Genomic DNA, 66,061 nt, shown 5'->3' with positions numbered 1-66,061 from the left:
TGAGGAAACAAAATAATGTATAGAATAAGAACAGAATCAATTTATGAAATCTAACGAAGACATTAAAGGTACTAGTAAGGTCAAGAATTTAATTTATGCAAAGAATTATTGATCGACAAAATTTAAGTTAATATAAGATAAATTAGGACCTCGAGGTATATATATGACTAAGTAGGACTTAGAATATGACTATGTTTTTTATATAGTTTAAAGAATATTTGGGTCAAGTAAGTATTGTTAATGATCATTAGGGTAGAATTGACAGAAATCAACCTAGAATTTGGTCTGAATCTAGTTTTGAATAAATATAGAATTTTAGGTTTACCTGGCCTGGAATCCATGGACCCTCTAATCAAAGGTTTCTTGAACTAATAGTACTAATGTTCTTTTAAAGTTATATTATTGACCAACAGGTTCAAATACATTATTACTCTATGGAAATCTAAATAAGAGGTATCTATGAAGCATGCAAACAATTGGTTGAATAAGTCAGGTGCTCCTTGGATAAGAACTAGCTAAAAATCGATTTAGGGAGTGTTAAAATTCTACAAATTTGGAAAAAAGGACTCGAGTCTTTTTATAATTAATAAATTTTGAATATTGGTAACTGGGGTATGCCTTTTTTAATTATGTAGTATATAGGACTTCAGTCTTGAGCAAGACTGCAGGTTTTCTTCTCCGTTCTTTCCTACTAGTGCCCATTTGAATGGAGTTTACTTTGTTGTTCTTTTATTATTTTTATTATAACCAAGGTTTTGGTCGTTTAATTATATAAAAAAATGTACTTGTAGAATTTGTTAAATACAACATACTCTATCTAATTAAAACACTATGAATTATATATCACAATATTCTTTGCTCTAAGCTCTACAAAGTGATATTTATATGTTATTAAAAAAAATCATAAAAAATAATAAGAGTTATTGAAACGTCACTTTTTAGAAATAATTTTATTTTTTTCGTAATTGGATACAAACTAGAACATGTATTTAATAGACATTTCCAATTGGAAAAGTGTGAGACCATATATAACTTAGCTAGAATGGATTTATCCAGATCATATGTTTAAAAAAAAATTGATTTTTAGATAGAAATACTCAAATTCAATCGTTCTGATAAGTCAGCCTAAAAGGTGACACAACTTTTTACTTTTACCCTGTAGTAACACAATAATTTTGAAAGAGGATTAATGCACTATCCAACTTTAAGGTTTGCTTTACATGAGAGTTACCCAATGTTAATGTTTTTATAGCTTCATTCGAATAAAACATAAGATGTAAACATAAAAGTTAACTCGTTGATTTTATGTGTGTGTGTGTGTGTGTGTGTGTGTGTGTGTGTGTGTGTAAGTATGTATGTAATAACAAATAATTATTTTGTATACTATTGTATCATATATATAATATATTTTTATTTATAGATATATGACATATATAGATTATACCTAAAATAATTATTTGTTATTACATAGTTTCTTACTCCATCCTCTATGACATAAAGACCTAAGCTCGACTACATTACAAGAGGCTCACCTATGTGTGAATAAATGCTCACCTTCTTCTCCTCATTGGTCAGCGCATATTTTTCTTATACCACTTGTGATTGGGTATCTAATATTTGATTGTCTTGCCATGTTAACCTAAGGTGGCACGGAATGCATGAACTGGCATTGAACAGTTATCGTTAATGTTAATTGTTGTTCGCATCCACCTTGTTGGTAATTAGTGTGTCTGTTTTATGTAAGGCTTTTCAAGCGGTCATTTCCCCTCTATGTTGCTCCCCACCTACTATATAATAGAGTACATGTCGATTACTTTGGTGAGATGCTATAACAGATAAAAAAAAGGAGTTTCAGATTATAATAGATTACTAAATTCAGAGATACCAATTATCATTATTATCCAATAAACATTTAAAGGTGTAAAGTGGAATTACACAAAGTGTTATAAGGATTATAAGTATTGAATATAAATAATATTCATTATATATATTGATCAAAAATATATTTTGAGATCATTTATATATTGACATATAAATATAATTCAAGGACTTAGGAATTCAATTGTAAATTAAATAAATCTAATCATAGATTTTCAACATGGTATCAGAGCCTAGTTAAAAAGGTGATCCTGATCAGATTTACTAGTGCAATCAAGTTCTCTTAAAATCTACATCTGTCAAAATGGTGAACGGTATGAGACTAGAAGATAGACTCGAAGGTGATTTAGATTTTGCAAGATGGAAATTGAGAATGAAGTTAACCTTGAAAGAGAATGGTTTGAAACAATTAATTGAAAAATTCGAACTACTAACCAAAGGAAGTAATGAATTGGAAAAATGGGAAAATGACAACACCAAAGCCATGAAGTTGATTGTGGATGGTGTTAGGAACCATTTACTTCCAATCATCTCAGAGCTGGACACAACACATGAAATGTTTAAAACACTTCAAGAAATGTTTGAGATAAACAATACCACTAGAATTCTAACTCTGAAGGACAATCTCTCCAACATTAAGATGAATAAAGGAGAAACCGCCTCTACATATTTCATGAGGATAATAGAACTAAGGAACCAACTTTCTACGATTGGTCATATCTATGATGAGAAAGAATTAACCCTGATTGCTCTAAAGAGACTGCCACCATCATGGAAGACTTTTAGACAAGGAGTATGTGCTCATTCCAAGATTCCTAAGCTTTCTTGACTAAAGGCTAATTGCATACAAGAGGAGGGCATGTTAATGTCTCAAGATGACACTTCTATTGGATGTGATGTTCAGGCTCTCACAACCCAATTCGATAAAAAGAAGATACCCAAATTCAAAGGAAAAAGGAAACATATGGATTACTCTAAAATACAGTGCTTTAGATTTGACAACTATGGTCACTTAGCATCTCATTGCCCTGATAGACTAAAACATCAAGCATCCTTTGCCAAAGTTAGCAATTCTGATATAGACCCAGAAAGACGCCCATTCTAAAGAACTTCAAATATCCTAATGCATATGAAATACTAGGATTAAGAGGGAGTTCTCTATTATTTTATCATCTTCATGAAATTACAAAATAAATGTAAATTATTATTTTTTAAAATGAATTTAGCTTGGTAATAATTTTTGAGATAGAGTCTCAAAATACCAACTTATTGTAATATATTTTTAAATAAAAATCACATTTATTTGTTTTTGCATACTCTTGAAGAGTTATGTACCTTGATCTTTTCCTTCGAGAATGTTCTTGCAAGAAAAAGAGGGAGATTAAGATCTAGAGTGAGGCTTACATTTTAGGAAACATTGAAAGAGAGGAAGAAGATAGAGGATATGAGTAAATCAACCTTTAGTGATCTACATGATATTGATTCAGAGGGAGTAAACCATGTTGTGATGGTTTCTCTAGTAATTAATAAATTGTAGTAATCAAGAGGACTATAATTCATATATACCTTGTGACTATGTTATGGGCCTAACCCCTGTGTACATCATGAGGAAGTGACGAAAGGTGACGATCTTACAATAACTTGAATTTTCTATTATGATGGATATCCTATGATATCTATGAAGATCATGATAGATTATACCTTTTATGGTGGATGTTTATATGGTAGCATTATAAACATTTTGAGTATATGGTGAATGTTATGTAAATTTGATGTTCTAGAGGCCATTACATAGAGTACGTGGTGAATATCATATGACTTGATATTTTGGAGGCCATTACTTACAGTACTTGGTGAATATCTTGCATCTCATTCTGGAGACCACTACCCAAAGAGTATTTGGTGAATATCATACGTTGATATTATGTAGACTAATACTCAAATATGATCATATAATGGTGAATATCATATGTTGATGTTATGCAAACCATTACCTTATTGAATACATGGTAAACATCAAGTGTTGATATTCTGGAGACCATTAATTAGAGTATTTGGTGATTATCATATATTGATATTCTGAAGGCCAATACTTATGTTGTTAAATGTCACACCAAATGATGAAAATCTTCTATCTTTGAAATTGTTATTTTTGTGTTTTATCCTCCCTAGCTAAGAGGGAGTGTTAATGTTTTTATAGCTTCAGTCGAATAAAACATAAGATGTAAACATAAAAGTTAACTCGTTGATATGTGTGTGTAATAAAAAATAATTATTTTAGGTATACTATTGTATCATATATATAATATATTTATATTTATAAATATATGACATATATAGATTATACCTAAAATAATTATTTGTTATTACATGGTTTCTTACTCCATCCTCTATGACATAAAGACCTAAGCTCGAGTACATTACAAGAGGCTCACCTATGTGTGATCGGGTATCCAATATCTAATTGTCTTGCCACGTTAACCTGAGGTGGCACGGGAATGCGTGAACTGGCATTGAATAGTTATCGTTAATGTTAATTGTTGTCTGCATCCACCTTGTTGGTACTTGGTGTGTTAGTTATATGTAAGGCTTTTCAAGCAGTCATGTCCCCTCTATGTTGCTCCCCGCCTACTATATAATAGAGTACATGTCGATTACTTTGGTGAGATGCTATAACAGATAAAAGAAAGGAGTTTCAGATTATTATTGATTACTAAATTCAGAGATACCAATTACCATTATTATCCAATAAACATTTAAAGGTGTAAAGTGGAATTACACAAAGTGTTATAAGGATTATAAGTATTGAATATAAAATATATTTATTATTGACCAAAAATATATTTTGAGATCATTTATATATTGACATATAAATATAATTCAAGGACTTAGGAATTCAATTGTAAATTAAAATAAATCTGATCATAGATTTTCAACACCCAAGAATGTTGCTCCAAACATCAAATATTGTCACTACTTGCAAGAGAAGTTATAACGAAAAAGCCATCCATTGCCTTTCATCTTTGAACAACATGGACCCAACTGAACAACCTTTAGTGTTATGAAGACTGACCCAAGTAGAATAAATGCACATTGCACGAGTGACCCTGTAGTCCAAGTAACACAAAGTTTTAAAAATCAATACAAATATAAAAGGGCATTCAATCAGCTTTGAACATGACACAAAGACTATAGCAAAGGTACTCCCACGTAGAGTGCAAGAATTGGATGTGCTTATAGTTTGAATGATGCATATAAAAGGTAAGCTTTATGATTGTTATGTGAGAATAAGCCATGTTAGAGAGCCACTGTTGTGTAGGGAGAAATGTGAATCAATGATATAAAACTCTAAGTTCATCACAAATCCCACTTACACAACTTAAAGGAGACAAAGAGATTGATCCTTTCAATCCAACTCTAAGGTGACTAGATCTAGGAAGATTAGTGCCAACCGAGTGATAAAGGAGCAGTAATGCAAATAAAGATCTAATGGTTATAGGATCAGAGAAAGGATACAAAAGGTCCTTGAAACCATAATTTAGCAAGAGCTTTGAAGAGAAGCTAAGTAGATGTGCAATGTATAATTGAGCACTGATAAAATGTATTGAAATGAGAGAGGGAAAAATATACATCATGTGAAAAATCTAAAGAACAGGTTGTCAAATGACCTTCAAAAAGGTTGATTCATAATACTAGAAATGAAAACTGTGTTGTGGACAAAACCCATAAATCGTTCGGTGAGATATCAAAGGAGACCTTCTCAAATCAGGGGCAAAATTTGACCCTGATTAGCCCACCAGGGGTGAAATTCAACCATGATGGGATCTCTAGGGGTAAATTTTTCAAGGGAAAAATTGATCATTAGGGGAAAAATTCACCCCTGATGAGTGTTTGATGGTGATTTTAATTTTGCAATTCTGATAAAAGTCGAAAAGGGTACTCAAATCTGCAACATGTTTGTTAATTCAAGATACATAACATGCAAAAGAAAAGGGCTTTTGTTGTTGATGGGGGGTTTTTCTTGGTCAAACTCTAGTTTAGGAATTAACCTTGAATTTAAATAGCATGTAAAGTAAATGAGTGAATTCACCTTACAATAGCTAGATCTCTCGAATCACATGCAGCGTGCTTACTTCACCAATTGATATAGATCAATAAGATGAAGATGAATGGATGTAGAAGATGCAACAAAGAATCTTGAGTGGATGCAAGAATATCTTGAAGATTGTAAGAATTTTCCTTGGGGAAAAATCACCCAAGATCAAGAAGCTCAAGCACTAGCACAAAATGGACAAATAAAGTATGACCAAAATAACAATATGAAATTGAATTGATTTACATACACACTAGGAGTGCCTATATATAAAACCCTCTAGACTAAATAGGAGTCAGCAAAGTAATAAGACTCACAACTAAGCACATGTCCATCGAGAGTGGATTATTCTCCATTGAGCACACAAGTTAGTGCAATGATGAGAGGATAAGCTTACATAGGTGTGTTGTGTAAAAAGATGTTGTAGACACCATGTGCTTAATTAGAGTGTGAAAAACTATGTTGTCTACATGACAACTCATATAAATATGCAAACTCTTGTATTGTCAACAAGACAACTCATATGAGTATGCATACTCCTAGGTGTCTAATAAAATAATGCATTAACCTAAGTAAACTTAAGTAAAGTGTAATAATAATTAATTATTTACACTAACACCCCCCCCCTAAGTGCAACTTAGGGGAATGCACTTAAGCTCATGAAAGCTATAATGAAAATGCATGATGGATCCTGGCTACTAGGGCATGTTAGGTACTCATGTACAAATGCAATGCAATCTCTCTAAAAATGGAGAAAGAGGGAAAACCTCATAGGAAAAACCCTCTCCCAAAAAGAGAGATGAAAAAACAAAATGCATGGATGGATGGAGTAATTAAGACTCCCCAATTACGACATACATCATGTATATACAATAGAGAAGTATGAGAAGAACACAATCCCAAAAGAGGAAAAATCCTCCCCATAAGAGAAAATAAGAAGAAGAAGGAGACAAGGTAGTCCCCCCCAAATGTAGAATGTCGATAAGTGATAGTTGCTCCAAGATGAATGTAGGAGTTGATCCATGACTGCTAAATAATCCTCCTCCCTTTAGGAAGAAAAAATGTCATAGGTACATATGAGATACTTTCCCAATGTGTAGAAAGAATCTTGAAGATGAATGGTTTCGTTGAAAACTGTACAACTTTCCCTATGTCAATATTGATGGTCACCCCTTCCAATACTGCTGAAAAGAACAAGTTTAGATCTAGCAAAGATGAATGTAGAACATATTCCAAAGAACCAACTATCTCCTTGAATGATAAAGAGACCTCCTGCAACTGTTATACATAAGGATCCACAATCATATCAACCTTGTAAGATTGATCATGTAGAGAATGGACAAGAGGGTTAGAGTTTTCCCTCACAACAACTGAAGAAGGATCTTCTTCATCAAAGAGAAGATGTATATCATCAATAATGTCTCCCAAATCTACTATGTAGGACTCCATAAACAAGCTTGAAATATTTGTTATGTAGTCATCCCCTGATGCTGGAACTGGAAAACAAGGTGTACCTAACTATACTGAATTGCATGGACCTATTACTGTAGCAATGTATGCATGTGGAATATGTTGATGCTGTAACCTTGTTCTGCATTTGTTAATAGGATCCCCCACAAGTGAACCTGTTGAATCACTATCACTATTGTCACTATCAGTTTCCACAATGTATGAAGTATGGAGAGGATGAGAGGATAAGCTAGGTGAACTTTCCTCAAAGTGAACATTCCTCTCAATGAATATCTCACGAGTCTTAGGATCCATAAGTCTATATGCCTTAACACATTCATCATATCCAATGAAAGTACAAGGCCTTGGTGGTGGTCCCTTGCATTCCCTTGAAGATATGTGTGCCCATGCTGGACAACCAAAAATTCTGAAGTGTTTCACAATTGGTTTTCTTTTGCACCATGCCTCAAAAGGAGTCATTCCATCTAAGACATTACAAGGAGACCTATTAAGAATGTGATTGGCACTACTTATAGCTTCTACCTCAAGTGATGGATCAAGAGACTTAGCTTGAATCATGCAACTTGTCATTGAATTAAGAGTTCTAATCCTCAATGTTTCTACACTTGTCTTTTGTGGACTAAATGCTATAGGATTCTAAAGATTAATACCCTCGAGTTTACAAAAGACTCTAAGTATTGGTTTCACATATCTACTTTCATTGTCCATAGGAAGAACCTTGATTGCTTCTTAGCATGACTCTTGAAGGCTAGAAACTTATCAAACACTTCATTCTTGTGATTAAGAAAGTAGACCCATGTGTAGCGTGAAAAGTCATCAATGAAAGTGAGGACATAGCGACCCTTGCTAACTGATGTCATTGAAAAAGGGCCTACTAGAACCGTGTGAACCAACTCAAGAACAACTGATACTCTTCAAGACTTCCCTTTGTCATACTTCTTTTCTAGATGCATATCCATTGAACAAGCTGAACATTCACCCTTGGAAAAGTTGATTATAGGTAGACCTCTGACCATGTTTTTTGAACTAAGTTGTTGAAGATAGTGGAAGGCAAGATTTCCATACCGCTCATGCCATAATTTACTTTGTGGTTGTGAATGTGTCAACTAGTCATGTCAAGGAGACTTAGGCACAAAGTGGGAGAAAGAATAAAGCCTTATGTCATGATTGACTTTAGCCACAACAACTAATGAATCATCATTAAGATTGCGCACCATTACTGAATCAAGAAGGAACTTAACTTTATTGCCACCTCTATAGTGAGTGATTTGGTAAATTAAAAGGAGATTAGTGCTAAGATTAGGAACATAGATAACATCTTTGAACTCTCCATTTTCCATCTCAACTTGTCCTTTCCCTTCAACTTCCACTTGTGTATCATTCCATACAAAGATGTGAGGTACCTTGGACTGCTTCAATGAAGAAAACTGTCCTTGTGAAGAACCCATATGATATGAGGCACTCAAGTTAAAAATCCATTCCCTTGAAGAATTTGAACTTGCCACAAATGCTTGCCCTTTTCCCTGTGAAGTGGATGGTTTTGAATCCTTGGAAGCATTTGGCACATTGATTTTGTTCTTCCTAAGTAAATTTTTCAACTCATATATTCTCTTAGTCTTCCAATGATGCTCATCATGATTTGGTTTCTTGCAATATGCACAAAATAGTTTATCCTTCTTGTTGGAAGAAAAATTGCCTTCTTGTGTGGAGGAAGATTGTTGCATCTTTGATTGTGATTTTGGTTTCCACTACTTTTTCTTGCTGTTGGTAGAACTTTTTTCTGCCTTGATTTGTTTGATTCCCATTACTAGCCACCAATGTCGTAGACTTGGATGACTTGAGAATTCCCATATCTATCAACTTGGATTGTTCCAACATCAACATTTCTGCAAATACATCAAATGAAGGCTTAGTGAAGACACTTCCCATGGTCAACCTGTGAGTGTTGTAACTCGAAACAGAAGATGCATACTATGAAGGTAGCCTCTTCAAGATGTGATGAATCAATCTATCATACTTCATGGGATTACCACAATCCTTAAGCAGTGCTCTCAATTCATTGGCTTTGTTGACATAGTCTTGAATTGTGTCAAAATTCTTAGGATCCAATAGAAGTAGATCATCCTCAATTTGGAATCCCTTTTTCTCATCCACCTTACCATATAACCCTTCAAGTTTTTCCCAAGCACCCTTGACATCCTTAAAGCTAGAAATGTGGAAGAAGAGATCTCTATGAACACAACTCCTAATAATTCCTAAAGCCTGGTTGTCTTTAACTTGCCAATCAACTTGTGCAGCAAAATCAGTGAGTTTTACATTGTACCATCAACATATAAATTTAAACCCTTTTCCATTAGTCTATTCCATACAATATCTTTCCATGTAGTATAATTGTGTGAAGTTAAAAGTGGAGTTTTAGGTGAACCCGTGATGCAAAAAATTAAAAGAGCACAAGAGAGAAAGAGAGACACAAGAACACAAGACACACCCCCCTATTCACTCAATCAAAGAACCCCCCCAAAAATGATGCTTTGGCACTTTATATGTAGTGCGTTTACAATAGCCCACTCATCAAAATGTACAAAAGTGGGCGTCTAATTTTTTTGTGTACAACCTCCTTTTGGAGTTCAAATCTGGTACTTAGCAATGTAGCTTAGATGTACAACAATTTTGAAGTTTTATCAAAGCAATACAATGCAAAAAAGGGCCTATTTCCTAAAGTGGTATTTCTATCCACACAAGCCTATAATCTGATTGTAGATCTGGAAAGTAGACAATAAATTATTCACTTTTAAAAAAATAGAACCTAAATATGTGTCTAGATGAGCCCGAACTAATCCTTTGAAGTTGCAAAAATTAGGATTTGTGATTTGTAGAAAAATTCAGGAACTGAGATCTCAAACATTCTACACCAATGTGTAGATCACAAAATTCTACCCAAAACAAAAAAAAATGCTTGGAAAAAGGAGTTTTTATGAGGGAGATATTGTTGTTTGAAAATCACCTTTGCAATTATTTTTCCTAAATTGCCATTGTTGCTCCTCCAAAAATCAATTGACTCTAGATTTCACCTTAGATGTCCAATTATGGTGAAACAAAAGTCGATTTGGGGGTTTTTTGACCTTCTGAATATGATGCCAATATCTGATTTGCACCAACAAGCTCCAATCTTGTCCTACAAAAAAATCTCTCCTACTGGCCTAAAAGGCCAATCTTTTCGTAGAATTTCGGAAATAAAATGCATATCTAAAAAGAAAAAATGCAGAGACGCAAAAATATATAGACCTGAAAAATTAATTGCATAGATCTAAAGAGATCATACAAATTTCGTAAATTGGGCCTTCGGGTTTTGATTTGTAAAAAACAATTGCCTTTGATTTGACTATGGCCTAGGGTAGGCAAATTTATAGTTAAAATTCATTGAATTGATCCTCGAGACACAATGGAGAGGTCCGCTTTGGCTCTAGACACTCCCAATGATTGCAGATACTTCAGATCTAAATCGAGGTCCTTTGAGAGGTGAAGTAAAAATGGTCTCCAATGGCTATGTGAAGAGATCTCCTATCGCTTTGATACCATGTAAGAATTTTCCTTAGGGCAAAATCACTCAAGATCAAGAAGCTCAAGCACTAGCATAATATGAACTAATAAAGTATGATTATAATAACAATATGAAATTGAATTGATTTACATACACACTAGGAGTGCAGGTATATAAAGGCCTCTAGACTGACTAGGAGTCAGCAAAGTGATAAGACTCATAACTAAGCACATGTCCACCAAGAGTGGATTATCCTCCATTGAGCACAAAAGTTAGTGCGATGATGAGAGGATAAGCTTACAAAGGTGTGTCACATAAAAAGATGTTGAAGACACCATGTGCTTAATTAGAGTGCGAACAACTGTGTTGTCTACACGACAACTCAGATAAATATGTAAACTCATGTGTTGTCAACAAGACAACTCATATGAGTACGCATACTCCTAGGTGTCTAATCTAATAAATAATAAAATAATGCCTTAACCTAAGTAAACTTAAGTAAAGTGTAATAATAATTAATTTTTTACACTAACAAAGATGACTCCCACAATTGCTTGAATCTTTGATCTTCAATGGAGGAATAGCTTGAAGAATGCTTGAAGACTTGAATGCTTGAGTGCTTGATCTTGTGAATGCATGATATGATGTAAAAATGAAATGAGAAGGTTCCCTTTCATATAGATCTCAAAGTGGCCAATGCTTCAAACTTTAAAATGAGGCAAGACTCATCTTAAAATGGAGCATCAAATGAGATTCCTTAGGGGAATCAATTAAGGATTATTAATTTAAATTAATAAAAGGTCTATCCCAATTTATAAAATAAGAGGAGACATATTAATTTATAGGAGAGCTAAAATACTTTTTAAGAAGGAACCAATTTTAAATATTAATATTAATTTAAGGCAAGAGCCTACGATGCAATGGTAAATTGTAAGCCTCTCATTGGAGAGGTCTTGGGTTTGAATCTACTCACAATTAACACATAATAATAATTAATCTTAACAATAATAATAAATGAATAATAAATAATCTAAGCTTCGGTTTATTACCTACAAAAAATTTAATTTAAATTAATTAATAAATGAGAACACAATATTTAAGAAAAATACAAGCCTAACCCATTTATATTAATTCTAAATTGATAAAAAGGTCGAGTGAGATGAAATAAATTATCTAAATGGATGAAAAATAGAGGATAAGTGCAAATAAATGATAGAATTCCATTAAATATGTGCTAAACCTTCATTAAATTGGAGTGTTTCCAATTTAAGACGATATAATTACTATACAAGATCATGAATGATCCATACTATGCAAATGTTACAATAGACAATAATTACTTGGGAGAACTATAGAGGATCAAACAAATATTTCAAACCTTTTACAGAGTATCGAGGTAGATGATGAAATGAAAAGTCTTGGTAGCAAAATGGAAATAGATGAGGAGCCCGTTGAAGACAACATGTCTTATACATCATCGTTTGTAACAAAAAAAGCAAAGCAATGTCAAGAGCTATAAATTATCAAGAAAACATTAGACTTGGAGGATATTGGAGAGTATACAATCAACTAGCCATAAATGAATTCATGGGAGATTGTAGCCAGACCCTTGCAATCATATTCATCAAAAGAAATGCAAAGGAAAAAATGCCTGATAGAATTGAAAATCTACGTGAGTGCACCTAAAGAATCTTCCAAATGCATAACTTGTCGAGGAAATCATGCACTCTGGACCTTCAAACAGTGGCACAAGACCACATTGGAACAAGTGTCGAATAGAGCTAACAAACATGATCAATCAAATAGGTCCATCGACCTTGTTTTTCACAACAAGCGCAATAGATACAAAGTGGCCCGACCTGCAATGCTTATTTAATAATGGTGGCCCTACAAAGAACAAATGGACAAATAATGATTGCAAAAATACAACCAACAACCTACACATCACAACACTGTACTTACATCAACAATTTACAATCTTTCGTAAAGAGGTAATAGAAAAAATCCTCAATGCAAAAGATTGTTGGTACATATAGGAGTGGCAACATAGAGGAACTACACATATACATGGATTTATATGGCTTCAAAATGCACCAAAAATGGACAAAATCATCTAGAGTAATGTTGCAGAGCTCGACAAAACAAGAAAATTCTTCTAATTGTATGTTTGTGTGTGGAACTCGTGTAGTGCAGATCATAGAAGAAACACAATGTTTAGATCTCCACTGAATGATCCATGTTTGCTAGCCACATATGAGATATTTGCAACAGATCCTACAGATGACTATGAAGAAATTATTAATCATGTACAAAGGCATACAAAATGTCAAGAGGGTAGATGTCTGTGAAATAAATGGAAAAAAATAGAATGTTGATACAAAGCTCCATGGAAAGAGCAAAATTGTCTACCTTGACATGTGACAATGACAGAATAAAAAAATATGAACTTGCGAGAAATGACAACAGACTAAACATACACAATTGAGAGATGCTGTCAATACAGAGAGCCAACATAGACTGTAAGCCAATAACCTCACGAGCACTTGTTTTAAAGTTGTATACATGAAAGACCTACCCTGTCAGTAGCACACTTAAACAAGGCAAATGTTAGTTGTACATGTTCATATATCAAGATTCAAACAATGAAAGCAACTAAAACTACTTGCATTTTACTAAGCTAAACAACCAATAGATATGAGTCCCACACAACCTCAAAGTAGTTCAACAAGGACACCCATGTGAACCTTGTTGGTGTGCTCTAGTTGGAGGGATGTGGATGTGCTCTCCCAAACACAACGATTGAATCCCAAGATGATTTGAAATGAAATGCAAAATGAACGAAGCTAACTAGATGTGAAGAGAATGCTTCAAATAATGGTTATGGATGTAAACATGCTCAAAGCACTCAAGGATGGTGAAAATGGATGTAAGAAATAAATCTAAGACTACAACTTTACCACAAATACACAAAACAATGCAATAAATAAACAAACTACCAAAGGGCTTAGTACTAAAATTTCCACAATCACTAAAAAGCTTTAAGCATAAAGTAACATGATAACAATGCATATAGAGGAGATGAAGAATGCTTGAGACAAGGGCTCTATTTATAGGCTTGAGAGAGACCTTGGGGAGGTGGCATCTACGTGGCATACACATAGGTGCCACAAGGGAGACACATAGGCTAAGGGGACAAGTCATGCAAAGGTTAACATAAGCCTTTTTGGTGATTGAGATGACTCAAAGTGTGCTCACATGTGTGTGAGCAACCTTGGAGAAAGGAAAGGGGACAAGTGTGCAAGGATGTAAGAGACTAGGGGGGCTTTCTTGGATTTTGAGTCGCTCACACATGTGTGAGCAAACACTTAGGGACTAAAAGGTGTTCAAGACGATATTTAGGATAATTAAGTGGGATTAACTAGTGGGTAGACTTGGAAGAATGAGAGTGATGGGTGGTAGGCTAGGTTTTAGGTGGGATTAGGATTAAATTAAATCATAGGATTATAGAAGTTAATAAAGTGGAGGGAATTAAATAAATTAGAATTTATTTAAAAGGGGATTTATGGAACACTATGCATTAAATAAATTTTACACATTAGGGACAAGTATTCAAATTAAATTTAAATACATTAGGGAAGTGAACCTATTTAATTAAACAAGTAGAAGAATATGACAAATATAATTAATTAATAAATAATCAAATATAATATCAAGGGAAATATTAAATAAATTAATATAGTGTTTGGGATGATTTTAAGTGTCTACAAAAGTACATTGCAAAACATGCCTCAAAGGTAGAGGAATAATTAGAGACTTGAACTAATATGTTAGCAAGAATATTAGTGAACCAATGAGATGACAATTCAACCCTTTGTGTGTGCAGAAAATTCATGGCATAAATTGTTGCATAACCTGATATAAGGTGCAAGAGACGTAACACATGCTTCAAAAACTACCCTTTGTTGTTTGTAGTCATCCTTTCACAACTTTATACGTTAGTATAAAAGTGTTCCAACAAATAACCAAAACTATGGGTGAAAGCTAGCTGTAGGCTACCACGTGTACTAGACAAGCCTATTGACACATCACAATCAATTGCAAGAACATTATGGGAACAATTAAGGACAATGGTTACCTTAAAGACTACATGTCGACAAAAAGGTGGAAGTGTAGAACAAGTATAGTTCTAATAGCTATTAGAGAATATACAAGAACCCGAACCCGAACCAAGATAAGAGGACTGGGAACACTTATTGAGTCGCACAAATACACATATGACATTAGGTGAAAGGGAAGAATTTGACAGATAAATGCACTTATTTGCTACCAATGATTTGGTTAGATTTCACAATAAGAAGATATTGAAATTGCTAAATTGTCCAATTGCAATAAGTGTTGCAACAAACGTCAAAATAAATATAGAAAATGACACCATTGATGAATAATTGGAGAAGCATTTCTTACTTTGTGAAGGCCAACGCATAATGCTAACGACAAACATATGGACACAAGCAAGATTGGTAAATGGAGCTTTAGGTGAAATGGTTCAAATCATTTACAACCTTGGAACTAGTCCACCAGATGTTCTTGCATATGTTGCAACAAGGATTGATAATTAGCATGGTCCACCATGAAATGAGGATGACCCCAGAACTGTACCAATAATTCTAATGTCACTAGGCAGTCGAAGACAAATATCGATTACCATGGCATGGGGTATAACAATCCATAAATCTCAAGGGCTAACACTACAAAAAGCAACAATTGACATTAGTAGAGTAGAGAGGCACGACTTGACATTTACAATTGTGTCGAGAGTCAAATCATTAAACAACCTTCCCATTAAATCGATGTTCCCCGTCTACAGATACTAAAAAATGTAAAAATAACACAAATACAAATCTACAAAAAAAGGAAGAAGATTGATTGAGGAATCTTTCTTTGCAACAAAGTGAAGAGTACAAGTCGAAATCAATTGCTTATTCGAAAAATTGGCTTCACCCATTACTCAACATTCCTTTAATTCTAGAGAAAGGGAAAAAACAACAAACGTAAAAGTAGGGAGTGTCTCAACTATAGTACCTTTTTTTGATAGATACTATACTATCAACTATATTTTGCTATCAGCTAATACATTGCACCCCTTCCCTCTGCAAGTATTAGCCTATGCTTATTTTTTAACTTCAATTTTTTGAATTAACTCAAGTATTTCCTTTGGGTAGCACCTACCTAACTTCCCTTGAATGTTTGAAACTTGGAAAAAAGCCATTTGAAAGGAGGCGGGAGCAAATTGGCCGTCTGATGACGGGAATTTGTCGTAATTTTGGCGTCAATTGACAGATAAATATTGGCGGGAGACCGCTCTAATTTGATGGACTGCTCTCTACAGTGGCGGGAGACTGCGATCTCCGTTATAAACTACCCACACTGAAGGATCCGCGTTTGAAGGAAATCCCCAAAATTCTTTTCGTACGGATCTTTCTTCACATCGATTTCATTTTTCCTTATTTCTCACGACTACAAATCTGTAGAAATGTATGGCATGCAAAGCCAATCTGATGGAGGTTCTCTGTTTTCTGGAGGAGGTTTTATGCCTTCGCAGGCTACTCAAGTTAACGAAGGCGGGTTGTCATCTGCCAGGGTAAGCGCTTTTTAATGCCGATCGTTTCTTATGCTTCCGTGTTTCGAGAAGTGTTGTGTTATTTTTCCTTTTCTTGAAATTTCTGTCGGGCCTTGGTTTTGCAGAAAAGCGGAAATAGTACAGGGCTTCTGCCTTTGACAGTGAAGCAGATAAGCCAAGCGACCCAGAAGCATTCGGATGACAGTTCGAATTATATAATAGATGGAGTGGAAGTCAATAATGTTAGTATTTTTGTTGTTCAATTAGCGCCTTTAAAGATTAGGGTTTTATTTGATTTTTCGTTCTATGAAAAAAATTACAAGTGGATTTGATTCAGTTTTTCCAGTTTTTGATTTTGCGGAAATGACTCAAGCGGGGTTCGTCTTTTGCTGTTCTGTAGAAGCTGCTAAATTTGATTATTTTGGGTTTCTATAATTCATATTCTGGAATTGGGCCGTCAATACAAATAAAACAGTACTAGATGGCGTGAATGTTATTAACGTTAGCAGTTTTTACTCAATCATTGCCTTTAAACGTTAGGGTAGTACGCAATCTTTTGCTCTGCGATAATTGCCCGAGCCTTTTTGTGCCGTGTTATCTTTTTTTCTTTGTTGGTTATGCGAAAATGGTTCAAGTGGGTTCTTCTTGTGCTTGTGCATTTTATTTTGGTTTTAATATTAGTTTCCCTATTAAAATTGCACAGATTTGTTACTTTCGGTCTATGTAATGTGTTGTTCTGCAGAAGTTGGTGATTTTTCGTATCTATTGTTGGGTGCACAGGTTACCCTGGTTGGAATGGTTTTTAACAAGGAAGAAAGAATAACCGACGTGTCGTTTTATTTGGATGACGGCACGGGGAAAATCGAAGTGAAAAGATGGTAAGAGATTAAGTTTTAGTTGCAGATAAGAAAATCGAATCCTTATATTCTGTTGGTTGCTGTCTGTTTTTATTTTCAGCCATTTTATATTTGATTTATTAATTATTTATTGATTGAGTATTTAAATGCTATTGTCTATTCTTTTGTTTTAGCTTTCTTTTCTGTTCAAAGTGTTCTAGCCATGGCATAGTGGCCCGATATGCTCTATTTTCGATATTTAAAATTCTAAGTAAGCTAAGCATGCTTGAAGCTAGCATTTTCTTGAAAAATGTTTGAAGGTCCAGTCAAGAAGCTCGCCAGCATATTCACTAATGATGCTGGTGGTCAAGTGCCACACGTTTTATAATCTGTGAAGGGAGATATTTTAAATGGACTTTAAACCAGTGGGACTACGCAATGGCAATTTAACTAAGTTTTTTCTAACGATAGATAAACTATCTTACATCTTGAGCACTTGGATCCAAAACATCAAATCTTGCTGTTGAATGTGGCAAATAATTTGCTTTTTTCTAGTTGCTATCAGAGAAGTTTTATTATCCATTGAGAGCTTCAAATTCAGTATGACAATGATGGCCAAGGCTGTGGAAACTTATGCGAATTTCATTTGGTAAAAGGGCTCCAAGGGTTTAATAATAAATTATGATGCCTGTTGGTATTGGATTTAACTCTTTGGAAAAATGGATTAAAATGGCTATATAAAAAATCTGTATGCCTCGACTTCTATGTATTGTAAATTCTGATATCTAGTGTATTTTATAGATCACTAGTAGGCTGCACTTTCAGCATTTTCCCATAAAACCAATCTGACAGTATTAGCCCCAAAATCCTGGCACTAAAACAGATCCTGATGGACAAAATATGCTCTAGATTTAATATAATCTAACTGCTGTTACCTAATCTACCCTTATCCTTATTTTTTTCTACTTGTTTTTTGGTCCAGAGTTAACCCAATTTTTTTGACCTCTTGAATAGATTGAATTTATCAAACTTGGCAAACCACAAACCTGATCAGCAATGTTTTATTGTTGCTGTTGGATTGTTCAACAATCAGTTGCTCAATGATAAGTACCATGCTAGCTTGTGTTAGTTTTTTGTTGTTTAGTTCAGAAGGTGGAGTGGATATTCTTTAAAGCAACTTGAGCTGGATATTTAGCAACAACTTTGTTTTTATTCTTTAAAATAATATTTCTAAGTGATTTTATATATGTTTTGAAGCCAAAGAAAGTAAGAAAAGTTTCTTTTCTTGCAAGCTAGGTAAAGCAGGTGGGCTCTATATATGTAAGCTTGCAGCAGCAAACTTGGATTGGCTTTTAGTATATTCAAGAAGAATAAAGCTGGCTGTTAGGCTGAATAGAAAATCCAACATGTGTAGGTTTTTCCTCAAACTCGGGTCACCTAGGTATATGTGTTATTGTTTGTGTGTTTGGCTTTTGTTACTTTGCTTCTGCTACTAGTTTCATTTAATTGACCCAATGTATTAATTGTTATAAATTAGATAGAGTTTTTTTATTTTTGTTTTTGTAGATTTATTGTGCAATTAATCTGCTGCTAGATTATGAAAAGATAACTAACATGGTATCAGAGCAATGAGAAATTAACATGGTATCAAAGTGCTAAAGTGCTAAACTTTGAATATAGAGCCAAGATTTGTGATATAGATTTTAGAAAAAAATAAAGATTTTTGTCTCTAGATTCTTATGTGGCTATGGTATTTAGTGTTTGATACGAGGATTGGTTGAGGGTGCATCTATCTTCTTGCAGTGGAAGATTCAAATTATAGGTTGTGGATCTATGCTAGTACAATAGTGACACAATCTATGAATGATCTTGTTGCTTTGGATTTACATGAAGTCAAGGAGGCAAAAGCTCAAAGAATCATTTTTGATGGAGTAAGAGATCATTTAATTCATCATCTATCGGGGAAAGATTCTTCCAAGGAGATGTTTGATATGCTCACAAAGCTCTATCAAAGTGACTACTAGAGTTGTAAGATGATGCTCAAGGACAAATTGCATAATACCAAGATGTCTGAGGGAGAGCGAGTGACATCTTACTTCTCCAAGTTGACTTGGGTTAGGGATGAGTTGGTTGTTGTTGGAGAAATAATTGTTGAAGATGAGTTGGTGTGTATAGCCTTGAATGGTTTTTCAAAGCATTGGGAAGTTTTTGTCAAGTGTATTGTTGGCAGAGATTGACTACTTGATTGGGCAAACTTTTGGGATGATTTTGTCCAAGAGGAGAATCGTGAAGGTTCTTAGCAAGGAAATCATACCAAGAGGGTTGAAGATGAAGATAATGTTTTTCTTGTAAGCAGAGGAAAGCAAAATGCCAAGAAAGGGCCAAATGAAGAGTCTTCTTCCCAGAGTGAGACAAAGAAAGATCTATAAGTAAAGTGAAGTGTTTTCATTGCCATTAGCTGTGTCATTATGTTGGTTAGTGCTCAAGTAACAACACGGGCAAGAGCCAAGTTGCAACTATTGCAAAAGTGAATGAGTTTGTAGCATGGTTTGAGAATGAGTTTTTGCTCATTGCTTGTCTCTCGAGTTTAGTTTCCAACATTGAGTGGTATATTGGTAGTGGAGAACCAAGTGAGGGGAAGAGAGTTCGTTGGATATCGAAAGGAAGAGGTTTCTTGGAGATATAAATAGGAAGGAAGAGATTTCTCGAATGTATCAAGAGGTCTTTCGTGGATTATGGATTTGAAGAGATTTCCTAGAGACATTGAGTGGAAAGAGATTGTCTAAGAATACAATTAAAGGAAGAGATTTTTGGGATATGTTGAAAGGAAGAGATCTCTTGGATGTATTAAGAGGAAGAGATTTTTTAGATATATTGTAAAGAGGAGATTTCCAAGAGAGGAAGAGACTCCCTAGATCAAGTTTTCTTCATTAGAGATTATGTAGAGAATTGGATAGCGAAACTCTAGTACTTTTCTATTGTCAAACAAAGAGCAAATGACTTGACAAGGCTTTGGTGAAGAATAAGTTTGTATTCTTCAGGGATAAGTTGGTTGTTGTGTAGAACACATTCCTTGCTTAGAGGGAGTGTTAGTTTTTTGTTGTTTAGCTTGGAAGGTGGAGTGGAGTTGTTTTAAAGCAACTTGAGTCAGATATTTTGCAACAACTTTGGTTTTATTCTTTAAAATAATATTTCTAAGTTTGTGAGTTTGAAAAAAATAAGAAGTGATTTTATATTTGTTTTAAAGCCAAAGAAAGCAAGAAAAGTTTCTTTTCTTGCAAGCTAACTACAACAATTGGGCTCTATATATATAAAATTGCAGTAGCAAACTTGGATCGGATTGTATTGTATTAACACCATTAAATTTCCAGTTCATGATAATAGATATTGCTTTTGGTGTCAATTGTGTGAGATTTCTTTAACATTAATGTGTCGGAACACACTCTGTGATCCATCATAGGATGAATAACGCAGCATAAGGAGAAGAATAAGTTGGCTGTTAGGTTGAGTAGAAAATCAAACATTTGTAGGTTTTTCCTTAAATTGGGGTTTCTTAGGTATATTTGTGTTATTATCCGTGTGTTTGGTTTCTGTTATTTTGTTTCTACAATTAGTTTCATTTAATTAATCTATAGTATCAATTGTTTTTTTTTGGAAAAAGAGGGGTAAAAATTTATTAAGACAGAAAGGAATACAACAAGGAGAGCTCAACAAGGACCTTGATCTTGAGCAACAAGATCATCAAATTCTTGCACCATCTCAAAGAAAAGTTGCCTCCTATCCATAATATTCCAACTCGGATCATGATTAGAAGCCCATTTGGCTAAACAATCAGCAGCTTTGTTCCATTCACGAGGAATATATGTGAACCTAATGAATTGAAAAGAGGTAGAGAAGAGAATAATTTGATTAACAACAGTGGCCAGCTGCCAACTAACATCGTCAAGCTCTTGCGAAGAAAGCAAGTTCACCACCACTTGGGAATCAGACTCACAAATAATCTTATGCCATCTTCGCAAGCAACACTGTTCCACAGCATATAAAATAGCTTGAGCTTCCATGAGATTGTTAGTGAAATCACCCTTATGAACTGAGAAAAAGAATTTAACATCACCAGAACTACAGCGAGGCACTCCCCCAATACTAGCAGGGCTTGGATTCCCTCGGGAAGAACCATCAGTGTTAATTTTTAGAACTCCATAGGGAGGAGGAGTCCAATGCCCATCTCGATTTACCCGACCCTTCCTCTGATGTTGAAGCTGCCTGGACATAGAAGGAAACCTTTGAGCTATAGCCCCATCTTGAAGATGAAAATAGAGGCGATTGTATATAGCAAGATCAATTGGATCCATACCCCCATCTAGCTCATACTTCACATGAATAGTTTCTTGAAAAGAATGTGAGATATTCCACCAAAGATGCAAAACATCTAGTTGAACATCTTGGAATATTCGACAATTCCTCTCCAACCAGATATGCCAAAGCATGAATGGAGGACCAGCAATCCAAGCAGCATGGAGAGGAGAAGGCTTGGAGGGAGCACTTCCCAAGCGGGCCTAGAACTTAGGCAAAGAGGAAGCATGCCTACAAGAGCAACCCCAAGCACTTCACCAAAAGTGCCATAGCTGAATAGAATAGGAGCAATGGAAGAACAGATGGGAGACAAATTCCTCTCCATTACCACACAAAACACAATAAGGGGGGCCTTGAAATCCACGTTTACAAATATTATCCTAGGTAAGACAGCGGTTGTGAGTCACTAGCCACATGAAAAAATTGCACTTGGACCAAGAAACTTTATTCCAAACTTGCTTCCACCAAGGGACCTCAGCATCCCCAAATAATTGTCTAGTTATCTCTTGATACCCAGCAGAGACATGATATTTACCAGACGAGGTACCTCCCCAAGCCAAAACATCAAGACCTAGCAAAGAGGAACACTCTCTAGAGGCCAAAATTTGAGAAAGCTCTTGACGATCCAAGTCTGTACCTCCAGGAGGCCAATCAGAAGAATGCTTCCATCTGTAACCAACAATAGGTCTCAATTGAAAAGGAGTCTTGTAATGAGCCACTTTATCCCATCCAGTGGCATGAAAAGAGTCACAAAGAGATTGAAGATGAGGGTACATGGATAAAATGGAAGGGAATCCATCTCAAGCATCAGACTCCTGAGAACCACCTTTACATATCCAGAATAGACCCCGCTTGACTAGCACTGCACTTGTCTTCAAAGTATGCCAAACCATTGAGCCGCAACCTTTAAGAGGAAGTGTAGAAACAGAGCAAGGATCAGCACCGTGAAAATATTTATGAGTGATAATACAAGCCCAAAGTTGATGTTGTCTAGAGCACCATTGCCAATAAAGTTTAGCAGCCAAAGCTTGACTACTCAAGAGAGTAGATCGAAGACTAAGACCACCCTCTTTTTTAGGCTTACAAACAGTTGCCCAACTAATCAAGCTCTATTTAGTACTACGCAAATTACCACTCCAAAGGAATTGTCGAGAAAGAGCATCAAACTCCTTGAGAAAGTAAATAGGAGCAGCTTGAACCATGCTTCTATAAGTAGGAAGAGCTTGGATAACAGCTTGAAGAAGAGTAACTTGGGCAGCAGTAGAAAGCCATCTATGAGTTAAATGATTAACCTTATCCTGAAGCTTGGTAATCAAATTTTGCCAGAAGAGATGTGGCTACTTAAAAACAACAATAGGAATGCCAAAATAAGTCAAAGAAAGTGATTGTCATGTCCCTTTTTCAAATAATTAAAAAATAATAATCTTTGCTAAGGCAGGCAGGCCCAAGAAAGTGAAGTTTCAGAAAAAGGGGGTTAATTTTTGAAGGTTTCCAAGAAGGTTAAGGACGGGAGTTTGAAGCCATTCCATGTGCATGCTCATACAGAGTTTGCCTTTGTATTGAATAGTGCAGATTTGTGGATTTTCGAGTGTGTTTTTTGTATGAGTTTGGTGTTTTCAGTTGGGTATTTCATATCAGTTTGGGTTGTTGCTGTATATCAAACTTTAAGGTGTTGAAATAGAGCTGAATATATGTATTGGGACGTGATTAAGCTTCTGAGATAAATTATTAAGTTTTTGTGGTGTTTTCGGGCATTTTTGTGTTAATTTTGAGAGTTCGATGAGCATAGTTTTTGTCCTACATTTGTGAACTGTTGTGTAAAGGCTATACGGATCTGGAAATGTAATTTTGTAAGTTGTTATGTTGCTCAAATTTTTGTAAAAATGTCCACTTTCAGATTTATTAATTAAGAGGTGAAGTTGTGAAGCTTTTGGCACTATTTTCGGCATACCTGATTTGGGGTTTCTTGAGAAATTTGGTGGATTTTTGTGATATTAGTTGTTTGATCTTAAAGATTTGATTAGAGGGGTGAAATATCATACAAAATTAGAAAATGGACATTTCAGTGGTATCAGAGCCATGATCTTGCCAGCTTGAGGGTTTGTAAAAGCTTGCATGTCAGTTTTGACAACTACCTAGATCTTGCATGTCAGTTTTGACAACTATCCAGATTTTGCATGTCATAATTTATGATTGCATGTTGCTTCTAATCAGCTACATGTCAAAATTTATGGTTGCATGCTATTTCTAATCATTTTCATGTTAGTTCTTAGTGAATTTGGTGGTTGTAGAAGTTTGCATGTCAGTTTTGAGAACTACCCAAATCTTGCATGTCATAATTTATGGTTGCATGTTGCTTCTAATCAGTTGCATGTCAAAATTTATGGTTGCATGTTACTTCTAATCATTTGCATGTTAGTTCTTGGTGAATTTGGTGGTTGTAAAAGTTTGCATGTCAGTTTTGACAACTATCCAGATCTTGCATGTCAGTTTTGACAACTACCCAAATCTTGCATGTCATAATTTATGATTGCATGTTGCTTCTAATCAGTTGCATGTCAAAATTTATGGTTGCATGCTACTTCTAATCATTTGCATGTTAGTTTTTGGTGAATTTCGTGGTTGCATGTTGCTTCTAATCAGTTGCATGTCAAAATCTATGGTTGCATGCTACTTCTAATCATTTGCATGTTAGTTCTTGGTGTTTGAAAAAGTTATATCCTATTGGGGTTACACTCTACTTTATCCAGAATGGACAGGTATAGTACAGAGTCTTAGAGGACATGATTTTGGACAATTGATATCTAGAGTCAAAACAGTAGAAAGGATGGTTATTTAGACATTCGAGATAAACTTATGAAAATAAGCCATGACATGTCTGAACAGTTGGTTGAGCACCATCGTATAATGAATGACATGTTGTCCGACCCAGCTAAGGTGGATAAGTTGACTGGATTTTTATTTGGCAAATTTTCTCATAGGACAGATGACACAATTCCCAAGAACTTGCATGAGGAGTTTGAGAAACTAGCTGATAGCTAGGTAGAGGTCTCAGATTTTACTTTGCCACATGAGGTGGTGGGAAAGGATATTATACAGATTGATAGTAATGGTCAACTTGATACTCAAATTAAGACAATTGTTTACAGGTCGTCAAAGGGTGATGCCACAGGTATTCAAGATGGTATAGTTACAACAGGCAGTGACTATAGTGTAGTGGGTTCAGATGATGATTATGAGGATGTTGTTGTGCAGGATGGTGAGATACCTAGTAGAGATGAGCAGACATTGAGCATTCATGACTTTGCTGAGAAAGAGTACCAGGCACAGTTAGATGCTTCATCACATGAGGTTGAGGTTGGTAGTACTTCACATGATTTGTCCAGCCAGCTGAAGGTGAACAAAGATAGTATTGTGACTTCATTATCTCATCATGACAGGTATGTGGAGTTAGTTGGTATTGGTCATATTACTCAGGTGAGGAGTTTGCTTGAGTTACCAGTTGATGCTAGTTTACGAATATGGACTCGAGATTGTTATATTGGCGTTTGGGATTCAGTTGACTGGAGATCTTTAACACTTTTTGGTAGTAGTGTTTGTTTGGGTGCTATCATGGATTTGATTAGCAGATTACACGGTGTTGTCTTTTCTTGTGCCAGTATCTTGTTTGATGTTGGTATTAGTTTTTATACATCGATGTTGGGCTTTGTTCATATATCCAGTCGACCATACTTGCTAGAATGTGTTGATGATATTTCATATTTGGCAGTGTGTATAGATGAGTCCCAGGATCATATTGGCATTGATGACATCCAGGAGGATGTAGTGGCTAGTTTTGAAGACTTAGTTTCCTTGGGTATAGAGGAGTTGGACAGCAATGCTAATGTTTTTGATACTCCGTATGTTGATATGAGCTTTAGATTTGATTCATAGGATATGGATAGTAATACTCTAGAGAGTAGTAACTTTGAGGATACTCCTTTAGATAGTGCATCAGAGGAGGTTTGTAGGAGACAGTCAAGCTAGTGCCATCATGTGTCTAATCAATTGAGAGTTAGTGACCGAGACATTGCTATCATTTGCCAGCATTTTGATGCTGCTTGTCAGTTGTTAGCAGTTTATGGATGGGGTTCTCCTACTAGTGATGAGCAGGAAGGCAGTTATCTTTCCTTGACAGAGATCCACTCTTTATGGGAGGCTATTCAGATTTTGAGACAGAATTATATGCAGTTGGTAGTCGACAGAGATTATCTTATGGAGTGGGGCAGTACAGCATATGATGCATTGTTGGCCAAGGAAGATGAGGTGAGTGAGCTTATTGAGCAGCTTGAGGTGACTTCTAAGATTCTTGAGAGTACACAGTTGGCTTTCAAGGAGTCACAGTTTCATTTGGCTAAGGTGACCATGGAGTTAGAGTGACTACAGTCTTTCCCTGATTCTATACAGTCACAAGCTGTGGTGTTTGGTGATTCGAGGATGTCCATGGCCGAGATTTTCAGAGATAGTGGAGATGGGGATGCATCCATCCTTGATACTAACATTAGCATATCAGGTTCATTCCCACTAGAGTCAGGTTCAGTTGAGTTGGGTGTTGTAGCAGATTGTTGTATGCTTGACATGGTGGTGGCCTCTAGTACTGATGGCACGGAGACTAGAGATGTATCAAAGATCATGTGTGATGTTGGTGAGTCGGCAGTTGGCATGGTTCCTGCTAGTAATACTACTCCTTTGGTGATATCTTCGGAGGTAGTAGTCAGTTCCAACATGGTTAATGATCAATTACAGTTGGTTTCATCTAGATTACAGTTTGAGCCACTGATTGAGATTGGTGAATTCTATCGGCATTACACTGTGAGGTACGCTCATCAATTTACCTTTGATGACCATGTTGATGAGATGATGATACAAAGATGTACTTTGGTTCCTAGTGCTTATCATCAGTTATGGGACAGTTTGATGCCTCAAGATGAGAGTTGTGATGGGCATGACATGGTGATAGGTTCTGTAGTTGACAGCTTGATGATATGTGACTTAGAGCAGGAGTTTGGGAGTGATGCTTCAGTGGGTGTTGTTATTGATTCTACTCCTTTGGCTATGACATCTCTTGACTTAGCTAGCGATCAGTCACAGTGCATTGTATCACTTGTTCATGGTGAGCTGTTGACTGAGGTTGGTTTTTTTAATCAACATTATATTGCAGGGTATGTACATCAGTTAGCATTTGATCCTTGTTTTGAGGAGTTGATGGCAGGTAAATTTGGTTTGGATTCCATTTCTTACTCTTTATTTTGTAATGTCTTTTCACCATCAGCAGTGCATGGGAGTTATGGTTATGAGATAATGGCTGGTGATTTGCAGAGTTGTGTTGATTGCAGGAGTTGTACAGTGTGTGGATTCTCCATACTTGGTATAGTTTCATTCGAGAGCGTTCACCATTGTTGCAGAGTTGGATTGTACATTTCGTATAGGCCAGTGGGATGCGTTGATGGTATTTACTGTGTTGGTAGTTTGATTTGTCCACTTTACTTGGGTTCTGATGTTCTAAGAGTTTGTGTCTCATGGGCTTTTGACTGTGGTAGTGGTGATTTTGGAGTTTGGTTGAGCTATAATTGTCAGTTTGATTATGGATTCCTCTTGGTCATATTGCAGAGGATATTGCAGGAGCTTGTGTTAATTGTTAGTAGTATAGTTCATGACTACATTTGGGATCCAGGTGGATTGATTGGTTTATTGTTTAGCTATTGCTTGAGGACAAGCAATGTTTGGGAGGGGAGGACTTGTCATGTCCCCTTTTCAAATAATAATCTTTGCTAAGGCAGGCAGGCCCAAGAAAGTGAAGTTTCAGAAAAAAAGGGGTTAATTTTTGGAAATCGTTGGACTAATAAATGAAAATTATTATTAAAATATGTTTCATTAACCTCTCTTGGACGTGAGTTACGGTTATGCCCTCTTTTAAAGGGTTTGGAGGCATTTTGGGCTGATTCCAAAATTGGATTTTTGCTCATTTCTTTGTTATTTTTCAGAGGCTGCCAAACCTGTGGAGAAGGAGACCCAAGAACGGGAGTTTGCAGGTTTCCAAGAAGGTTAAGGATGGGAGTTTGAAGCCATTCCATGTGCATGCTCATACAGAGTTTGCCTTTGTGCTGAACAGTGCAGATTTGTGGGTTTTCGGGTGTGTTTTTTGTATGAGTTTGGTGTTTTCAGTTGGGTATTTCATATCAGTTTGGGTTGCTGTTGTATATCAGACTTTAAGGTGTTGAAATAGAGCTGAATATATGTATTGGGATGTGATTAAACTTCTGAGATAGATTATTAAGTTTTTGTGGTGTTTTCGGACATTTTTGTGTTAATTTCAGGAGCCCGATGAGCATAGTTTTTGTCCTACATTTGTGAACTGTTGTGTAAAGGCTATACGGATCTCGAAATGTAATTTTGTAGGTTGTTATGTTGCTCAAATTTTTGTAAAAATGTCCACTTTCAGATTTATTAATTAAGAGGTGAAGCTTTTGGCATACCCGATTTGAGGTTTCTTGAGAAATTTGGTGGATCTTTGTGATATTAGTTGTTTGATTTTAAAGATCTGATTAGAGGGGTGAAATATCATACAAAATCAAAAAAGGGACATTTCAGTGACCTAATTTGAAATCGCAGGATACCAACAATCTTGTGCTGAATAGAATCAGGAGTGTTAAAAAAGTAAATGGAAGATTTGTGCTCATTAACTTTTTGGTTTGAAGTTGCCAAATAAATGTCCAAAGCATGTCGAAAGGCTTTAGCTTCCTTGATCCTAGCATGACTCGCAAGAGCAGAATCATCAACAAATTGAAGATGGGAAAGAGAAGGTAAGCCATTACCCCACTGCCACCCCTGAATAGAATTCTGGGACACTTGATACTTAATGAATTTGCCCAAGCCTTCAGCCATGATGATGAATAGATATGGGGAGAGAGGGTCACCTTGGCGGAGGCCTCTAGAGGCACCAAATAGTTGAGAAGGTTGACCATTAATAAGAATAGAAAAAGAGGCAGAAGTAACACAACTCATAGTCCAACTCACCCAGTCAGAGCTAAATCCAAAAGAAAGAAGAACTCCTTAGGAAACTCCATTTAACTCTATCGTAGGCCTTAGCCATATCCAGTTTAACAAACATTGCTCTCTCCCTTAAAGTAGCCATAGAGTGAATAGCCTCAGTAGCAATAACCACCCCATCCCAAATTTGTCTTCCAGCAACAAAACCACCTTGTTCTTTTGAGATAATAATGGGAAGCCACTTTTTAATTCTCTCAGCAATCAACTTAGTAATAACTTTGTAAACCACATTACATAAGGCAATTGGTCTAAAAAACTCCAATTGATTAGCACCCTCTCTCTTAAGAATAAGAGTCAAGAATGTAGAATTCAAAGCTCGAAGCATTTGCTTGCTAGAATAGGATTCCTTAACCACCTCCAACAAATCATGATTAATGATGTTCCAAAATTCTTGAAAGAACTCAACTGGAAAGCCATCAGGACTAGGAGCTTTCTCCTTAGGCATGCCAAAGACCACCTCCTCTAGCTCTTCCAAAGATATTGGACGCATGAAATAATCATTCATTTCTTGAGTGATAAGGGAAGGAATACAAGACAAAAGGATATTTTCTTCATTATCAGCAGGAGGAGAGTCCTCAGAGAAGAGGGTAGAAAAGTACCGAGTAGCCTCCTGGAACAAAGTTGGCAAGGAATTCAGATGGATACCTTGAGAATTAACCAAGGAAGAGATATTGCTCTGATTTCGGCGAGATTGCACTGTTTTATGGAAAAAGGCAGTGTTTCGATCACCTTCTTGGAGCCAATCAACTCTAGCCTTTTGCTTCCAAAAAATTTCCTCTCGAAGTTCCCATTCTTCTAGAGCTCTAGAAGCAAGGGATTCAGCCCTTCCAAGATCCTCTGAGAAACCTCGATCTATAATCTCCCTTGTGATGACATCAAGATCTTCTTGAGCAAGCCTCTTCATAGAGTGAAGGTTCCCAAAGCATTGCCTATTTCATATCTTCAGCTGCCTTTTAACATATTGAAGCCTTTTAGAAAATGAGTACATTGCAGTACCATATGTAGGAGCACCATCTTTCCACCAACATAAAACAAAATCATGAAGAGAAGAGTCACGAAGCCACATCAACTGGAACTTAAAAAGAGGATGCTTTGGAGCACAAGCCCCAATAGCAGAAAATTTGATTGGCCAATGATCAGAACCCCTCCAATCAAGGATTTTCGAAGAGAGAGTAAAAGTGCCACTAACCTAGAAGCAAAAAACAAGAAATTTGTTCAGATGTTCTGAGATAGCAGCGGCTCCAGTCCTTTGATTATTCCAAGTATGTAGACCATTAGAAGGCTTAACATTAGAGAGATGCAAAAGAGATATGTGTTGCCGAAGAAGAGCAGAAGAAGGCCCCAGTCTAGCCAAACCACCTTGCTTCTCCTCCAGACTTAAAATTGAATTGAAGTCTCCTGCTAACACCCAAGGATGATAAGGGTGACAATTTCTAACATATTGAATATGGTTCCAAAGTTCCTCCTTTCCCACAAGATCAACAGGTGCATACACATTACTAACTATGATTACCTCTCTTGAGTCTAGAGCAGAAGATACCATAGAGAGAGTTGAGCGAGAAGACACCCAGCCAAGGGGAGAAATTTTTTGTGGATCCCAAAATATAGCTAAACCACTAGCACTGCCTGCTGCCCCAACACATTGGCATTGGCCACCAGACCAAATATTAGAGGCATGTTGGACCATAGACTCCACAGAGAGCTTAGTCTCTTGGATATAAAAAAACATCAAGACTATGATCAACCACCAAGTTATGAATAGCCTTTTGTCTAGGGATGCTATTCAACCCCCTAACATTCCATGAGAGAATAATCATCATTGGGTAGAATTGGGAAAAAGAGCATCCAAAGGTTTCACTGAACCATACTCAATCAATATATCTTTTGTGAGTTTAATCTTCTCTTGGTTTGTTTTGCGCCCACTTCTTAGAGGGGGAGTAAAAGAAACCCGCTTAAAGGGTCTAGGCATCAACCCCAAGGGGAGAGGAGATCCCTTGCCCTGACTTGATGGTAGCACATCTTTAACCAGGTCAGCCAAAACAACATTATTATCCTCCAACACCGCAGGAGTCACCAGAGCCTCTGTCACAGGAGCTACAGGGACCTCACAGTTTTGGTATATTACAACTTGGGATGCCCCACAAGCATCATTAGGAACAAATCCCTCATTTGGGCAAACTGGATCAGAAGAGATAGGAGGAGGAATACCCTCCTCTAGAACCATACTATCCAGCACCTCAAAGCGATTAAAACTTGAATTAGATAATCTTTCTTTCAAAGGCCTCGTTTGACCACGCCCCTTAGCTCGTGGGCGAGTAGGGGTAAAGCCATCCTTATCCTGCATTTGAGCCTTACCCTTACCTGTAGCATCTTGCGGATTCATCCCCTTGGTAGTATTGGCCATCTGAGATTGTCCTTTCCCTATAGTATTTGCCAAACCACCATTGCTAGCTGTAGAACCATCCACTCCTTTAGAAGTCAAGTTATGGGGGCATTGACGTTGTAAATGACCATACTCATGACAAATTCAATAGCGGAAAGGGAGGGATTCATAATCTAACTGTTGCACCCAAGAAGAAGCCCCAAGACAAATTTTCAAAGAATCTGATAATGGGTTATTCAAATTAATTTCAACACAAATTCTAGCATAAGAAATAACTTTTTTATCGAGGGATTGATGTGCAATCGCAGTCGGCTTCCCCAACAAAGCAGCAATTTGCCGGAGGATGTCTTCACGCCAAAATTCCAAGGGAAGGTGAGGCAAGCGAACCCAAATTGGCACTATTGAAGGGAGATCCTCAGCGGAATTAAATCTTGAATGCTAGGGTTTGACAAATAACCCCACATGGTTGTAGAAATAAGGGCCCCCTTCAAAAACACGATCACGATCAGACATGCAAGAGAATACAATAAAAAAGTAACTATTCCCTGTCGACATAATCTCCATATCGCCTTCCACTTGCCATGAGCGGCGGATCCATGCCTCAAGAGCGGATAGGGAAATTCGGATGCCAAGAAATTTGCATATCAAAGCATGCTTGGTCCAATATTCAATGTCCTCCATTACAGCCGCTGGAGGAATAACTACAATAGGGCGATCATGGCTACGCGGAAAACAACCATTAACTTTTTTCAACTTGGAGCTCTCCCTTGAATAAAACGATTTAGATAGCATTGCATGCACAGTTGGAGAAGAACCATTTGTTCTCACCAACGCAGAAGAAATCTCAGGCCCTGCCATGCAAACAATAAAAACCCCAATCCAAAATCGACTGTAGAAGATTACCAAAAACACCCACGCAAACTATGTCCAGCAGCCGGCAATCCAAACAGAACAGGAAAAAAATAGTAGAGATCAAACAACAATAACAGGCTAGGGAAAGAGCCCTAGCCCAGCCGGCAACCAGCGCTTCTCATCGCTTCTCATACAATGTGAATTTGAGATCCCAAAATATTTCATAGTATCATTTGTTATAAATCAAATAGAGTTTTTCTTTTTTGTGGATTTGGTGTGCAATTAATCCATAGTTGGGTTATGAAAAATCAACAGCTTGGACAACGAGGCATTTTTTGCAGAGTGCTAAATTATGATGTTTTATCAATGGAGTATCTTACAAAAAAAATGGTGCAATTGAATCTTGAAAAAACATAATAATTTGGTACATTAAAAAATATCTCTTACTTGTCTATGGATAACCTAAAGCAAATCTACAATGAATTGTTCAATAGGAACAACACTTGCTGAAGGTTCAGAAATGGGATGACAAGCTAAATGGACTAGATCTTGGGGGAAACACCACAGCTAAGTGTGCTTGAGTTGGAGTTACATTAGGATGGCCAACACTTGGTAAGTCCTAATCCTTAATTCGTGTGAGTGTCACTTTGATGCATGATGTGGCAACCAGACCATTTGTGCTCATTAGAGGGGGGTTTGTGTGAACCACTACTTATGAAATGTGCATCAATGACATTGACTAGAAAATTTTGTAGTTAAAAATTTGATAGAACTTAATATCTAGACTAGCTTCAACTGTTGATAGTAGATAGTAATGCCATACTGTTTTGTATTCACTGGAATTACAAGGGAACACATTCTTGATTACTATACCTCTGACTTGCATATATAGATTCACATTATTGTACTGCATGCTAAATCCATTATTCACTATTACCTCTGGGCTGCATATTGGCTGCTATCTGACTGTCTTAATAATTTGATGGTTTCTGCTGCCCTTGAAGCAATTAAACATTAACCTTTCCAGAAAAAAAATGACATTTCCCTTGGAGAAATGCAGCAATCTTTGATTTGAATGAGCAATAAATGATTGCACCAAGAAAAAAACCATTTGCTTGAGCCAACCTGTGGGAATTTTTATGATCCGACACATTGCATGCTTATTCCTTTAGATATGAGAGAGAAGGGTCCTATTCCTGGACAGACAGGGATGGTTGACAGTAAGGCAGATGGATGGCCAGGAATGGTCCTCAGTCCATTTAAAGTTAAACTAGTAGCATATATTTTAAAGAAACTTGTGAGTAGGCAGGACTCATGGGTGAGGGGCTTAGAAGTCGTGCAGACAAGAAGAGCCAAGACCAAACACTGAAAAAGTTGAAAACAGATTCAATAGACAAATTGCCTATTAGTGGTAAATAAAAGCAGATCTACTGAGCATTATTTATTCATATGGCTTGTAAGTTTGGGCATCAGTCGCTTCAAGATTTACAACAGATTTTGCTTTGGGTAAGATTTCCCATTGTTTTGAGTCTTGACATAAGCTTTACATCAAGAAGTTCAAAGAATCAATCGATAATACGTATTTTGGAGGCTTTGGTTAACCTTGAATAACATTTGATTCAGAATTTAGATTTTGAAAATTTGAAGTGCTGGATGGAGTTGGGGGTAAGCTGGAGACTTTCCATTCACAACACCACCAAAAATTTGATAGAAGCTTGACCATTTTAAAGCTCAAACTTAGGCATTTATTTTGCTTAGTTTTGACTCAAAATGATGGAATTTTGGTCATTTGACTTACACAGACCATGAGAAATACCAGCCACAGCATGGATACTGTTACTCCACAAGCAACCTTAGTTAACATGAGGAAATTTTTTAAAATCTGGACCAGATTTAATACCAAGGCAACACTTTGCAAATTAGCTGGCATCAGTGGATTGATGCATCTTAGTAATTATTAATTGGTTTAGTGCAGGTCTCACATACCCTATTTGCCCGAGTAACTTAACAAGTCAAAGTCATGTTGGCTTTGTATTTGTTTTGGACAGTATACGGCATTTACCAAAATCAGAAACACTGAGAAGCTTGAATAATGAGTTACATAATTTTTATGGTCAAGGACTGATATTTTTAGTGTTGAAAATTGTTTATTATAAATTTGTATTAAAATCAGCTACTTGGAAGTTCTTTTGTAACTCTACTATTTACAGGTTGTATTTGGTTTGTAATATGTATGAATACGAAACTTTTCTTTTTAATGTATGCAGGGTTAATGATGCAATGGAGTCTACAGAGATGGCTGTTGTGCAGTAAGATTTTACTCATCGCTATTAGTATTTTGGTTTTATTTTCTTATTCTATCATTTATTTCACATTGGACTGCTTTCCGTCTGGGTTGAACAGTTTGTAATCATCATTCAGATGTCTACCCTGTCAGACTCAGAACTGATCGCGTATGTTTGCAAAAGAGCATTTGGATATTCTATTCACTAGAGTTTTGTAATCTGATATAGGAACGGTTCCTATGTGCGTGTACATGGGCATTTGAGGAGCTTCCAGAACAAGAAACATGTTAATGCTTTCTCCGTGAGGTTTGTATTGAAAACTATTAAGTTAAATTCCTTATGTTTTTGGTTTAGAATGGATTGACTAAAACCGAGTCTTGATTAGGTCCATTTTTACACGCAAGTTTTATGCGACAACTCTAGATGGAATTTGCTGGACACATCGTGTTCTTGCTTGGACTTCTATAGTAGATTTCAACTGTGTTTGTAACCATGCTTGCTTATATTCCTATCAAATGTTTTGATTGTATTTGTTGTCTAAATTTGACTTATAATTAGAATTGGTGATTATATAGTATAAACTAGCGGTTTGTGCTTGGCGTAATGCCAACTGACTGATTAATTCAATGTCACAGATGGTAACGGATATTATCCATGCTAATAATTACAGGCACGGCAATAAATGTTAAGAACTATGTCACTTATATGCTTACTCGTGTTGTATGCTTCTAGCTTGTATTTGATTCCTTCAAGAATGCTGAATAATCTTTTCTTAATTTGTGTTATTGATAAGATGTATTTTCTTTTATTAATACAGAACCTATTTCTACTGAGTAATTTTAGAATATTTAGGGTCTTCTGACAAATATACATTTAAGGCATGTTACATCTTTACATATTGGATGGACTACTTGTTTTGACTTTTGAATTACACTGATATTAACTTTGAAATGATTATTTAGGCCTATTACTGATTTCAACGAAATAACATTCCATAACCTGGAATGCATTTTTACACATCTCTACAATCTTAAAGTTCAGGTACTTGACCTTAAATGTTGTTTGTACTGTGTTCGTTTTTTTATTTAAATGAAAATAGCTTCCTTTAAGAATAACTGTATTTATATCTTTGATCTGCAGGGTGGAGGTGTTACTCAAACTCCTACAAGCCCAATTGTCAAGGGCTCTCCTATGGGACCACCGAGTGTGGCAAACCACGCTGTTAGCCTAAATCAAGTAAGCTGATCAAATGTTGCTTCAAGTGTACCGAGGGAATGACGTAGTGTCTGTAGTTAATAAGGGGATCCTGTATGGGCTGCCACTGCATTTATAATAATTTGAGTTTACCAATTTTTCTTTTACTATTGTTATTTCTGTAAAAACGACCAAATAATAGTTGGAGCTCATGTTTTCATATTCCAGTTCACAAGCCCTGGTCCCGTTTCGATGGTTGCATCTAAAGAGGATTTACATAGAAGAGTACAAAACATATTCGAGGAACCTGCAAATCTGTAAGTTTTTATTTTCAGGTTTTTTAATTAGTTCCTTTAGAAAAAATTAGCTTTAAATAAAGTATTTGGCTATAAGAGGCTTGACTTGTTTTGGATAGCAATGAATTCAGTCTATACTTGTTGGCAAGATGGCAACGCCTATTTGCTGCATACTAACAAATACACGGGTTTGGGTATGATGACAGAGCTATAGAACAAGGAGTTCACGTGGATGAAGTTGCTAGGAGGTTGCCTGGGTCCTCAAAGAAACAAATTATGTATGTTCTCAATATTTGTGTTTGAAAACTTTGAAGTTTGAATGGAAGGAATGGTATTCAATATGACTATTTGTTTTGCAGGGATGCTATTGCTTTCCTGTCCAATGAAGGCTACATCTACTCAACTATTGACGAGTATCACTTCAAATCTACTAATGCGTAAAAGAATGACACTCAATTTTGATAGAGTTCTATGATATGGGCATTTATATTTGGCTGACAGCCAAAGTGTATATTATTCTGTTGTGGACCTCATGCCATTTACAACTGTTATCATTGAGTAGTTTCATAACATTTTTATTGTAAGAATGTTAGGCATAGTATATTTGAATGACCAGAAAGTAAATTTGTATTTGACGAGATTTCTTTGAATTTCAAAGTTAAATTTTGGGTAATCTCAAGAAGTGAAAGATGTAATAAATAAACTGTCAGTTTCCTTCGGCTTACGTTGCATGTGTTTAAGATAACAGATAAACTAACATACTAAGCTCCAATGCTGACTAATGTGGAATAACCTGATATTCTTGCTACTATGATCAAGGAATATCTAAAGCAGTGCATTCCATTGGACAAAGATGCAAGGAATTGAGGGTTCAGTGTTCTCTTTCATGGTTATCAATTGCAATATTTCCATTATGCCAAAATGATTACTTAAAGCTAGAATTCTATTTTTTACAGTCATCACAGATTTAGACCGCTTAGCAGTTTTTCGTAAATTCAATTTGTTGAGTACAAATGAAACATCTTGTCCGTTGAAAATTCTTGGTAGCAGCTCTAATTGAATCTTATTTTTTCCAACCTTTATTTATACCATACGTTGTAGCTGGCGGAAAATCCACTGTTAGATTTATTGTTTATTGTTTGATTTTTTTTTTTTTTTTTTTTTTTTCGCAATTTTAGCTTTCTTGTATCTTGAACGGCAGGTATGATATATTATTGGACCATTCAGGCAGTTTTTTTTGATGTAAATCAAACCCTCTAACCAAATGGGTTGCGGGGGAACTATCAGAGTAGAATTTCTTGAGAAACTACTTTTGGATGGCTTTCTGTTGGGTTAACAAGGACCTAATGCATGCATGCAGACGGTTATTATTTATGTAAAAAATGGATAGGGGATGTTTTTGAATTAAAAAGTAGTTAAAACAAGGGGGCCGGTCTTTACAGCAGACAAACTGGCCAACAACCAGTAGATTACCACCAAACAAAATTACCCCCTACTGCTGTCAATCGAAGCAAAAACACCTAAAGGATTATTAAAAAAGTCTTACCAGGCATCTTACTACCATTGCCTGAAACAGTGCCTATTTAAATTGAAAAAGTTTATAAACAAAGACAGACTGCCTTAAAAAAAGACGGATCAGGGGATGTTAAGGTGAAATGATTTTAAAATAGACAATGTTTTTAAAAAGTGAGAATGAAATATAATTAATACACATTGGATAACAATATGATTTGGAATCAAGTAGAAATATAGTGTCATGACTCTACAAGTATGCGTCCTTGTAAAGTTTCATAAAATTCTTGTCCTCTTATGGATGCACTTAGTTGATTTCAATTAAAAGAAAATTGAGAATGAAATTTCACTAGTAAATTGGATTTGAATGATATTGACTTGAATCTTTTTAAGTTTGTGTTTTTCGGATTTAAAATTACTTGGTTAAGGACTTCCAAATTTTGGATTTTGGATAAAATAAATTGTAGACACCAAAAATGGCCTTGCTTGATTAAATGTATATTTTATTTTATCTAATCAATTTTTTTTTGATAGCTAAGAGGCCGAAGCAAAGGTTAGATTTGAACCTAAAACTTTTCATATAGGAGGCTCACAATTTTATCATTTTGTTGTAATTTCTTGCCTTTTATTTAATCAATTGTTAAGCATCATTTTATAATAATTAAATAAATATTTACTTATTAAATTATTTCTCTAGTTAAATAAATTTTATTTATTTATTTAATAATCATGATCCCCCTTTTTAACTAATTAATAAATGTCTAATCAATTGATTTTGTGCTATCTTTTATCCAATCTTAGCCTTTCATCTTGTTCAAGGGGATCATAATTTGAATTTGTTGTCATGTGACAAGTATTCACTTTTCCTCGTTTATGCACGATTCATTGAACTTAGATGCCTATAAAAATTGAACTCACCTCTTAATCTTATTATCCATTCATATAAACTCTTAATATCATTCTCTCACTTCTTAAGCACAACAATTCATCTTTTAACCTTTTAATCCTTGGTCCTTGATTCTCTTGAAGATTTTTGTAAAAGTGACATTTTCTCTAATTTTTTTTTGCCTATTTAGGATACATTTATGCATATGGAGTACTTTTTGAGAACTTCATAGGTTCACTTGGCTATGATTGCATTATTGCTATAACTATTCCATTATGCATGCATTATCAATCAATCACACTTCACTATTTTATGTCATTGTGTATTGCTTAATATTGAGGGCAAATATTATTAGTGACAAGGTATTAAAGGATAGTGGTATAATAATGTTGAGCTTATCATAATTATGGTCACATGAGGAATCATCCATATGGAAGGGCCACGCATTTATTTGATAAGACACTCTTGTATGTGAAGACAATAATTTGGCAATGTAAAGTCTAAGAATATTGTCACATAGTCTCCAATTGGATAATGTTACTTGTTTGATTTGAGATCTAGTGCTAACTTTGGATCTAAATTGAGATTTTTTTGGAAACAAAAGTCTCAAGTTGATTGGATTGAAGAAGGGATAGCAATAATGTTTTTTCATAAATATGTTAAGACCTAAAGAGATGGAAATTCTATTACACCTTTTATCTCCTTGGAGGGAAGGCTATGTTCATCAAACTTGACATGATGAAGGTTTACAACAAAGTCAATTGGAGGATCCTAGAGATAGTTCTCTTGGCTCTTGGTTTTGGGACATATTGGGTTAATTGGATCATGGGTTGTGCTACCTCTATGTAGTGCCTGCCCCTAAGTCGCATTTCTGTCATCCTTGCCAAACTCTTTTAGGCCAATTTATGTTTGATGATTAGTATTATTATTTTAGAGATTATCAAATGTTGTTTTACACTCAGTTTATTATATGATGACATTACTTGGTATTCTATATTTCATGCATGTATGATGATTATACAATGTTTTCAGATATTGATGGTTTATTATTACATGTGCCTTCTTATGGATACTTACCCCATACTGCATGTGTATGGTGTGCGTGTTTGTTTTATTTATGTATGGTGTTTCTGATGTGGTTAAGGAAGGGAGTCGTAGTCACCTGCTAGTCGGGATCTACACAATGCACCACTTCTTGCCATTGTCTATTTAGATTAGAATATTGTGTTTGTATATGCGTGGATTTTATGCAGGTTGTAGGTACCGAGTATCGACTTCCCTGAATTGCCAGGATGAGCGTACCCTATCGCATTGTCTCAATGGTAAGAGAGGGGAGATAAACTCTTAAGTCCAAATCCTAAACCCTTTAGCCAATTGTCCTAATTGATAATTAGGACAAGTATCTGAGTTAAGTACCCTCCGAATGCATCAAAGGATGTAATTTCGTGATTATAACCCTTTTTGTTTTGATTTAGTATGTGTTTTTCTATGTAGGGTTTTCGTATGTTGTTATATGAGTCCTTGCTATGTTTTCTATTAATTAAGTCTAATTAAAAAGATTAATTAATGATTTAATTTAATAGAGAATTAATATGATATCTTTAATATTTAATTAATTGAGAAATTAATTAAATAAAAGAATTAAATTTGGAAATTAAAGTTCAAAGATAAATTTAGAACGGGATAATATTTATTTAATTTAATAATAATATATTTAGAGTTCATTTTTAAATAAATGCTAAATATTATTGTTAATTAAATTAATTAAAAATGTTATCAATTAAGTTTCTAAAATAAATTAAAAGTTGAAAGATATAAAATTCTAGATCGCATGATCTAAGCATGAGTTTAAATATGAGAATTAAATTAAAAGATTAAATAATAGAAATTAATAATGTTATTTTAATTTCATGAAGTGCACATGAGATTAAAGTAATAAATTAATTTAAAATAGAAGTCAAGTAGAATATTAAATAAAGTTATTTAATAAATCAACTTACTGTGCATAAAAGATGAATGCAAAATAAAAGAAAAGATAAGAAAGGTTAATTTGGAGTTAACTCAGTTGTGCAAAGAGTCTTCTCGGGTGAACGCACAATTAGTGCCCCGATTTGAGAAGAAAATTGTTTATCACAACTTTGCGGGTTCATTTTGGGGGACACACGAATTTGGACGGGGATTTTTGGGGAGACTACTTTTGGAAGCGAATTTCAGAAGGCTGATACCAAGAAAGTTTTCCAGAAGAAGGTTATTGAGAGGAGCGAATTCTCTTACAGTTTCTAGAGATTGCATAATAGCATCAGGATCAGGTAGGGTCTTGTGTTATTGATTATCGATTTATTACGCAAATATCCTTTCCTGTCTTCTTCGTGTCTGGAGTTTGTAAATCTGATTTCTCTGTGATGAAAGTTTTAACCTTTCAATATTGTGAATTCATTAATTGTTCATCAATAATTTCTGTATTCATGGAGACTGGAAGAGTTATTAGAACCCTTGTTTTCTAGATTAAGAAATTAAGATTTAAATGAGTAAGGGTTTTGAATGTAAAATTGAAAGTTCTAATTTTATATATATATATATATATATTCCTTCGAAGATATTGTCTTAATAAAAATTAAATATAAAATAAACATTATTTATTATATATATATATATATTGTTTTAATAAAATTAAATAAATCTAATTTAAAATAAAATTCATTTATTTTATACATTTATTAAAAAACGAAATTAGAGATTTTTTTTATAGAAGAAAAAAAAAAAAAAAAAAAAAAAAAAAAAAAAAAAAAATATATATATATATATATATATATATATATATATATATATTTTTGGGGTGGGGCGAGGCCACCACTTCCCTTCCCCACACCCTTCCCCACGCTGCCGCAGCAGGTGGTACTGCTGCGCAGTAGTAACACCTGCGGCCGCAGGTGGACGGCAGGCTGGCGGGCCTTAAAAAATGCCGTTTCTTTTAATAGTAATACGGTTTCTTTTTTTAAAAATCGTTTTAAATATAATTATTTTATTTAATATTATTATTAGTTAATTTAAAATTTATTAAATTTTAAATTATATTCAAATTTTATTATTTATTAATAATTTTATAAATAAATAAATTATTAATAAATATCATATGATTCTTTATGTATCATTAATTAATCTTATTTAGGTTTGACAATATTGAAACTGAAACTTTATTGTTTAAATCAACAATATTTTTTCAAAAACAAATCCAATCTATGAGACTTTGATGTTTTCTATACGTTGTCTATTATTTGTGATTTTTGGGGGTTCGCTTAGCTTTGACCAGTCTTAGGTTGTTACCAGAGGTTCGGGGTTGTGAATATGATGTCATGATGATTTGGTCTCGATCTTTCTTAACCGACCATGGTAATGTGATGAAGTGCTCTATGACATGATTGTATTTACTGTTTGTTATTGCTTTCCAGTTTCCTTGTGTGAAGCTGAGGTGTATGTATTTGAGATACCTAACTTAACCATTTTTGAGTCTCGATCAGTTATACTTGGATTGCTTTTCGGTCGCTTGAGAGGACTGAAGTGTTTGTTATGTTCTTGATGATGTCATGTTTTGACTTGACCATTTTGGAGTCTTCGATCAGTATTGTAATTTACTATTGGGATACTTTCTGGTTGCTCGTTGGAGAAACATTGGATTTTGTGATTTATCATTGATGCCTTCAGTTGCTGATAGAGAACTGTCGTGATCATATGATTATTATTTGATGCTTATCTGTTGCTCATGAAGAACTGATGTAATTTTTGTGGCTTATCTTTTATGATGTTTTTCAGTTGCTTGTATAGGACAGAGGTGGTTTTAATATGATTCTTTGATTTATGATTTCATGAGCCTAGGGTAGGTTATCTATGTGTAGTGTCGGGAAGTGGCTTGCAATGGGGATCGGGGCCCTAAGAGGCTGCCTGGAGTAACCCATTGTAAGTTGTTTTAATAAGTGAAAACATTTACACTAAATGAGGGAAAATGAACCTAACAAGATAATTGTATGTTCTCTCCCATGCCTTGAGTGCTAGTACATACTAGGATGGGGTAGAGAGAACGCTTGGTTACGACCTTGCACTCCATAGTATGCCTCGTCAGTACGAGAGGATACTAGTGGCCGCAGGGATCAGTAGGGACCCGAGATTCCTAAGGGATTGCTCGGGTAACTTCTACATGACTTTTGCGATGACACTTTCCCGCTTGCATATTAGGTTTCCTACGTGTCTTTGTGGTGCCTCTGGGTCTAGATGTCTATCTATGTTTGAGCCTTTGAGTTAGTATACTTTTAGGATTCCCAGACTTAGAGAGTACTTGTGTTTTGTGTTTTGATACCTTGTTGAGACTTGAGACTATCTCCTCAGCGCGGTGGGAGTGGACCATTTAGGTTCCACGCGGTCAGGTGGTAGTGCTTTTACTCTTACCATTGAGATCCGTTCCGTGGTCACCGTGGCTGGAGTTTTCGTGATTGGCATTTACCTTCACTATGTTCTTGGATTATTATGATGGATGGTTAGATTTTATGATAGATGTTTTATCATTATGGATGTATGGATGTATCATGTATGGGGAATAGTTTCATATATTTTTACTGTACTTTGTATCATGGATTTGAGGATGTTGTATCTTTATCTTTACATATGTATATTCTTTTAAGCCTTTCATACCCTGTGACTTGTACAGTGGATGATTGAGCATTCCGAATTAATTTGCCGAGAGGCATTTGAAACAAATGTATATTATGGACATGGGACTTTCTGATTATTCTTTCATATGTATGTGATAGTTGTTAGACTTAGAATTAATTAAATTTAAACGTGACTCAACGTCTTGGGATCTTTAAGAAATGTAACTTGCAATGTATGTTTGTCGATGATTACGTGTTATTGCTTTCGCTACTATGTGTTTGATGTGTATGTTATACATTCTTACTTAAAAAAAAAAAATGTTTAGCAAACTTAGTGAAACTTTAGGTTAATTCTTTTGGATCCCTTGGCGGGGCGTTACACTCTACCTCCTTTTTAATTCTTATCAATGGGGAACTATCAAAATTGTTTGAAGTTTTTGATGGTCTTTGGCAAGGAGATCCTCTTTTTCCTTATCTATTTATTATTATGGTCTAAGGACTAGTTCATTTTATTACTATCATGATAGAAATGGTTTGATTCATGGTTGGATCAAGAGGAAATCTTTGCTTCATTCACATCTTTAGTATTTGGATGATACGCCTTAATGGGCATCTCCAAAACCAACGAGGCAATGAATTTTAGGAAAGATTTGGACATTCACTTGAATTCTTATTTAAATAAAATTGCTCAACTTTTCAAATTTCAAATCGATTCTCTCCCTTTAGTTTATCTTGGGGTTCCTCTAGTTATGAGACTAAAATATAGAGAATTTCAGCAAGGGATTTTGGATAAGCATGAGGAAAACGTTAATTATTGGGTTTAAAGATGATTCTAAATTTGTAAGACGGTAATTATTTTGAATTGTGTTGAATAGGGTTCTCAATCTAACTTTGTTAAAGAATGTGATTCTCTTTCCTATCATTTTTTATGGTTTTCTTCATCTCCTTTTTAATAAGTGGAGCTTGGTTAAGTGGGAATTATTGTGTGATTTAAAATAAGATGTAGGCCTACAACTTATAATTTTTGGTATAATTTGAGGATGAGAATTGAGCCCAAATTCTAACTCATGAGTACCTCCAAGGAGTGAGTAGCCATGATATGCTTAGATACAAGTCTTGAGGAGAGTAGGATATTGGATTTGAGACATTCTTAGAAAGGAGAAAATTGTACCAAGGAGGACACTGTATGGATTTACAATAAGGATTCTCAAGCTCTCCTTTAGTGTGAGTCTTAGAAAGGGCATCACCCTATTTTTTCTCAATTCGACAACCTTCAATCTATTTGTAGCATTATGAATGAAGTTATCTAGAATGAGGTAGAAATATTTAGAATTGTTAGGTGTAGAAGCTATATAGAAGTAACATATTTGTAGGATCCCTAGAATTGGCCTTTGTAGGTCTTTTTTGAGGGCCATCATATTCTTGCTAGGATCTTGGCAAGAATATGTAGCTCCCTTAAGGGAAAATATATTCTTTACTAAGGTTCTAACCGAAAAGGTAATTTTTCTGTTGCAACAGGTTATGCAAACTTGAATAGATAGTTGCATGGACAAGTGTGTGTGCACCCTATGGAAACTAAGTTTATAAGAGTCTTCTCCACCTAATTTTATTTTATTTTCCTATGGCTAGCCACTCGAAGGAAATGTTTCATGCAGAAGAGTCATTGTAAAAGGTGTTTTGATGGTGTCTATATTTGTTTTCTCTACTATAAAAGTGGAGAATGTGATTTTCATATATCTTTAAATGATCACACTCTAGAAAGGTATGGAATTAGATGTGGAAGGCCTAATGCAATATATGCGTTCATGCTACCTCTTCAATTGAATTCTCAGAGAGCATAGATAGACCTACAACTAAATCTTTATTTCACCAAGTTTCTTGGATTATTGCCTCTTTCCTCATTATGTGGAATCATTGGTTGGAATGAAACCACATGATATTTTACGATTCCAAATACTCGGGATTCTAATTATCATGAAAGATTATTAATAAGATTTACAAGACTATCTCAGCAAAGTGCAACCTTTCTAAGATAGCAGATCTAGGTTATTTCGCTGTAATAAGGAATTGGAACGATCGACAATTTGGGTTTTACTGGCTAGAAAAATATCTTGATGAAATAGAGATAAGATTCATTAAGAAAGGAGAAGACTCCCTTCCCCTATTGGGGTCTTGAAGATTCACATGGATGGCCTATTATAATGCTATCCAAGACACATCTAGGCAATTGGTAGCACTAGGAGAGAACACCATAATGGTGTTCTCTCCTTCTCTATTTATGAAGGGAAACAATCTAACATGATAGAGGCTCTTTCTATCTGGTTTTTAATTGAGATAGGTGGTTCCATACATTGGAGAGATTTATTTGTGAGTCTAATTCTCATATTTTGATTAATATGTTGAAATAGAAAAGGTTGGATGATGTTAGTTGGTAGGTAGCCTTAGTGATAAAACAAACTTTGAACTTTTGCAATGTAATGGGCACCAGGAATGCCCAAAAGCTGAATCAACTGCTGAAATTATATTAATTCTAAAAATGCTGCAATCAAGTACAAAGAGATGTATTCCAAAGGCCAATCCCCAAGGGAATGAGGTCTAGAATGTTACAACAGAGAATGAACGTCCTCTGTTGCCAAAAGAAGGGAGTGTGATTCACACATCCAAGCTCTTATCAAATGCAAGTTGTAATCATCTGATCACAATAATCCGATTTGATCAGCAATGAGACTTTCAACCCTATTTATCTTTTTCTTCATCCTTTTGGAAGGAACTAAAACATTAATTAATTGCAAGAGCTAAAAACTTCCTCCTTCCAATAATTAATGCATACCCTAGAAATTCCTCTTTGGCAATAATTAATTAAATCACGAGAGGCTTACGTCCTTCCAATAATTAATACATACCCTAAAAGCTATTAATACAAAGTCACCTTTTAATTTTTAATTGAATGACTTTAATTTTTCTTATCCTCCACTTAGACTTTGGAGAACGTGAAGGCTAAAACATGGGAACATTACATGCAAGTCCTTGGATTATGTTTCCTTTTTTGTCATATTCCTAGAGAGGAACAAGGTGGTCAATTATTAGTGAAGTGGACTTCAAAAATCTTGGAAGGTTGGGCGTTGGGAAGGGTTCTCTCCAAATTAGGTTGGGACTATGGAGAGGCTTATTTTGGAGGACAAAAATATGTAGATATGTTTTTGGGTTGTTCCTTGTAGGTCTTCATGGTAGTTGATTGTCATCTTTGATGGGCTTGCAACCCTTTGTTTTGTACTTCTTGACTTTCTTGAATAACATATTAACCTTCTTCTTCAAAATAAAAATAAAAGATAAATATCCCTATTTAAAATATAATATAAAATATAGTTTTTTATTTTTTTAAAATATATATTTTATAATGTCTTAGTTACTATATATATAAATATACAATGTTCAAAAAGCAATTTATTAAATCATGTTTTTACATCTACAAATCTCTTGTGTTTATAAGATTTTTGCAATAAATGAGGGTATTTAAACTATCATACCATCTTTCTAATAGTATAAATAAATAATTGTGGGTGGAGAATCTCTACCATTAGATTTATATAAATAATATATATCTTTCCAATAAATTATATAAAATGAATTAAAATGATATCCTTTTAGAAATATCTATATTTTAAATAACAAGACTATCATATATATATATATATATAAAATTCATTTATTATTATTAAGAATAATTATTATTGTATTAATCGCGAGTAGATTTGAATCTAAAATCTCTCTAACGAGAGGCTCACAATTTACCAATATGTTGTAGGCTCTTGCCTACAAGACTATGATATATTATTAATAATTTTTGAAAATTTAAATAGAAAATGATTCTTAAATTAATTATAGTAATTAATAAAACTGATTTAAATACTTAAAAAATCTTTCCCATAAAAGATAGTATTCATGAAAAAATATTGTTAGTTCCCAGAAACTTATGGAATCATTTAAATCTATCTTTTTTATTTGACTAGATTGACCAATGGATAGAATTTTAGTATTAAATTATATTGAATAATTTTTATTATAATTATTTATTAATATTCATTTTCAATAATTAAAAACATGATTTTTCATATTTTCATTGGTTAAGGCAATGAGAAGAATAAAAATTTCCAAAGAAACATGGAAAACAATATAAAAATCTAAGAGCTTTATATATAAGATCCTAAAAATTTCCACTTCTTTTTGGATGTTCTCAAATTCTTGAAGGTAACCCTGGTAAGCTCCGACTACTTAAAGATCATTTATTTGTAACACTCTTTCTATAGTCGCCTACCACCTGCCATCAACATCCACTAGAAATTCCCAACTTTCAATCAACCATGCAATTTGCGGGTTTTGAGTTTTTTTTAGCAGGGTTGTAGGTTCCATTCTCGCTAAGGTCTTTTATGCTGCTTTCACGCTCTGAGAAATTTCAAATTAGGCAACTGCCTCCTTCCTTCGCTGGTTCCTCCTCCTCTTTGTTTGCCAGTACGGTCCATTTTCCCTCCAATTCACTTTAGAGGAAACTCTTTCTCTAACTAATTATAGGCCGCGTGATAAAATATGGAAGAACCACATATTGTGCCAATGTATCTGACATCCGTTGAAAATGGCCTAAAAGTAGGCTCTAGCTGAGGAGCTCACCTCGGGTATGGATGCTAGTATATATGGTTGTGCAACCAATATAAATAAAATATCCTTTGCATATGGTATGTAAGAGAGATCTATGTTTTCTAGTAACATAATCATAGTCAATGGCCTTATTTAATGCCCAACCAATAATTCTAACAACACAACAATCACAAACATGTAGAAATTCAACAACAACAAAAAATATCCAAAGGCTTCCCTACAATTGCACTATTTGCTCAAAACTGAAAAAAAATTCTAATATTTGAGTTTAGGAAAATAAGATGAGAAATTCTTATTTGTGTTTTTGGTGAGATTGTGTGTAAGTTTTTCAGCATCAACGTTTCAAATCATACTCCATGATCCATCATCAGGATGAGAGAGCTAAGAAAAAAACTTATTTGCACAAAAGCTACTTAAAACTTGATACATAATAATGGAAACTTTTGAAACATGATTAGAATCTTTTCAATCAGATTTCCCAATACCATTGGTAGAGCACTATTTTTAAAAAATGTGATCACATTTCTTTCTAAATTTGGTACTGTAAGGGTCAGAGGTTACCCACATATTTAATGTTGTAGACTCCATATGTTAGTCCACATACAGATAAATATATTAAGAGGAGAGGGGGGTGGGGGGTTGAATCAATATATCCTAGATAACTTCAACTTTTATCACCTATGTTTCTTCACACAAGTCCACTTGTTAATGACAACTATGACTTAATTGGTTAGGTTAACCAAAAAACAATAAAGACAATCATAACATAAGTATTAATCTCATGGAAACCCAACTAGGGTGAAAACCATAGTGTGTGTGAGATGATCCTCACAAATTTTGCACTCTCCTAAAATGCACTAGGTCAAGAGCTTATCTCTATTAGAAGATTACAAGGACATTGTTAGGTGCCTCTTGATTAAGGTATTTAGATAAGACCTATGAGAGTCTTTCCTGGTTAGGAGCAACCTGGTTAAGGACTTATGAACACAAACTAATATGCCATATTGTTAGGGGATTTGATACAAATAACTTGTCAATGTTTGTAACTTTTCTCTCCTCTCCCTTGGCTCTACAACTTAGACACAATCACTTACATGCTTGGCTCAATTAGCTACTACACACTTCATTACTTGTGTTGATTGAGCACATTGGCTTTTCCTCAACACACTATCTTTCACATTCTATTCATGACTTCTCACATCACCGTTCTCACTTTGAGATTACACTTATCTCATCTATGTGACACCTTTTCTATTCAATTTGCAATCTAACCTTTTTCCTTGAAGAAACATGATTTTATATAGTATTTGTGTTCTCTAATTCAAAACCCTAATATGTGAATTCATTATTTGAATTCTCAAGCCTATACCTAGCTTATTCTCTCGTTATTGTCATGGACTATTCTTGTTAGATGTACCATCTATGAAAAAAAGTCACAAATATTCTATGAATATGATGCTTGCAAATTGGAATTCTTTCACCCATCCATGATGTGAAAACATAATCATCATTAAATGCAACATCAAGCGCATTTTACCTTCTTCATGACATGTTAGTCATTGGTATCTTTCTATTAGCTTCCTCTTACTGTCACAACTTAACATTTTTTCATGATCACAAGTCATACCACCTTTCTTGCATACTTGACATCATTCTTCCTATTCTTACACACTTAGCATGAATCCGTCTAAGTGGTTTTCCTTTATGATTGACTCTACTTGGCTTGTCCCTCTCATTCCCTTGGTCACACTTGTGAACTATAAATGCACATATGTTCTCAATATGCCTCACTGGTCTTGGCTTTATACCGATTGATGTTCCATCTCTACCTTGACATCAATGACAACTTAGTCATAATTGAGTACACTAGTAAATCCATCGATTATTCCTTATAATTTAGATAATTATGCCAACAATCTCCTCCTTTGGCATTGATGACAACAGTTGATGAAGGGTGCTCCCTTTAATACCATAAACACATAACAGAAACAAAGAAACAACAAAAAGTGCGAGAAAATATGGACTTTTTATTTGCACCACAAATGAGAAATTACAAAATTCACAAGTACAATATGCTAACCCACACAAGAGCCTTCATTACATAATATGCAAGACTAAGTTGCGAAATACCACCCAGAGTTGTCCTAGACAATGTTTGGGCCTTTCTTAAATAGGCAATTTTATGCTACCTGGGAAGGTTCTAGATGCTCAAACTTAATACCTAGGGCTGACAGACCCTAGCAATACATATAGAGTCGGCTAAATACATTTTTGACAAATTATTTTAAAAATTTTAGTAGCCCAACTTCAGAACGCCATAACTCTCGAGTCGTTGCTCCGATTGGTATTATAACCACTTTTCAGAAATGCCAACTCTTGATCTATAAGCTCGAAACCACACAAGCGCCCTTCCGTCAAGTTTTTGGACCTCACCCAGGCAATCTAAGGCCTCCAACGGTGAGCCTGAATATTTTTTCTGCAAATTTTTCCACCAAAAATTTGCAATAACTTCTCTGATACTTAAACTGGAGCAATGAGATTTTTATGGTAGGCTTATAACTCTAAAATGAACCTTCATGTAGAAAATGAGAACATTATGAGCTTGTATGATAAACTTACTAAAAATAGCAAGTTCCCATAACTAGTAACCACCTTCTCTACTAGTCCTTATTAAAATAGAAAAGACTGAAAATAAAATATTTTTGGGTAATGCAAGATTGCTCTTACACGTAGGATGCTCCTGCATCAAGCACCCGAGGTAATTTGAGAAGCGACTCCGTCACGTCTCAGGTGTTCATAGGAAAACTTAGATGGTGAACCTCCTCCCTTGCTAGCCATGATGAATCCTCTAATGGCCTCCCTTTCCATTTGACCAGATATTCCTCATAAGTTCTGTTCCTAGTACTTTTGCTAATACAACTGTCCAATATCTCCTCGATCTCCTTTGTAGACTAACTAGCTGCTAGAATACTCCACTGCGCTTTTGTAACTTCATCTCCATCACCTTCTTCATAATACTCTGTCAAATCTAAAATATTAAATACTGGTGAAATATTCAATTTAGCAGGCAACTCCACTTCATAAGCAGTTCTAGAATCATGCCTTTTTACTATCTTGCACGGTCCAAACTTCTTCATTTTCAGCTTATTATATGCACCCACTGGAAAACGTTCCTTTCTCAAATGAACCATGACTTCATCTCTAATCTGAAATTCCTTATACCTACTTTTCACATCTTCCTTAACCTTGTACTGTGTATTCATCTTTATGATGCGCTTCCTCACCTCCTCATGGATGTTCTTCAAATGTTCAACAAAATCTTTTGCTTCAACACTACTTATCTCTTCTTTATCCAACTGCCTTATTCAGAAGTATTTCTGTGACTACTCCCATATACAATTTGGAATGGTGATTTACCAGTACTCCCATTGACAAAATTATTATATGCAAATTTATCTTATGGTAAAATCATATCCCATCCTTTTGGCTTGTTGCCAACCAAACATCTTAGCTAATTTTCCAAACTCCTATTCACCACTTCAGTTTGTCCATTAGTCTATGGATGATGTGATGAACTGAACTTCAAATCTGTCTTCAACTTCTTCCACTTTAGTAGACCATGTAATCTCACCACTTCTCAGAAAAGAAAACTCTGCTACATGAATAACATCACCAGTCTTCTTGCAAGGAATAAAATGTGCCATCTTTGAAAACCAGTCAACCACCACAAAAATAGAATCATGCCCACACTATGTCCTTGGTAATCCAAGAACAAAATCCATGTTGACATCCTCCCACAACTTCTCTAGTATAGGTAATGGATGATACAATGTTGTATTATGCTTCACTCCTTCGCCATCTGATATACTCTGCAACTCTGTGCAAACTTCTTCACATCTTGCTACAACTGTGGCCAATAATAATTCTCAACAACTAAAGTAATGGTCTTATCTCTGCCAAAATGTCCATCCAATCCTCCATTATGCTTCTCTTTGATGAGATTCTCTCTCATTGAACTTTTAGTAATGCACAACTGGCTTCCTTTAAATAACATACTATCTTGGATCATGAAATCCAACCACTTTGTCCAGTCAAGTGTAACAGGTTCTATACAAGCATTCCACACTTCACCAAAATTAGGATCATCTGGATACAAAGTACTGAGTTCCTTGAACCCAACCACCTCTATCTACATTTCTGTTAGCAAAAGTTGTCTTCTACTAAGAGAATCTACAAGTTTGTTAGACTTTCCACTCCTGTGTTTCAAAACAAATGTATAACTCTGCAAAAACTCAATCCACTTCAAATACCTTTGGTTTAATTTTCCTTGAATATTCAAATATTGCAAAGCTTGATGATCAGTATACAAAACAAACTTCTTAGGAAGAAGATAATGTCTCCACTTCTGCAATGCTTGAACTATAGCATAAAATTCGTGATTATAATCAATTTTTTTTTTTTTTGCATTATTCAACTTCCCACTAAAATAAGCAACATGTCTAACTTCTTGGCTCATAACAACTCCTATTGTAGTACCACTAGCATCACAGTCTACTTGAAACACCTTGTTAAAATCTAGAAGTGCTAAAATAGGCTGCTCAGTAACTTTCTATTTTAACAGATTAAAACTCTTATATGCTCCTACGGTCCACTTAAATTGTTTCCTATCCCCTCGCATTATTTCAGTTAGGGGTCCACAAATATTGCTAAAACCTCTTATGAACTTTCTGTAAAAACTAGCCAGTCTATGAAAAGATCTCACCTCTATCACACTTCTTGGAGTAGGCCATTCAAGGATAGCCTTCACTTTCTCTGGGTCCATTTTCAAACCTTTTGTTGAGACTACAAATTCCAGGTACACCAAATCCTTCTTTATAAAACTGCACTTCTTTAGGTTTATCATCAACTTTTCTTCCCTCAACTTATCAAACACCTTGTGAATATGAATCAAGTGCTCCTCTAATGTCTTACGAAAGATCAAAATATCATCTAGAAAAACAATAACAAAATTACCTAGAAACTCCTTCAATACCTCATTCATGAGCCGCATGAGCGTGCTTGGTGCATTGGTTAGCCCAAAAGGCATGAATAAGCACTCATATAGTCCTTTTGTCTTGAAAGCAATCTTCCACTCATCACCTTCTCTGATACAAATCTGATGGTACCCACTCTTCAAATCTACCTTTGTGAAATAATCAGCTCCACTCAAACAGTCCACAATATCATCCATCCTTGGCAATGGAAATTAGTACTTGATAGTGATCTTGTTGATAGCGTAAGAATATGTACACATCCTCCATTCTCCATTCTTCTTTGGTGCTAATATGACTGGTACAACACATGGACTTAGACTCTCTTGAATCAACCCCTTCTGCAACAACTTGTGAACTTGTTTGTTCAACTCTTCACTTTTTGTTGGTGTCATTTTGTGCAATGCCTTGTTTGGAAAACTAGCTCTTGGAACCAAATCCATCTGGTGATTGATCTTCCTAATTGGGGGTAATCCATCAGGTACATTATCTGATACAATATCAGAAAACTCTCCCAACGTATCTGCAACTTCTGCAGGTATCTCCTCTACTTCTTCTTTACTATCTTCTAGAATTATAGAAAAACACATATGCTCACGCTTCATACCTTTGAGAAACTCTTTTCCATCAATAGAACATATTTTGGTAGCACTACATACCTTTTCTTCTTTCCCCTTCAATGACTTCAACTTATGTTTTACTCTATCCTTGGTCAGAGTGTAGATATTTTCTCGCCCATTTTGTACAACATGCTTGTCAAACTACCATGGCCTACGCAACAACATATGATATATGTCCATAAGTATGATGTCACATAGTACGTCATCTTGGTAGCTTCCAATCTTGAACTTTATTGGGCACTTCTCATTGACCATGACCTTGTGGTCATCTTGCACCCAAGCAATAAAATGTACGTAGGTGTTTCTATCTCTTGAGCTTCAACTTGGTGACCATCATTTCTGATACCAGATTGTCAGTACTTCCATCATCAATGATCACATCACAACACTTATCTTCACATCTACACCTTGTGTGAAACAAACTCCTTTGATTAGGTTCATTCTCACCACTCATCAGGACTCTTCTGTTAACTAGGACTTCTCCTCTTTCAACATCTTCAGAATGTGATGATTTGACATCTTCATCAACATGTGCAACTCTAGCCTAGCCTTCTGTTCTTCAATCTGTCTTTCCTTGGTGCTGGGAACATTAAAATGCTCTAGGCCCTTCTTCTCTGCAGTGAAAAAATTTCCCAGTTAAGCCTCCTCTTCCAAATCCTTGTCCTCTGCCTCTTCCTATCTGATCTCTATTGTTCTGATCATGGAAACAATTGGAATTATTTCTGCTCTTGTTCTGACTGCTACTTCTAGCCTCATCCTTGTTCTTCTAATCATCATTACAACCTACATAAGATCGTCTGCCAAATCTTCCACCGCGACCTCTTCCGCTATTCTTGTTGTCAAACTTCTTGCTCAATTTTTTCTCAACTCTTAGGGAAAACTAGTATGCCTCCTCAATATTGTTCATTCAAACCAAACTTAGCTCATCCTAAATACTTGGCCTTAACCCATCAAGATAATGGGCCACTTTCTCCTTATCAGCTTCTGCATGGACTATTCTAATGAGAACTCGGTAGAACTCCTCGATATACTCTTGAACAAATTTTCCCGCTTGCTTCAACCCTTGCATTTTCTTCAACAAATCAAGTTCATAATCTATGGGAATGAATTGTCACTTCAATTTAGCTATCATCCGTTCCCATCTGGTGATTTTGTTCTTTCCCTTTCTATTTCTCTCTAACTGAACCTCTTGCTACTAGATCATCTAATGTCCCTTCAGTTTTGCCTTCACAAACTTGACCTTATCAGGATCCTCAATATCTTCATACTCAAAGTATTCCAATTCATTAATCCAATCAATTAGTTCCTTTGAGTTAAGATTTCCCAAAAATGTGGAAACTTCAAACTTAGGTCTTTTTCTAATCTTGGAGATGGCCCTAAAAAGCCTCTCTTCCTTTGGATTTAGAATTGCCCCTACTTCGGCATTTTCTTCTACTTCATCCTCATCCTCACTTTCATCTCTTATGGGAAGATTTATTCCTCTACGTATTTATTCCTCCAATGCTTGCCCCAAACCACCATCCTAGTGCGAACTGCCTCACAATTGGTGATCTTTTCACACACTCAAGAACTCTAGCTCTAATACCACTTGATGAAGGGTGCTCCCCTTAATACCATAAACACATAACAAAAACAAAGAAACAACAAAAAATGTGAGAAAATATGGACTTTTTATTTGTGCCGCAAATGCAAAATTACGAAATTCACAAGTACAATATGCTGACCCACATTAGTGTCTTCATTATAGTAATCTGCAAGACTAAGCTACGAACTACCACCTAGAGCTGTCCTAGACAATGTTCATGCCTTTTTTAAATAGGCAGTTTTATGCTGCCCAGGAAGGTTCTAGATGCTCAAACTTAATACCTAGGGCCAACAGACCCTAACAATACATATAAAGTTAGCTAAATACAAATTATTTTAGAAATTTTGGTAGCTCAACTTTGGAAGGCCATAACTCTTGAAACATTGCTCCTATTGGCTATTATAACAACTTTTCAAAAATGCTAGCTCCTAATTTACAGCCTCAGAACAACACAAGCAACTTTTCGTCAAGTTTTTAGACCTCATCCAAGTACTCTAAGGCCTCCAATGGTGAGCCTGAATATTTTTCTATAAATATTTCCATCGAAAATCCACAATAACTTCTCTGATACTTAAGCTGGAGCAATAAGATTTTTATGGTAGACTTATAACTCTAAAATGAACCTTCATGTATAAAATGAGAACAACCTGAGCTTGTACGATAAACTTACTAAAAATAGTAACCACCCTATCTACTAGTCCTTATTAAAATAGAAATGACTGAAAGAAAATATTTTTGGGTGATGCAAGATTGCTCTTACACCTAGGATGCTCCTTGTTCACAAATTCATGCTTAGCAAATAATATCACGTCTTTAGCTTCTTCTTATCTTTATTCAATATCTCCCCCTGAGATTATGCATCCACATCTTTTGACTACTCTGAGTCATCTTTGTGGGTTCACTTTCTTCTGCTGAACTTCTCCCCTTTTCTCTTCTTATCTCTTCTATTCTCTTCTTTCTCTTCTGCCTTGTTCTATTATGTTCTACTCTCTTCCGATCACTTCTCCCTTGTTCTCTTCTTTCTCTTCTGCCTTGTTCTCTTATATTATCTTCTCCCCCTTTGACAACAATGCCAAAGGTGTGCATCATATCTATGTGACTTCTCCTCCTATAGAGTAGTCCTTGTTGTTCATCACTTCACACTAATCATTTGTGGATAAGAAATTGATGCTTTCCCTTATTTGTTTACCTTAGGTTTGATACAAGTAATGCCCCAAAATTTTCTTTCAGATACTCAAAGGTATCCTTCTAAAGAGGTTTTGTGAATATATCAGTTAATTTCTCTTTGGTTGGTACAACCTTACCTCTTTCTCTTTCACTTTCTCTCTTAAGAAGTGGTACTTTATGGATATGTGATTGGTTTAGAGTGCATGACCATGTTCTTTGGTATATTTATGGCACTTGTGTTATCACAACTGCTAACCACCAATTCCTCCATCTTTTCTTGAATCCCTTGAGGCAATTGTTTGACCCAAACAACCTAAGTGTAGTTCACTGTTGCAACTACATACTCTCCTTCTCTAGTTGACTGTGATATATAATTTTTCTTCTTGCTGGACCATGCAACTATTCTTCCTCCAAGAAAGAATGCACCACCATTCATGCTCTTCCTTTCATCTATGTTCCTCTCCCAGTCAACATTTATAAAGGTAATGAGCTCAAAATTTCCTTTTCAAGGATACTATAAGCCATATTCTTAAATACCCCTTAGAAATATGAAGATCCTCTTTGCAATGACCACGCATGATTCCTTTGGATTGGCTAAGAATATAGCCACTATTCTAACAACTTGTGCAATATCTAGTCTATTGTACACAATATATTAGAATTTACCAATCATACATCATTAAATAAACTCATTCACTTAAAAGGTCTCATCCTCCTTTGATAATTTATAACTAGTCACCATCGGGGTGCCTACTGGCTTAGCCTTTTCCATACCAGATGTCTTCTTATTCTCCCTCACATATTTTGTTTTTCCTATGAAGATTCCTCCTTTCAATTGAACACTTGAAGTCCAATGAATAATTTTATCTCATTGATCATGGACATTTCAAAATCTCTCTTCATTTCTTCAAAAAATTTAGTGCTTGCATTATCGTCTCCTCCAAAGATGATATCATCCACAATATTTCTGTACTCAAAAAACCAATGCCTATCTCCTTCTTCAGGTAGATGTTTCAATTGTCACTTGTTCTTATAGAGCCAATTTGTATTAAGTATGAGTGCAACCTCTATTACCAATCTCTTGGTGCTTGTTTAAGCCCACACATGTCTTTCTTTAGTTTGCACACTTGGTTCTTTCCTTCTTCATTTTCAAACCCTTCTGGTTGTTTAATGTACACTTCTTCATCCAAAATTCCATCCAAAAATTTGAATTTCAGATCCATCTGATATACTTTGAAGTTTCCTTATTTCACGAAGGCTATGAGTATCCTAACTCCTCCTAGTCTAGCCATCATTGCAATGGTCTCCCCATAGTGAATGCCTTCTTCTTGTGCATATCCTTTGCAAACAAGTCTGGCCTTGTTCTTAATTACTTCTCCATCTTCATTCATCTTGTTTTTAAATACCCATTTTGTGCCAATGACATTTTTTTTCATTAGTTTAGGTCATTAAGATCTATGTATCATTCTTCTCAATCTATTCTATCTCCTCTTTCATAGCCCTTTTCTAGTCCTAATCTTTCAGAGCTTCTCTTGTAGCCTTAGGTCCAAAATGTGAGAGTAGATACTATGTCTCTCTTGTCTTTCTTCTCATCATCACTCCATAATATTTGTCTTCAATGATTTGATTAGCTAAGTGGTTTCTTCTCACATAGTTGGCTAGTACAAGTTCTCCTTAAGGTGCTTTCACCCTTATTTCTTCAAGTTTAACTTCTTTTACCTATGAAGACACTTGTTCTTGTGCTACCTCTGGTAGTACCTCTATCACTAGTTCAACTAGTGGAGTGTATATAAACTATTTGTAGTCTTCTAGTTCTCTCTTTCTTTCCTCTTCATTATTCTCAGAGAACTCATCTCCTTTTACACTAGAAGATTCCACAACCCTATTGGTCCAGATTTTCAAACATTGACATGTCTTTCTCTTTGTAGAGTAACCCAAGAATACACCTTCATCACTTTTTATCTCAAACTTTCCTTAGTAATCATCCCTCTTGATGTGGTATTTGCTTCCAAATTCTTTTAAATATCTCACCTATGGCAAGTGTCCAAACCATAGCTCATAGGGCATCTTGCTTGTACCCTTCTTCACTTTTACCCTATTTAAGGTGGACACAATTGTGCTCACAACTTCTCTCTAGTAGATTTATGCACCATTATTTTAAATCATCAATGTCTTAGCATAATCTATGATTGTTCAATTTCTTCTTTCTACAACACCATTCTATTGTGGTGTCTTAGGCGCTGACATCTGCCTCTTGATCCAATGTTCTTGGTGTAGACACCTAAATCTGATTACATCACTAAGTAACCTTATTTAGTCATCTTCTAGGACATTATTGATTAAATATTTTATATTTAATTAATTTATCATCATCCCCTAGTTTATGAATTCATTTAATTAACTATAGTCCAATTGATAAAATCAAATGAAAAGCCAAAGTCAAACCATCAATTAAATCCCTATTCTTCTATTAAATTAAATAAATGCATAAATCTATTTAATTTAATCCCACATTTTCATTTATTAAATAAACCATTTAATAAATCAATCCAAAATCCTTAACCATCCCTAAAACCCTATCATTACCCAAAACCAACCCATTCACCCATACTAACCTCACTTAGCTAGCTTATTAACCCATCTCATTAATGCTAAGCCACTTGCATCCTAATCCCCTCCTAAGCTAAGTCTAATCCCCCTCCTAAACATGAACATAACCTTAAGCATGGGTTAAGACTTTCTAACCCAAACCAAAGTCAAAAGTCTTCCCCCATCCTCTTACATTCCTATCCAAAAGTATAAATGACTCTTTCAAAGCATTAATGGCTCTTTTATGCCTCTTACATCCCTCTTCCACACTCCTCCTCCCTCATAACTCCATTTGACCCTTCATCTTGACCCTCTTCCCTTATCCAATCCCCTTGTGACACTTGTCACAAGGCTATGGCTTTGAAGAAGCACAATCCATGTGCTTCCCCTTCCTTGCATCCTAGCCCTTCCTCATCAAACTTCCATCTTTGCATCTTGGCCCTCCATCTCACTATCCCTTGGCCTATAAATTGGATCCCTCCCCTCTCACAAATCATCCACTTTTCATGAAAACTTATAATGCTCCATTAACCACCATAGTTATCCCTTTGCATCCTTACCATGTCAAAATCCATTTACACCCCATACACCATATTTTATCCCTTTGAAGGCTCCTAAACATTGAAGGCTTGAAGCATGTTTCAACATACATCCATCATCACTTGGACACACCAAAACATCAAGGTCACACTTGGGGAGCTCACCATTCTTAGTTTGCCTTCATCTACAGTGTTTCCTTTGTCTTATCAAACTTATAGCTGTCTAATATAGTTTGTGAATGTTAGATTAGTTTTGATGTTCTTTGCACACTAATTTAATAGCTAATACACTTGGTAGTAGCTCTCAAATTCTTATAAGGTGAATTCACTTCCCTAGTATGATCTTAGGCATTTTAATGCCTTATTGGTCTCCCTCTCCCCCTTTTCTCTAAAGGCTTTGAGCATATAAAAAGCCTCTAACTTTTCATTGAAGTAAATATTCCACATCATTTTGAAAAAAATCATCAACGTTGAACATAAAGAATTTGTCACCAAATACACTCTTAGTCCTCATAGGACTACACAAGTTAGTATGTACTAACTCTAAAATATATCTAGAGGTAAATGACTTGCTAGAAAAACTAGAACTAGCCAACTTTCCTAGTTGACAGTCTTTATACATAATATCATTAGGTTTATTCATTTGAGGCAAGCCTCTTACACATTTTTTCTCTCTACCTCAACAATACTCTAAAGGTTTTTATGACATAACCTCTTATGCTATAACCAACTATTGTCATATCTAGCTACATAACAAGTATTTACATAAGTGTTAAGGTAGAAAATATCACATGTTCTCTACTCGCCTATTCCTAATAACTTATGTGTCTTGTCCAAAATTTTGCAAGACTCTCTATCAAACTCAAACTTATAACCCTTGTTGGCTAATTGTACAACACTTAGCAGGTTATATTTAAGACTTTATACTAAATCCACATCTTCAAAATCAACAAAGTCATTAAGGTATACAGTTCCCTTGCCTACTATCATACATGGAGAGTTGTTGTTGAATCTCATTATACCTCCATCGTATTATTCCACTTCATGAAACTTGCTCCTGTTGCCAGTCATGTGGTGTGACTAGCCACTATTAATGATCCATTATTTAATGTGGCTTGTGTTTGACACTAGGACACTTTTCACCCTTTCTTCTTCTATAGAAATGAATACTATTTCATCATCATCATCATAAGTGCTTGACTCTTTATCAATCACACCTTCTTCAGTGATGTGCCACTGCTTCTTTTCTTTCCCTTTGTAGCTTGTCCACCATTTATTTCTTTCTTTCTAGAAAAATTCAAGACAACTAGAAGCTATGTGTATTACCTTCTTGATGTTAAACCACTTGAAAGGAATTTCCCTTTGTGCTTCCCCTTTCCTCTCAACAATCTCTTTTTGAACAGAGCCTCCAACTATTCTTGTTCAACTTCTTCAACATAGAGAATCTTCAAGTTTCTTCCCTATTTGGAAGTGATTTCTTCCTCTTCTCCTCTCTAGATTGCAATAGGTTGAATCAATATATCCTAGATAACTTCAACTTTTATCACTTGTGTTTCTTTAAACCAATCTACTTGTTAATGATAGCTATAACTAAACTAGTTAGGTTCAATAAAAATCAATAAAGACAAACATAACATAAGTATTTATCTCATGGAAACCCAACTAGGATGAAAACCATGGTGTGTGAGACGATCCTCACAAATTTTGCACTCTCTTGAAGTGCACCAGGTCAAGAGCTTATCTTTGTTAGAAGATTACAAGGACATTGTTAGATGCAACTTGATTAAGGTATTTCGATAAGACCTATGAGAGTCTTCCCTAGTTAAGGACTTCTTAACACAAAATAATGTATCATATTGTTAGGGGATTTAATACAAATAATTTTTTTATGTCCACCCTTGATGGGATTTACTACTATAGTGATTAGGAACCAATAGAAGGAATGATCTAATCAAAATAGATACTTTACTTAGCTACATATAGATCAGTTTGATGCTCCTCATACCTATCTGTAACTTTTCTCTTCTCTCTCTTGGCTCTCCAACTTAGAAACAATCAAGTACATGATTTTCTCTATTAGCTACCACACACTTCATTACTTGTGTTGATCGAACATATTAGCTTCTCCTCAACAAACTATCTTTCACACTCTGTTCGTGACTTCTCACATCACCCTTCTCACTTTGTGATTATACTTATCTCAGATATGTGGCACCTTTTCTATTCAATTTTTAATCTAACTTTTTTCCTTGAAGCAACATTCTCTTATATAGCCTTCCTACACTCTTCTTCAGAACCCTAATCTTTGAATTCAAAAGTTGAATTCTCTAGCCTATACCTAGATTTTTTTATTGTTACTATCATGCACTATTCTTCTCAGATGTACCATGTAAAAAAAAAAGCCATGAATGTTCTATGACTATGATGGTTTTCTATGCTGAAAAGAATTCAAATTTTAATTCTTTCACCCATCCATGATGTGAAAACAAAATCATCATTAATTGTAACATCGAGTTCATTCTACCATCTTCATGACATGTTAGTCACTAGTATCTTTCCATTAGCTTCCTCTTACTGTCACAACTTAATCTTTCTTCATGACCACCAATTATACCACCTTTCCTGCATACTTGAAATAATTCTTCCTATTCTTAAACACTTAGCATAAATTCATCTAAGTGGTTTTCCTTTATCATTGCCTCTACTTGGCTTGTCCCTCTCATTCCCTCAGTCACACTTGTGAACTATAAATGCACATATGTTCTCAATATGTCTCATTGGTTATGGCTTCATATCAATCGATGTTCCATCTTTTTTTTCTTGACATCAATTGAAACTTAGTCATAATTGAGTACACTGTAAATCCATCAATTATTCCTTATAACTTAGATAGTTATGCCAAGAATCTCCCCCTTTGGCATTGATGAAAACACTTGACGCACTGGATCATATCTTATCACTACTTCATGTTTAGAAAATAATACCATGACTTTATCTTGTTATATTTAGTCATTATCTCCCTCTAAGATGATGCACCCACATATTTTGACTACTATGAGTCGTCTTTGTGGGTTCTTTATGTTCTTCTTAACTTCTTTCCCTTTATCTTCTGATGTCATCTATTAACTTCTTTCTCTTCTGGATTGTTCTCTTCTATTATCTTCTCCCCCCTTGACAAGAATGTCAAAGGCATGCATCATATCTATGTGATGTCTCCCTCGGTGGAGTAGTACCTATTATTTTTTCAATTCACACTTGTGATTAATCATTTTTGGATCATGGATTGATTCCTACTCCTATTTATTTACTTTAGGATTGATAGGGGTAATGCCCCTAAATTTTCTCAGAGATACTCGAAGGTATCATTTTGAAGAGGTTTTGTGAATATATCAGCTAATTTATCTATGGTTGATACATATTCCAACCTTAAATCTTTCTCTTTCAGTTTCTCTCTTAGGAAGTGGTACTTTATGGATATGTTCTTGGTCTAGAGTGCATGATCAAGTTCTTTGATATATTTATGAAACTTATTTTTATCACAACTGATAACCACTAGTTCCTCCATGTAGTGCCTCTCACGTTTGCAGTCTGTATCTTGTTTATTTTGATTCGAGAGATACTTAATACTCTTATTATATGTATTTTGAGATGACTCGAGGGTTGAATGTTATACTTTGATTCAGTATCATAGATGCTATACTGCTATGCTATTCAATTTATCATATTTGCATGTTGATGCTATTTTGAGATGACAATAGATCTATGATGATATTTGGTTATATGGTTTATTGGTCATATTTGTTGATTATGTTATGAGATGGATTCTAGGCTATGGTTATTTACTTCATTCTTGTTCCTTATGCTTTCTTTGAACGTGAGTGATTTAAATGGATTAATTAGTTAATTAATATTTTAATTGCTTCAACTATTATATTATATGCAATTGCACTTGATCATGTGTTTTAGTGTGCAAGAATTATATCCCTGGCAGTGGCCTATGGAGTTAGTAATATAGCCATTCATATCTTACCAATGTCATCCCTGTATGGTTGACTTATCCTTATTTAGTTGTTTTAAATTAAAACCTTTTGGTGATTAGTAAATCTGAACTCATCTGCATTATGTGATTAGACCAATGAGCGTGTCTATGCATTTAGAAGTTCACATTGTCGTGAAAGTGTTAAGTGATTTTTCTATAATTTTGGGTTTTTGGGCTTTAAATCATTTTGGATTTAATTTCTCACAACATTACCTTAGGTGAATTTCCATTACAGATAATAACCTGTTTTCATTTGGGTTGATTCAAAGTTTAGCTACTCTAGGTGGCTATTTTCCATAATTGACTATTCACTCAAAGAGTGAATAAGTATTGAAAAAAAGTGAATTCATTATTCACTTCTCACTTTTTAGAAATAGAAATTTGAGAGCTATTTTGGAGATCTTCTTTTGAAGGATTCATTTTCTATTCGTTCTGGGAGTTGTGAGCGTGGGATTTTCACGAGGTCAGTCTCGTTGGATCTAGTTTGGGGAGACCTTGCTTTGCTGCCACTTTTGGCAATTTTAGTGGGTTATTTATTTTATTAGGTTGTTTACAGATTTTGCCCCTTTTGCTGTTAGGTAGGGCCTTTTCGTTTTATCGCTTTTGCTCCATTTCAGCTTCCGTTTCTAGTAGCAGTATGTTAGGAGGTTGAGAACTAGTGTTCCCCTCCATTTCTACTTGCTAGTTCTACTCAGTTGGTTAGGTATGAATGTCTTCCCTATTTTTTAAATGGGGGTTTGGGATTTTGAGCCGTTATGCTGGCCATTTTTGCATATGGTATTCGATTTCAATTATTTTTGGATTTTTGAAGTTTTTGCACCCAAAGGCCAAATGCATTTTAATTTTGAAAATTTTCCAATTTTTGGGGTTTTTACCTCCTTTTGCATGCTGCCTAGTTTTCTTGAGTTTTCTTGGCATGAGTTTGGTCGTGAGCTTGTACAATCTGTTTGGATGTCAGTTAGACCTTTATTTTATTTTGGTTTTTGCATTGGGATGCATGTAGCAACCGTCATTTGATTATTCTTTTAGTGGATAGCATCTAGTCCTTTTGTTATGATCTTCATGATGGTGGTGCACTACACACGAGTACATCTATTGGGTGACCTATGGGGCTCGATCTTTCGTGGTACTTCTGGAAGTTGTGATCATTTGGGATGGGTTGGAAATTTGCATGCCTACAGGCACTCATAATTGGATGAGAATGGGTAGGGTAGGGTAGCATATGGAGGGGGCTTCTACCTCGCAGCCTGGTGATCATTGTGCCTAGATGGTTGGTGAAGGAAGCTTTAATTAAGTGATAATTAAATAAAATACTGGGTGGTAATAAACTTAAGATAATAAAAGATGTGAGGTGCTAAAGTCTTTTGTTGAGGGGTTGAATCTGCACAAGTTTGAGCTTGGGCTTTTCGATGCCAAGCAACTCTCCATGATGTCAGCACCTACTTAGTAGCCCATTTAGATGTCTGACCAAGACCCATAGTTTATGTATTGCCTATGTCTTGGATTCAGTCATCATACTACTTGGCATGTGTGTTAGCCATGGATATTTTTTTTGTGTGTGTTTGTGGCTAGATCATTATCTCCATTAGCATGGTGACACCTATGGGTACCACGTGGTTGGGAGGCATAGCTACCTTCACCACTGCTAGGGACCAGTGTATAGAGACAATCTTGTATCCTAGTGCGACTGTTGCTGGATGTTATCACTTGGTACTTCAATTTACGGAGTATGCTTTCTTTGATTTATGCTTTCATTGGTATGCTTGTATATCATGTTTAGATGATGATAGTTACTGTCACATTTCCTTATTATGATGATTAGCATCTGATAGGTGAGGTTATCTACCTTGTAGGATTATCTTATGCTTACTACTAGCATGTTAGATTTCCTTATGCTTATATTGTAGCATGTTTAGTAGTGATGTCCCTATCATGATAGTATCGATGATCTGATCGGTGGCTTGGGATGTTATGCATGAGGGATGGCTAGGGCCCACGATGGTCTTATGATGCCATTGACGGTTGGGAGGAACCACATACTTAGTTTGGTTATTTTTCTCATTACAATGTTATTTTTGTTTAATTGTGATGTTGCTTTTAGTTCACAATGATGTTTCCTTTCTGTTCTTCCCTTTGCTGTTGATTAGATGGTTAGACTTTGCTTCCAATTTTCCATCTTTTAGTTATTATTTGAGTGTTCTTTCCTCGAAAAGTGGATCCGATACTCCCCAGTGTGGAGGAACTTTGTTTTGTAGTTTCCTTAGCTTTTTATTGCTTTTTTGTGTGTGTGTGCTAATTTAAGTTCTTACGTGAGAATGCACTTTCTCGCACGAGGATGCAAGTCTTTGCACGATTTGGTGGGTTTCTTCGCGTGGCTGGGCACTTCCTCACATGAAACCCTACACTAGTCTAGGTGTTTTGGTCACAAGTCTTCATGTGAGAAGGCACTTCTTTGCATGACACTATGAACTTGTTCACGCAAGAATCTGGTATTCTTGGGCTTTGCGCTAAAAATAGGGGCTATCTAGGCTTGTCGGAGAAGAGTTCATAAATTGGTTTTGGATACCCTTTTTGGTTTTACACCTTCCTAGTTCAAAACAAATTTCCTAAGGGGTTTAAAATATATCGTTGAAGTATAAGTTGATGTATATGGTTTAAAATATATCCTTATACTTAAGATATATTTTAATATATGCGACGATTCATTTGAGATAGGTTCTAGACCTCTATGAGCTAAGATAAAGATTCTAGGTAATTTTAGGGCTTTAAAAATTCAGACTTAGCCAAATTTCAGGGCTTTAAGATTTTAGACTTAGCCAATTTTTAGGAATCAACATTTGTCTTTCAGCTTGGTTGATCTCTTATGTTTTCTTTTTGGTGTTTTGGTTGTTGTGGCGTTTGGAGATCT

The 66,061-nt window shown here is 35.3% G+C and overlaps 1 protein-coding gene across 1 annotated transcript; it reads left to right on the top strand.

Moving 5' to 3' along the window:
• Positions 1 to 16,423: 16,423 nt before the first annotated feature.
• LOC149549752 (replication protein A 32 kDa subunit B-like) lies at positions 16,424 to 36,563 on the top strand. Its single transcript, XM_089793025.1, has 10 exons — positions 16,424 to 16,623; positions 16,728 to 16,844; positions 17,383 to 17,480; positions 34,383 to 34,424; positions 34,629 to 34,706; positions 35,363 to 35,441; positions 35,541 to 35,636; positions 35,823 to 35,911; positions 36,097 to 36,168; positions 36,250 to 36,563. The coding sequence occupies exons 1-10, from the start codon at positions 16,516 to 16,518 to the stop codon at positions 36,329 to 36,331; spliced, it is 861 nt and encodes a 286-aa protein (XP_089649151.1). The 5' UTR covers positions 16,424 to 16,515; the 3' UTR covers positions 36,332 to 36,563.
• The last annotated feature ends 29,498 nt before the right edge of the window (positions 36,564 to 66,061 follow it).

The sequence above is a fragment of the Cupressus sempervirens genome, chromosome 7, assembly GCF_028749045.1.
Source record: "Cupressus sempervirens isolate cs-2001-9-10 chromosome 7, ASM2874904v1, whole genome shotgun sequence".
NCBI classification, from domain to species: domain Eukaryota; kingdom Viridiplantae; phylum Streptophyta; class Pinopsida; order Cupressales; family Cupressaceae; genus Cupressus; species Cupressus sempervirens.
This window is presented reverse-complemented; position numbering and strand designations above follow the sequence as displayed.

What these genes read in the sequence shown, in the direction of transcription:
- LOC149549752 (XM_089793025.1), top strand. Translation starts at nt 16,516, where the DNA reads ATGTATGGCATGCAAAGCCAATCTGATGGAGGTTCTCTGTTTTCTGGA. An exon ending in GCGGGTTGTCATCTGCCAGG is followed by an intron (nt 16,624 to 16,727) that starts GTAAGCGCTTTT and finishes TTGGTTTTGCAG; the next exon opens with AAAAGCGGAAATAGTACAGG. An exon ending in TCCTCAAAGAAACAAATTAT is followed by an intron (nt 36,169 to 36,249) that starts GTATGTTCTCAA and finishes TTTGTTTTGCAG; the next exon opens with GGATGCTATTGCTTTCCTGT.